Source organism: Rhinolophus sinicus, chromosome X (assembly GCF_036562045.2).
Source record: "Rhinolophus sinicus isolate RSC01 chromosome X, ASM3656204v1, whole genome shotgun sequence".
Taxonomy (NCBI): domain Eukaryota; kingdom Metazoa; phylum Chordata; class Mammalia; order Chiroptera; family Rhinolophidae; genus Rhinolophus; species Rhinolophus sinicus.
In genome coordinates, this window is record NC_133768.1 from 423,477 (window position 1) to 495,565 (window position 72,089).

General features: G+C 40.9%; 2 protein-coding genes across 2 annotated transcripts; both read right to left on the minus strand.

Annotated features, from left to right (window-relative positions):
• Positions 1–21,643: 21,643 nt before the first annotated feature.
• On the minus strand, positions 21,644–24,730 carry LOC141569639 (testis-specific Y-encoded protein 2-like). Its single transcript, XM_074323728.1, has 6 exons — positions 23,897–24,730; positions 23,207–23,284; positions 22,982–23,093; positions 22,745–22,890; positions 22,552–22,636; positions 21,644–21,740 (listed from the first exon to the last, which is right to left on the minus strand). The coding sequence occupies exons 1-6, from the start codon at positions 24,512–24,514 to the stop codon at positions 21,730–21,732; spliced, it is 1,050 nt and encodes a 349-aa protein (XP_074179829.1). The 5' UTR covers positions 24,515–24,730; the 3' UTR covers positions 21,644–21,729.
• A 4,432-nt stretch (positions 24,731–29,162) lies between these two features.
• LOC141569715 (testis-specific Y-encoded protein 2-like) lies at positions 29,163–34,504 on the minus strand. Its single transcript, XM_074324048.1, has 7 exons — positions 33,671–34,504; positions 32,981–33,058; positions 32,759–32,870; positions 32,552–32,670; positions 32,229–32,418; positions 29,442–29,524; positions 29,163–29,300 (listed from the first exon to the last, which is right to left on the minus strand). Exons 1-7 carry the CDS (start codon positions 34,286–34,288, stop codon positions 29,163–29,165), a joined length of 1,338 nt encoding a protein of 445 aa, XP_074180149.1. The 5' UTR covers positions 34,289–34,504.
• Positions 34,505–72,089: the final 37,585 nt, after the last annotated feature.

Sequence of the window (72,089 nt, forward strand, 5' to 3'; positions counted from 1 at the left end):
AAGAGATTTGTCAGGATCCTCTGGAATCCATTAAGGTAACACAGTGCGCTTTGAATGAACAGAAGAAAAAATAATATTTTTGCTTCCCCCATTACCAGCTGTGGGCAACTCTAACAACCTGCATACCATAAGGTAAATAATAATAATCATAATAATGATGATGATATCCACTGAAATGTGCCCAACACATCCTGCATGGAATTAGAAAAAGCATGAGATGCTAAGGAAAACAAGGATGTTCTTCAAACCAAGCACAAGTACACTGGTCCACTAGAGTGTGCTAGGGATGCCTAGAGGAAATCATGACTAGCAGGTACATCCAGAACAACTAGGAGTCACCGTAGAATCATGGGTGTCTCAAGTCTAGGAGGAAATTTTGCAAAATATTATTATGTGCTGAGGACATCCAAGATACACTCAGAACCAGCAGTGGATTCTGCAGCAACCAAAATGCTAAGATGTTGTGGGGTGTTTTACCAGAAACACCAATGGACACATAGAATAACTATCATTCATCCAGGATCAGTTAGCAGAAACCAACACGACGACTTGGGAGTGTGCCAAACATCCCAGGGTCAGTTAGGACCACCTGGGTGTGCTCTAGAGTAACAGGCACACTGGAATTTACATAATGTTTCAAGACCACAGGATGTTATCAGCATCAATGTGGGCACGCAGTAAAACAAAACATTTCCACTACCACCATACAAACCAAGATGGTGATCCAGAAACTGTGTAGGCTGAACAACACCAACAACTCCAGTGTACACTCAAGATAAAGAGGGAGCTATCATTACCACTACAGGTCTCTCAGGGCAATGAATTGGCTGGTGACACCATGAAAGTTGTACTCGAGAAAAACAGGGTTCATCAAGAACCACCAGAATGGTATTCAAGGCCACTATGGTTTCATCAGGGTTCACAGGGCACCCATATAGCCAAGTGGTGCTCAGTAACACTGAGAGACTGTCAGGATGACTAGTGGTCCCAAGAACGTGCATGCTGAAAGAAGTACCACATGGAACTCAGGAGCAGGCGAGGGTGTCAAAAACAAAAACAAAATTAAAGAAACAAAAGGAACTCAGTTTTACCCGGGACATGGAGGAAAAGCAAAATCTGCTGTGGACCAACAAGACACATCAGGATAACCAGAACAGGTTCAATACCCCAGGGGAAGAGTCAGGACTGCCAAGGGGCTGTCAGGTCAACCAGGATTTGGTGATGATTACTAAGGCTTACCATGAACACTGTCAGGTGTTGACATCCATGAGAGAGCTGACAAAAAACACCAGGGGAGCCCAGGGAACACAATCTACACTCAGCATCACCAAAGTCACGTAGGACAATGGGGATTTTGCGGGTTCTCTATCGTGTTAACAGGCACCACAGGATATGCTCAGCAACAGAAGCTAAACCTAAGAAACAGTTGTAGAACCCAGAAAAAGCAGGGCCAGAGATAGATGATCTCAGTGCCATCAGGATGAGCCAAACCACCAACAATGACTGAAAACAACCAATAAGAGATTAGGCAAGCAAACAGCTACACTGTACATGCATAATCACTCGGAAGACATCAGGATAACCAGCAGATATTTGTAGATACGGAAGACCTGTGAGACTACCAATGCACTAACAAAAACATCAAAGGTGCGAAAGAGTCACCTGCTGTCTGTCGTTAAGAACCATTAGAAAAACTCAGAAATCCCCAAACTCCAAGGGTACACCAGCACTTGGTGGGGCATAGAAGACCCAAAAGGACACCGAAGGTCATCAGGGAAAACCCTGGGCCATGAGGATAGACTCATAATCATCAGGGTGCATCCAGGACCAGCAGGAGTTCCTCAAGATCACCAAGGCACTAATACACCGAAATCACCAGGGGGTGTACAGTGCCATAAAGGATCATTTAGGACAAACATTATGAGCTGTGGAAACGAGGGTGCAGTAAATTTTTATTTAATGACCATTTTACACTCGCGAGAACATGGGGTTACTCAAATTGACCATAGGACCCCCATGACAATCAGGGAGGCTACAGCTCACCAGAGTGAACTCAGGAGCACAAAAACCTCTCAGGGTCATCAGAGTGCTATGAGTAATACCAAGGTTGACAGAGGTCCAGATCCAACTTTTGGGATCAGCAGTGAGGCAGTCAAAAACACCTGGAGCCAAATGAAATCAACAGTGGAAAATAAAAGACAACTAAGTGTTCATTACATTTTCCTAGGTGTTCAGTAAAATCAGGTGGTATTGATTGTCCTGAGCATGTCTTTGTTTTCCTGAGTGGTTCCTGAAATGTTTGGCTGTTCCTCATAATCTTGAATAATGTCCTAATATCCAATATGCCTAAGACTGGTCTTAATTCTCCAGTAGATATGATCAGCATTTAGAAAACTTGATGAGACCATGGTGACCCTTGACACTACTAATGCTATTAGTAATGCTATTAGAGCCTCCTTGTGGTGTTAATCATTTTCTGGATGTACTGAACATACCATAGTTATTATTAATTAGTTAATTGAATAAATAAAAACTGATAGACATAGACAATAGTATAATGTTTACCAGAGGATACAGAGGTAGGGAATTGGTAGGTGAGGGTAAATGGGATCAAATGCAATGGTGATGGAAGAAGAACTGATTCTGGTGGTGAACACACAATGTGATATATAGATGATGTATTACATGATTGTCCAAAAAATACTTAATTTGATATTCCCTCGGTGGTTGTCTGTATTTCTACTTGCATCTTAGTACTCTTTGCTATCCTGAGTGTCTTTTACTGATTCTGAAAGTGTTGATTTTGCGCTGAGTTACTTGTGTTGGTCCTGAGTGTCCCCTTTGGTGCTGAAACATATTTGAATGTCCTCCAAATACAGTGTCGTCATATTTCTAGAAACTAGCAACATTCCTAAGAACCCTATGGTTGCCTTGAGTTTCCCCATGTAGTCATGACAGTCTCTAATGGTCCTGGGTGCACCATGATAATTGTGAACACATCCTGTTCCTCCTGATAACTCAGTGGTTGCTCTGGATGTTTCCTACTTGTCCTGATGACCTTCTGGTAATCCTAAGATTCCTTTTGTGTCCTTAGTGCTAACTCGTAGTCCTGGTAGTCCCCTTGTCTCTCTAAAAGGCCTCTGCTGGTGTGGTCACTTACACAAGGATTTTCTGGTTGTCCCATGAAAGTCCTGATTATCCCCTGGCCATCCCAATAGGCTTCTTGTGGTTTTTATAACACCTTCATTTTTCATGCCTCCCCTTACGCTTCAGGTATCCTAAGTGTTCCTGGGAAAACTCTACTTGTCTTGAGTGCCCCTATTTTTTTCTGAAGGCAAAATGCCCCTGAAGACCCCTTAGCAATCATCAACTTTATAATTGCTTTGAGCGCTGGAATGCTGTGAATCTGCAGAAATTAAGTTATGACCACCTGGCACTATGTGGAACACCAATGTATCATTTAGGCCCATGAGGATTCCATCAGTAATACCAGGATCTCAGTACAGACTTAAGTAAGAAACAGCAGATCTCCACACATGGCATTTTTTGAAGTCCAGATAGCATTCGCAATAACAGGTATCAAGTTTACCAGGGCTCTACAAGAATCAGACACATGTGGTCAGGGCCAATAATGGTGTTCCAGGATTTACCACATTCAGCCTAGTCCAACAGAGAACACAAAAGAGGTGTTCAGAAAAGGCAGGTGCATTCAAATACATCAGAGGGCACCCATAAAGATTATAAAGTGGTTAAGTTTATAACAAGCAACAGTGGACAGTATAAAATACTAAGCACAGCCAGGGAATTATCACAGAAAACTGAATGGTCTTAGGAAAAAAGGGGGCGCTTGGAAAAAAACAAACAAGGTACTCAGGGTCACTAAGTCACTATGGGGATTACCAGAGATCATTAATGTAATCTTTGGTTGGTCAGGAACTCGATGTGCTTTTCAATAAACCTTTAATTACTCAGGATATCCAGACTCTGGCCAGCAACAGCAGTGCAGTATCATAATCAACAGTGGATGCTATCAATAGTAGATGTCGCTCAGGTTTACCATGAAACATTCTGGCCATGCTTTGGGAACCCACCAAACACAAGGGGTGCTAGGAGCAGCATTGTGTGCTCAAAACCTCCATGGCACATTCACAAAAACCAGGAAATGGATATGAAAACTAGTGTCCTCACAGACACCAAGATGTAGTCAGGACAACCAGAGCACCATCAGTTATATCAGAAGGCAAGATAAAAAATAAATAAATAAGTTAACCATAGACATATATGCAAACGTGGGAGTGAGAAAATCACAAAAGATAATGCAAGATATTCAGTGAGACCTCGGGAGCCCCCTGAAGTGCTCAGGAAATCAGGAAAATAAGTTGTTCACTGGAAGGTACCAAGCAACTTATTGAGCTACAATCAGAAAGGTCATGGCACTCTCAGGCTTCCCTGAATGCTCAGGATCACCTGCATACCATCAGGACCACGATGATATGCTGAGGCCATAGGTGTCTCAGGAGCTTCATTCACTTATGGAGACCACAGGGGGTCCTCAAGACAGCCAAGAAGAACCAAATCACTAAGTGTCACTCAATATCACCGATGCATTATAAGCTGTATCTAAATACTAGGAGATCCACAAAAGACACTCAAGTATATCTGAGTCCAAAGAAGTTCCAGTGCACTGTCAAAATTACCCAGGCAGTGAGGATTACCTGAGCCCAGTGAAGACCACCAGCATACACTCAGGAACATTAGGGCTCAATCAGGACGATGTAAGATCACACAGAAACACCACGATATGCTCAGAGAAAAAACAGTGGTGAATTAGAGTCATGAAAGTGCTCAGAGGATCAATTGTAGGCCCAAGATTATATGGCAGTGCCCATGAATACCTAGCTTTATTCAGGAATGAAAATTGTCTGCCAGCACCACCAGGAGTTTCTCATGACCTCCAGAAGTTTTAATGTCCATGGCGGGTAATACCCATTCTGCGCAGGTGTGGTCAGGGCACCCAGTGAACAATCACTGGAACCAGGGAATAATCAGGTACACCTGATCAGAAAGCTCAAAATCACCTGAACGCTATGAGAAACTCGAAAATTCTATTACATCCATACCAGGATGATATGGCCATCAGAATTTCTCATGAAAACAACTGACTGCATAGCTGTACACGGCGCTCTGTGTACCAGCATTAGGCATCTAACTTTACCAGGGGTTGAAGAGGAATATCACTATATAATAAGGAATACTGGAGGTGATCACTCTGGACCATCACCAAATTTCTAACATGGCCAGAAAGCACTTAGTCGGAGCAGGAGGTTCTAAGAACTCCCACTGAACAACAAAAATCCACTGAGGACACTCAGGATAAATCCAGGACAACCAAGAGATTTTACATTTATTTCCTAGAGACCAGGACCAAACAGAGGTAATACACAATACCCAAAGTACATGGAGAACCACGGGGAGATGCTCAAAACAATGAGGGTGCTATCAAGACAAACAGGTGTCGTTCAGATTCCCATGTGATGCCAAGAACCACACGGGCACATTAATTAGCAGCAGAGAAAGTCCTGGTACATCACCAAATGCACATCAGAATCCAAAATAATTGTGGTCAGCTGGTATAGCTTCAAAGACGCTGGGGACACACAAAACCTTCAGATTCCACTCAAGACTATCAAGTCTCTGAACATCGGAGAACATGCATCTTTACAGTTAAATCTTTTCACTTTTTTTTTTTTTTGCTAAATATCAAGGAGAAGGATTCCTGGGTCATATGATAATTCTACTCTTAATTTTTTTAAGGGACAGCCACACTACCATCCGTAGGGTTGCACACTTTACTTAGCATGGCCAAGCCAAGGAAACAACAAAAGTGTCTTTGAAAGATGATTGGATAAAGAAGATGTGGTATATACACAAAAAAAGTTTCATTAATGCCATAAATCGCAACATATGGATTTTTTGTTATGCTAAGCAAAATAATTCAGACAGAAAAAGTTGAAAACCATGTGATTTCACTCACACGTGATATAAAGTAGAGAACAACAAAGGAACGAGACAAACAGATGAAGAAATAAAAGCTCCTAGACACAGACAATAGTTTAGTGGTTACCAGAGAATGAGTGGGGTACATGAGGATAAAAGGGATGAGATATATTTTGATGGATAAAGAACTGATTTTGTGTGGTGAATTCACAACATGATATGACTAACAGATGATGTATTAAGAATATTATACTTGAAACCTATGTAACTTTACTAACAATTGTCACCCAAATAAATTTTATTAACAAACAAACACTAATAAGCTTCAAAAACAACAGGACCTCATGATGAAAGACACAGGACCTCACAATGAAAAGAAAGAAAAATTGGGATCACAGGACAAAAATAAAAATTGGGATCACAAGATCACAGGGTGACTCTCAAAACAAATAACAGCTGTTCAGCACAGCCATGGGGCCACAGTACAGCACCAGGATATTCAAGAAAAAAATATGTTCACTGAGGACAGCCAGGAGTATCTCAGGGCCTGTAGAGCATTATTAGAAACAACAGCGTATGGTCACGACAACAAGGAGCACCTAGATATACAAGAATTAATTCAAGCCCCCTAGAACACTGTTAAGAATGTGTAGGCATGGTCACAAGCAACTGGGTTCAGTCAATATCTCCAAGGTACTGTTAAAATTAATAGCTGTTACACAGGGCACATGAGCATTCTTAGGAACATCAAGACTCCAATGACAAGTTTTTACATGGAACATGTAGGGATAATAGGATAATGTAGGATCATTCAAGAATACCTGGGACAATGCATAATATCAAGAAGTACTCAAATACACCAGAGTGCAATCAGGACAACAAGTACATGTAAACACACAGGATACTAGGCCATGCTCTGACAAATTTGATGTAACCCAAAATCACCATGGTGGCTCTGAAGACCATCAGGAAATCTAAACACCACAACTGATATCTTAGAAAAAACTAAATCTAACAGGATATCCATGTGATTACCAGAATCAAAATGGGGTACATTCCAGAGCTTCAAGAGTAATTCAGGATCCAAAGGAAACATCCAAGATGAACAGAGTATGCACAGAACAACTTAGTGGTGCTTGCGAGTGTGGTTGTTCAGAAGTAGCAGGGGCACACAAAACCACCATGGAACAATGAAAATTATTAGACCTTTATTGGGAACAGAAGTGGCCACTCAGAAAGGCTGAGTGTCTCCATGACTACTAGGGAGAACTTACAGAAACCTACAGGAAGAAGAAAACTAGGCGACACTGAGGAATCTACGAAATACTGAGTTAAACGGGGTTAATAGGACTATCGGAAACTGCTCAAAAATAACAGCCATTTTGAATTGACCATGTGTATTTTTGATAAGGTGGTTACAACTGTGACAACAGCAATTTTTGAGGACCACCAGGGCACTCTCAGAGCTTTAAGGGGACTCGCAGACCTAAAACTGCACAGAATTTGTAGGATTCCCACATTTTGGACAACACAACTAGGAGACACTGATGATGAGTAAGGGAAATTTGAACTTACAACAGCACTAGGAAATTCAGGACCATGAAAGTACATTCAGGAAAAATTCCTGCACTCTTAAACAAAAGGAAAGATGTAGGACAATCAAGAAATTCTCAAACCACCAGAAATACCTCAGAACAGCAATTGGGTATTGAGAAACACTAAGGTATTATATGGATTACATGAAGGCGCTCAAGAAAAAAAGCGGGGACATAAAACCACCAGGGCACCAATGAGTATAACCACAGTGCACTCGAAATGAACACTGGACGCACAGGAACACCAGGAGATGCTCAGAAACATTGAAAGCACCCGAAATAAGCATGGTGCAGCTAACCGGCAATCACAGGAAAGCCAAGAACCATCCTGGAGGCTTATAACATACCAGGACTCTTGAATCACTTTGATGAACATTGCAAAAAGCCCTATGTCCTCTGCCAACCCTTTCCTCTTCTGGCTCCAGGGAGTTACATGGCCCATTTATGCACACTGGTTCCATCAGGGACCCATGGCTAACTCTGCATCCATCTCTCTTTCACTCCCTACCTCGATGAATGCCTCAGTTGTTACCTCCAATCCCGTTTGTATTCAGCCACACTTCATCTCTCTGCCAGACCCTCAGAAAAGGCCAAAGATAATGGTAGTGAGGGATATGAGAAGGAAAGGAACAGAAAAGTATATTTAAAGTACAAAAGAAGGGCGAGAAATCTCTGTTCCTGAGAAATGCACACATTTTTATGCCAACCAAGAAATAGGAATCATTTATCTTGTGGCTTGCAAAGACAGTTCACAGCTGGTGTATTATTTAACTTTCACAATATCCCTATATGACATAAATGGCAGGATTATTATAATTAATCAATTTCTCTGAGACCCAAAGAAATAAAATGGATTGATTACATTCTTAGAAGGAAAAAGGAGTAGGGCTAGCACAGTGATTCAAACATCTTATTCTTCTAACAAAGTTGTTTCTTTACTACCATATATTTCCTCACAATGTAATGACAGAATTTTAAGTTGAGAATGCATATTGGGGGTAGGTAATATATAATGATGTCTGTCGGTTCCTATGTATTCAACTCCCTATTGCATTGTGATTATTATCTTCCCCTTTCCTTGACTAAAATGAAACCCAACACATTGTCATCAATAGCTGTTTCACAGTACTCTTCTGTCCCTTCTTTTTCTAAGAATCTATTTCTTACAGAATCATGTTCCCATGCTAAATTTTCCTTTTTTTCTTTTTTTCCACAGTACTCTTCTGTCCCTTCTTTTTCTAAGAATCTATTTCATACAGAATCATGTCCCCATGCTAAATTTTCCTGTAATTGCTTAGCCTCATATTGCCATATCTACAGCAAATGAGCTTTTAAAATGTAAGTGAGGTCATCTCACTTATTTACTCAAATGCTTTAATTGTTCACTCAGAGAACTCAAAGGCTGTACTTCACTGAAGATTCTTGTTTCTACCTTCACCTATTATAAATGTATCTCCACTGTCTTAGTGCATATTTTACCGGCCATTGCTTTAACTCACTATTTTGAGGAACTGTGAAATTTGTTTCCTTAAATATAAGCTCTTTCCTGAGCTTCAAATATGAGTTTTTTATTAATGTATACATTTGATATCTCACTAAAATTTTAAATTTAGTAAGCTCAGTCTATTCCAGGTCCAGCTACATTTTTTAATGTCTCCTACATTTTTAAATAATTTTTATCATTTTAGTGCCTACTACATTAAAAATCCTAACTACCTTACACTTACATAAGGACTGCCATGCGAGAGAACTAAAATAGTACCCAATATTGTAACTAAAGGGATTTTAAACTTAACCCTAAAAAATGGCGATAGAAGAGATGTCATCAAAATGGTGGTGTGAGGTAAGCCTCTGTAAAGCTCCCCTGGAATTTACAACATACCGAACAACAATAACTCCACAAAGGACTCCCTGCACAGCAGACAGGCGAGATGAAGAGGCCCACTAACAAAGTCACCTACAGGTGGGCAAATCACGTGAGCGGACGAGGAGGGAAGGGAGAAGTGCGGAGATGGAGCCGTGCAGGCGCAGGCTGCAGACATAAAAGTGCTCCGAGCTCACTGCATCCCAGAACTACCACAGCTGCGGGAGAGGGAAGAACTCGGACTGCTAGGGCTCGGCTTATGGCCCACAGGGCTGAAGGGGCACCATATAACACAGCTGAACCCAATGTTCACTGCAGAGACCTCGGAGAAAAGACTGAGGGAAGAAGGCTGAAAACGGCGGTTTAAGCCCTCACTGCTGAGCAGAGATCAGAAGCCTTAGGCACTGAGACTACCTGCCCCCTCCCGACCCTCCCAAACTTGCCCCGTCCCCACCTGCCCGGTGAGAGAAACAGAACAGTAGCAGTGACAGATCAAAAGAATAGAATATTTGCTGTTCTGAGAACTGTGGACCGCAGACCCAAATTCGTACCCCAACTAATTCCGGCAAAGGAGAGGGAGATGTGGAAGCAGGACCGGCTATGGTGGTAGTTAATCACTGCCATTGCTCTGGACCACCTCTCACCCTGCCTCTGACCCCACCTATCTGGGCGGATCCCTGCAGTAGTAAACAAAACTGCTGAAACAATAGGGCTCTGAATCTGGAGCTGGAAGAGCTTAGGACATCAAAAGCTCTCCGCATATCCACCAGAACACTGCGCCCTGTGACCTAGACGAACTATTAACAGAGGAGAAGCCCGTCTGCCCTGGAATCTACCCATTGTGTGAGAAGCTGGAATAGTGCAGACAAAACAGAGCACCACTGTGTGGGAGAAGAAAAATAGGCTGCAGTCAAAGAAAAGAATAAAATATTTTACCAACAAGTACTGGAAAACAATAGAGAGAACTCTTCCTATCAAAACTGTTGCAGAAGCCACTCCTGTAGATGTCTAGAAAGAGAAATAGTAAATCAGTAATTGCCATGAATAACCAAGGCAACAAGATAGCTCAGAAAGAAAGTGAAAAGTCTCCAGAAAGGGCACTTAAAGTTACAGAAATATGTGACTTAAATGACAGAGAATTCAAGATTGCAGTTCTGAAAAAACTCAACGAGATGCAAGAAAACACAGATAGGCAGTTAAATGAACTCAGAAACACAATCAAAGAACAGCATGAGCATTTTACAAAAGAGATTGAAATTTTAAAAAAGAACCAAATAGAATTTCTGGAGATTAAGAACTCAATAGAAGAAATTAAGAATGAAATAACCAGCTTAGGTAGTAGAGTTGACCAGATGGAGGAAAGAATCAGTGACATCGAAGATAGAAACCTGGAAATTACACACATGGAAGAAGAAAGAGACTTGAGACTTAAAAGAAATGAAAGAACTCTACAAGAACTTTCTGACTCCATCAGAAAGAGCAATATAATAATAATGGTCATACCACAAGGAGAAGAAAGAGAGAAGGGAACAGAGAATATATTCAAAGAAATTGTCGATGAGAACTTCCCAAACTTATGTTCAGGACTGGACTCCCGAATCCAAGAAGCAGATAGAACACCTAATTACCTCAATCCCAACAGGCTTTCTCCAAGGCACATTGTATTGAAGCTGTCTAAAATCAACGACAAAGAAAGAATCCTCAAGGCAGCCAGAGAAAAGAAGACGGTAAATTACAAAGGAAAGCCCATTAGATTATCACCCAGATTTTTTCAGCAGAAACTCTGCAAGCCAGGAGGGAGTGGAACCAAATATTGAAACTATTGAAAGAGAGAAATTATGAGCCAAGAATAATTTATCCAGCAAAGATATCCTTTAGATATGAAGGAGGAATAAAGACCTTTCCACACATACAGAAGTTGAGGGAATTTTCTAATACACAACCTGCACTAGAAGAAATACTAAAGGAGGCTATTCGACCACCATCAACAGGGACAATTTGTGGCAACCAAAACATAAAAAGGGGAGAGTAAAGGCCTGCACCGGAATATGGGAATGGAGAAAGTAAGCGTGCTGAAGAAAATGGAATACTCTAAATATCAAACTTTCTTTTACATAAACTTAAGTGTAACCACTCAAAAAAAATCCAGAACTGAAATATATACTGTAATAAAAGAAGAAACAGAGGGAAACATCATAGAATACCACCACACAGAAATAATATACAACAACAAAAGGCAAAGAAACAATGGAGACACAGCCTTCCCAGAAAACTAAAAATAGAATGACACGAAATCCTCACATATCAATAATCACACTAAATGTAAATGGACTGAACTCACCAATAAAAAGGCACAGAGTAGCAGATTGGATCCAAAAACTAAAGCCAACCATATGCCGTCTCCAAGAGACACATCTCAGCTACAAGGACAAGCGTAGACTCAAAGTGAAAGGGTGGAAATTGACACTCCAAGCAAATGGTATCCAGCGAAAAACAGGTGTAGCCATAATGATATCAGATGAAACAGACTTCAAGGTGAAAAAATAACAAGAGACAAAGATGGACATTTCATAATGGTGAAGGGGACTGCACAACAAGAAGACATAACAGTCATCAATATTTATGCCCCCAATCAGGGAGAACCAAAATATACCAAGCAACTACTAACAGAACTAAAGGGAGAAATTGACCAAAACACAATTATACTAGGGGACTTAAATACATCATTGACAGCTATGGATAGATCATCCAAACAGAAAATAAATAACGAAATAGCAGCCCTAAATGACACATTAGATGAAATGGACATAATTGACATTTATAGAGCACTTCATCCTAAAACATCAGACTATACATTCTTTTCTAGTGTACATGGAACATTCTCAAGGATAGACCATATATTGGGACATAAAATCAGCCTCAGCAAATTTAAGAAGATTGAAATCATACCAAGCATATTCTCTGATCACAAGGCTTTGAAATTGGATATCAACTGCAAAAAGAAATCAGGAAAAAACACAAATACATGGAGATTAAACAACATACTTTTAAAGAACGACTGGGTCAAAGAAGAAATTAGAGGAGAGATCAAAAGATACATAGAAACAAATGACAATGAAAATACATCCTACCAAAATTTTTGGGATGCAGCGAAAGCAGTTTTAAGAGGGAAATTTATCTCATTACAGGCCTATCTCAAGAAACAAGAAAAATCCCAAATAAATAACCTCATGTTACACCTTAAAGAACTAGAAAAAGAAGAACAAGTGAAACCCAAGGTCAATAGAAGAAAGGAAATAACAAAAATCAGAGCAGAACTAAATGAAATACACAACAAAGAGACAATAGAAAAAATTAATGTGACAAAGAGCTGGTTCTTTGAAAAGATTAACAAAATTGACAAACCCCTGGCTAGACTCACTAAGATAAAAAGAGAGAAGACACTAATTAACAAAATCAGAAATGAAAAAGGGGAAGTTATCACGGACATCACAGACATACAAAGGATCATCCAAGAACACTATGAAGGACTATATGCGACCAAATTCAATAACCTAGAAGAAATGGACACGTTCTTAGAAACATATAGCCTTCCAAGGCTAAACCATGAAGAAGTGGAAAATCTAAACAGACCAGTAACGAAATTGAGTCAGTCATCCAAAACATTCCCAAAAGCAAAAGTCTGGGACCAGATGGCTTCACTAGTGAATTCTACCAAACCTTCAAACAGGACCTAATACCAATCCTGCTCAAACACTTCCAAAAAAATGAAGAAGAGACAGTACTCCCTAACTCATTTTATGAGGCCAACATTACCCTGATACCAAAACCTGGTAAGGACAGCACAAAAAAAGAAAACTACAGACCAATCTTTCTGATGAATACCGATGCAAAAATCATAAATAAAATTCTAGATAATCGAATACAACAATGCATTAAAAAGATTATTCATCACGACCAAGTGGGGTTCATCCCCGGGGCACAAGGATGGTTCAACATACGCAAATCCATCAATGTGATACATCACATAAACAAAATAAAGGACAAAAATCATATGATTATATCAATTGATGCAGAAAAAGCATTTGACAAGATACAACATCCATTTATGATTAAAACACTTAATAAAATAGGTATAGAAGGAAAATACCTTAACATAATAAAGGCCATATATGACAAACCCTCTGCTAATCTCATAATTAATGGTGAAAAACTGAAGCCCTTTGCTCTACGTTCAGGAACACGACAGGGCTGTCCCCTATCACCTCTGCTTTTCAACATAGTGTTGGAAGTCCTTGCCAGAGCAATCAGGCAAGCAAAAGAAATAAAAGGCATCCAAATTGGGAATGAGAAGTTAAATTATCACTCTTTGCAAATGACATGATGCTATATATAGAAAAGCCTAAAGACTCCATCAAAAATCTGTTAGAAACAATCAACGAATACAGTAAAGTTGTTGGCTACAAAATCAACGTACAAAAGTCCATTGGTCTCCTATATATTAACAATGAAATCTCAGAGAAAGAAATACAAAAACAATTTTTTGCAATTGCAGCAAAAATAATAAAATACCTAGCAATAAACTTAATGAAGGATGTGAAAGACCTATATGCTGAAAACTATAAGACATTTTTGAAAGAAATTGAAGAAGTCACAAAGAAATGGAAAGACATTCCATGATTATGGATTGGAAGAATCAACATAGTTAAAATGGCCATATTACCAAAGCAACATACAGTTTTAATGCAATCCCCATCAAAATCCCAATGGTATTTTTTAAAGAAATAGAACAAAAAGCCATCAGATTTGTTTGAAACCCAAAAAAAAACTTCGAATAGCCAAAGCAATCTTAAGAAAAAAGAACAATAATGGAGGTAACACACTCCCTGACTTTAGATTGTACTACAGGGCTACAATATTCAAAACAGCATGTTATTGGCAGAAAAACAGACACATAGACCAATGGAATAGAATTGAGAACCCAGAAATAAACCCACATAAATATGGACAGATAATTTTTGACAAAGAAGCTAAAAACATACAATGGAGGAAAGACAGCCTCTTCAATAAATGGTGCTGGGAGAATTGGATAGCCACGTGCAAAAGAATGAAACTGGACTGCTATTTGTCACCATGTACCAAAATTAATTCAAAATGGATCAAAGACTTAAGCATAAGACCTGACACAATAAACTGCATAGAAGAAAACATAGGTACTAAACTTATGGACCTTGGGTTCAAAGAGCATTTTATGAATTTGACTCCAAAGGCAATGGAAGTAAAAGCTAAAATAAACGAATGGGACTATATGAAACTTAAAAGCTTCTGCACAGCAAAAGAAACCATCGACAAAATAAAGAGGCCACCAACTGAATGGGAGAAGATTTTTGCAAACAGTGCCTCCGATAAGGGTCTAATATCCAAAATATACAAGGAACTCATGCAACTCAACAACAAAAAAACAAACAACCCAATTGAAAAATGGGCAGAGGACCTGAAAAGACATTTCTCCAAAGAGGACATACAAATGGCAAATAGACATATGAAACAATGCTCAACATCACTAATCACCAGAGAAATGCAAATAAAAACCTCAATGAGATATCACGTCACCCCAGTCAGAATGGCTATCATCAACAAGACAAATAGTAACAAGTGTTGGAGAGGCTGTGGAGAAAAAGGAACCCTCATACACTGTTGGTGGGAATGCAGACTGGTGCAGCCATTATGGAAGGCAGTGTGGAGTTTCCTCAAAAAATTATGAACAGAATTACCATATGACCCAGCAATCCCTCTCCTGCGTATCTACCCAAAAAATCTGAAAACATTTATACATAAAGACACGTGTGCTCCAGTGTTCATTGCAGCTTTGTTTACAGTGGCCAAGACATGGAAACAACCAAAATGTCCTTCGATAGATGAATGGATAAAGAAGATGTGGTATATATACACAATGGATTACTATTCAGCGGTAAGAAAAGATGATATAGGAACATTTGTGACAACATGGATGGATCTTGAGAGTGTAATGCTGAGTGAAATAAGTCAGACAGAAAAAGCAAAGAACCATGTGGTTTTACTGATATGTGGTATATAAACCAAAAACAAGAAAAGAACAAGACAAATGAGAAACAGAAACTCATAGACACAGACAATAGTTCAGTGGTTACCAGAGAGTAAGGGTGGTGAGGGGGTGGGAGATGAGTGTAAGGGGGATTATATATATGGTGATGGAAGGAGAACTTACTCTGGGTGGTGAACACACAGTGGAATTTATAGATGATGTAATACAGAATTGTACACCTGAAATCTATGTAAGTTTACTAACAATTGTCACCCAAATAAATTAAATAAAATAAATAAAACAAATAAAAATGGCGACAGCACAGTTTGATATATTGATGATGTATTACAGAATTGTACACCTGAATCCTATGTAACTTTACTAAAAATTGTCACACAAATACACTTTTTCCCTCCTTTTTTCTGCCTCCCCCCCTACTTCAGTTCGAGCTGTTACTTCTCAGTCTAGTTGTGTAGGACACAGCTCCCTAGCCCATACTGGTATTGTGAGCTTTGTGCCTCCCCCACACTCGCTGGGGCAGTTGGTCGCTGGTTGTCAGTTGGCCACTCACAGCAGCTCACCGAAGATTTCGCTAGCTGCTGGCCACTCATGCTGTCTGTTGGCCACTCACATTGGCCAATGGCCACTCATGATGGCACACAGTAGCCAACAGTAGCCAACAGCAGCACACAGCAGCATCACATAGCAGCCCAAAGCAGGTTATCCCAACCTCCGGCTTCTTAGGGCAGTCCAGCTCTAGGGAGAGCTCTTGTTCACAGTCTTAGCTGTAGAAGGTGCAGCTCACTGGACCATGTGGGAATCGAACCCGCGACCATGGCATTAGAAGCATGGTATGCCAACCACGTGAGCCACCAGGCCACCCCCGAATATACTTTAAATAAAAAAAGTGGAAAATAAAAAGAAACGATGCACTTCTAAAGACAAGAGGAGCATTCTTTGCAGAGCAATAGCGTGGATACAAAATTACAGAATTTGTGTTTACAAGGGAATATTAAACTTAATATTGACATGTTTATCAGAAGTAAGAGGGATGAAAATATTATAAGATGGGCAAAAGATAAGGGGATGGGGTGGGACTGGGAATTGGGTGATCAAAGGGTACAAATATTCAGTCTAGGATAAATCATTTTGGTGACCTTATATACAGCATGACTACATTAAAAATACTCTACTGTATACTTGAAAGTTGCTAAGTGAGTAGATCTTAAATGTGAGCAACACACACACAAATGCTAAGTATGTGACGTGATGGATGTATTCACTAACATGATTAGGGTAGTTATTTTGCATTATATATGTTTATCAAATTATCATGTTGTACACCTTAACCTGAAACAATGTGTATGTCACTTATAACTCAGTAAAGCTGGGGGTAAAGATGGGGCAAAGATGACAGTTCTGCTGAATTTACTTTTACTGTGTGTTTTTTTCCTTAGCTTTGGCAATCAGATTTCTCTGTACTATGCAATGACTTTGCATACTATGATCGTCACTTGTGGGAATCAAATTTGCAGTGGATCCATTGTTAGCATCTCTTGGGTCCTCACTCCTGAATACTGTGTCAGGAATACTAAGTTTGCATGTTGCTTGTTGTAATACACTAAAATCCAGTATCTCCAAATTACATTGCTGAAGTCTCTTTGGACAAATTCATTTAATACTAAGCCTCAACCACCTCTCTTATCTCGCAGCTCTTTAATTCAGGCTAAACAAGACTGTTCCCTTAGTGTGTCTCGATGTTGGTAGGTCTGTCAGATAACTCCTCTGTAAAATTGTTTGTGCTCTCCAACTTTATTCATGGACTTTTGATCTACGTGTACTTGATGTAGGAACTTTGTGCATTGTGACTAGAGAAACACATTGCAAAGATTAATGCGGTGCCCTTTAATGGTTCATATTTCCTATTGAATCTATTGTAATCATTCTGTAACTGCACACATAGGAATCCTGACTACATGGCTATTATATTGGGACTGATGCATCCTGGGGATCCTCACAAAGTTTTTAAGTTATCTACTATTCTACTACATGAGAGATTCTCATTTGGGAGTGGAGCAGCAAGAAATGAACAAGCGTTGCTGCTGTTTCAAGAACCGCAGACTCCTATTCAGCTCTTAGCACTGTTTGGTCATCTGAGGAACTTAAAAAGCTCAGAAGATTGGCTCTCTTGGCCACAAATATTTAATCAAGGTCAGCAGTTACTTTGCTTGTGAGGGCAGTGGTATTAAAACTAGTGAGATAAAGTGCTAACATTTTATATTACAGCTCAAGGAAAAACTCTCATCATAGTTTTCTCCATTATTAATTATTTGATCTTATATAAATCAAAGATGTATACTGAGACTAGTTTTTCTTTTGTGAGATAATGCTTTTCATAGGATTTTGCAGATGAAAAATATTACAAAAGAGATCTTTCTGTGTACAGTGAAGTTCCACAAGTAAGGTAGAAATAATTTGTGTCCCAACTTTCCAATAAATGAAGGGGGTTTGTTTTGTTTTATTTATACGTATTTAGAAAAAAATGAAGCTGGACGTGAATTGAAATATATAATTTAAAAATGAAAATGCACTTGTTTGTTATGAAAAACAATATTTAAAAAGTGAGGAAAAGTCATAGATAGATCTTTGAAGTTAGATGCTAATGGTACGGCTAAGAAAATAAATGAAATTATTGACATGCAAAGTTAGACATTTGGGTGACGGCCAGTCAAAAGTAATCACAGGGCTCTTTTGCACTCTTGCACAGCGTACAATAACAGCCTTCCTGAAATTCCCACCACGCTCAGCCATTTGAAGTCATTTATCTCGCCTAGTGCAATTTTTATAAATCTTTCCCATATTCATATTGTGGTCCTTGATATCGTGCACCCCTCCTGCACTGACAAAAGTCCTCTTGACATACTACGGCTGAACGACAACCATTCATCTCCACATAATAGGGACAGATCTAGAGAACCTGACCTAGAATCTTTAATCAATGTGTATATTCCAATAAAGGCTCTCATTTACATGTTGCCAATGTTCCATCTCTGCTCGGTATTCTCTGGTAAATCCTAAAAATTCACGGCGACTATGCCGTTAACTGAATAGCTCTACAAAGGAAATGATAGCCACACCTTGGTCATGCTTTGGTGGCAATTTCCACAGAAAACAACATAATAAAGGATTGGGAATGTGTGAATATTTTCCGCAGAGGGAAGAAAGAATGGAAATCTAATGATAGCTCTTTCAGAGACAGAGGGGGGGGGGAGGGGGGGAAGTGGGGAGAAGTGGGGAGGGGAGGAGGAGGGAAAGGAAGCAAGGAAGGAAGGAAGAAAGGAAGCAAGGAAGGAAGGAAGGAAGAAAGGATAAAAGAAAGAAAGAGAGAAAGAGAGAGAGAGAAACAGAGAGGTGTGGAGTGGACCAAAATAAAGAGCAAAATTGCGAAAATCCCAGTCCTCCCTACAACACACGTGTACATCTTTCGGTGTAGAGAGCATATTGCAGCATTTGTGAATGAGTGTTCCTGGCCATATATCAATGCGGTCAAATGGAAGTTCCAGGGCACTGGTCCCACCTGGGCCAACAGCGCCCAGAGGAACGAGGTAGAATGGATGCTGGACCCTTTAACTTGCCCAATGGGCCATTTAAGTGTGGCAACCACATACCACAGTTTCCCACAGCCTGTGGACATAAACATGTCTTTGTCATGCTCTGTGTGTTTTCTCACTTGGCCCAAGACTTCCTTTCTGGAAAGACTAGTGGGTCTTCTTTGGCAAGGATTTGTCAGAAGGATTACGCTACCGGAGAAACCCTCTCCAACTCCTTAGGGTTGTGCTTACACAACATATCACCCAGGTGCTTCACCGAGCCTCTTCTTGCTGGGACGCTTTTATACCACTTTCATCGCAAGACGCCATCAGAAACCTCAGACTTGTCTGAAGATACTAACGGCTCTATTGAGTGTCTTCCACTAAAAGAGACAGCTTTCAGTCCTTTCTCCTGCCACAATAGAAAACAGAGGGCTTGGTTCATTCGGGAAGAACACGATTGCCCTTGTGCACAGTTAAGTGTGGTGAAGCCATGAACAAAGTAGAGGAACAATACTGCATAGTGGAGAACGTTGTGGGAAGGGGTACTTACAAAGATTCCCCAGGAGGAAACTGAGAGTCCCGACTTGCGGGGCATTTCACCACGTGAGATGTGAAGTGCTCCCACGGGCACAGCTGTTTCCAAACAGGGGGGAAAAGTCAAGTTTATCCTCCCTGTTAGCTTTCCAATCGACACGGGTTCCCAATGATCAGGTTGTGGAACCAGAGTGAGGTCCATGCGGGCCCTATGGTCCCAAAGACCAGGAAATAAAACAGAGCCTGATCATGATAAGCAATTCGTGGGAGAAAGGCGTTGAGCCTATGGTGGGGAGATGGGAAAATTCATGAGGGGAAAACCTCACCGAAAGAGAGAAGCTGGCCGGAATGGAAAGCTTCCACACAGCAATCCTTGGAGTCAATGACAGGAAGGATTGTGAATTACAGCCAACACTTTCATCCACTGAAATGATTCATCAGTGTGCGGCACCAACACGAAGAGGTGCAGTGTCTCCTACAAAATCAGTAACTAGCCCAGAAACTCAGAAGGTTAAGAAACTGCCATGTCTGCGAACTCTAGCTGTTCTCTCATCGACTTTCATTCTCGGAAACCTCTCCCAATTTCTCCATTCCTTCCATAAAATGACGCCCTTCTCCTGTCCCTGAGTCTCGCACTTGGCTTTCTTGTAGCATGTGCATCCCAAATGTGATGCCTTCGTCTTCTCAGACTAGGCCAACCAGTGTTTCCTGACATAATGGCGAACATTATATGTTTGTCTCGGAGACACTGCGTCTACGAATACAGCAGAACGTTGTGGGTAGCTGGTGAAGGTTGAAGTGCCCCTCCTCCTTTACGGGCAGTGTCAGTCCTTTGTGTGGTCTCTACACAGGTGTTGCAAGGAGGCATCCACCCACTGAGCAGGGATTCCCTGAGAGCCTGCCACCTCCAGGGTGTGGCTCAAAAAAGGTGCTCTCTCTCTGCTCCATGTGTTCCCACCAGCCTCATGCACAGGATGTTGAGAAGGACCCAGGAAGAAGACCGATGTTTCCATTGTCCTGTGCCTGGTAATTTGTGTGCACGGTCGTCCACTGAGGAGGGACACTCTCATTGCTCTGCACAGGAGAAACGTATTGTCCTGTGGCTGACTTTTCCCTTTGGGCTCTCCTCCTGATAGAGGGCCTGGGGGAAAGGCTTCAGCCCACATACAGTCAGGAATACTAAGAGCGATGTCATCAGAGGACACAAGACACGTGGGTGTGTGAGATGGCTATGGCCCATTAAGCAACCCTAACAGCCTGCTCCCTCAGGCCTGCCTGTGTCTTTGGGTTCAAATGGCAACCTGTGAAGGTTCACGTGGCGCATGTGGCCACAGTGATACGAGGAAGTTGGGTTTACACACTTTCCTGACAATTGATCCTGTCAATTGTAGGCCTTGCCCAAGGCAAAGCCACACTTTTGTTGCATCCCCCCATGCCTCTGGCAACCTATCCCACATTGTCCCATTGCACCTTATCCAACTATTTCCCTAATGTGGCTTGCAACTCTGGCCCGGACAGCCTGATCATCGGGGCAAACGTGGTGGCGTCCCATTCCTGAAGGAGGGCACTCTGACCAACCGGGAAATGGACATTGAGACTCCCCGCTCATTGCGCGCTGTCAGTGAGTGCAAAGACACGAACAGGGAGCGTACTCGCAGGACCATCGTCTCACACTATTGCCACTGCGCGTGTAACTGCTTCCCTGCTCAACCAGACCCACTCCTTGAACGTCCTGATTCCACATTGGGAAAATGTGAAGACGCGATCACTGGCCTTTCCCTTCGTTCTACTCTCATGCCCACTACCGGAACACAGGAAGAATTGTGGAGGCTGAAACAATCCCAATACATAACTTGCCCCTCTTTACACCTTGCAGGCCCAGATGCCTCCCTCAACCAAGGACTGGCCATGCCTAGCCAGTGGGCTACAGAGTCTAAAGGGAGTTGAGTTTTCCTGGACTCGGCACATTCCCATGCAAAAACAAACCACGGACACCCACAGTGGATGCTGTTTATTTATCCTTCAGTGTTTTCCAGGTTATGGATATCTCGGGTTCCACAGGTCTCACCCCCGGAAGACTCCTCACTCATTTCCTGTGCATGAAAACGGTATTGTTTAAAATCCGTCTCCATCTGAAACCGCTTCTTACGTTTCCCACCAATGTAGATAGGCTGGACTATCTGTCATCATTTTCCCAATTTCCGGGATTTCCCATGGACACAGGCATCACCTTGCATGCACGCACACACTCACACCAACACACACCCTCGCACACATGGACATGTATCGTCCCTGGGCAGTAACACAGATACTTTAGGTACTCAGGCTCTGACCAGAAACCATGGTCAGGCCCCATTCTGCGATCTATTAAATTTCTTCTAGCCATGGTGCAAAACGTGCCCCCATTATCTCCGTTTCATGATGGAGCAGAGCTCTCACTATCACGGTGGGAGGCAACAGGGACCCCTAAGGAAGTTCACCGCGGCTATGAGGATGCAACTGAAAAGGGCGGACCTCACTGGGCCAGCTCATTCGTGAAGAGCATACCCGGGCTCTTGTGAAATAGGTGGTAGGAAGGACACGTTGCCAGCCACATTTTCAGGGGGTGGTAGGAAGGCCTGAGAGTGGGGCCGATGGCCAGGTCATGAGAGTACCGAGGAGTGGAGTTAACGAGTGACGGCGGATTCTGAGCGACTCTGCACATTCTCACTGCCTCATCTACCATAAGCTTCTCTAGTCAGAACGGGATTGGCCCTGCACTTCTGCAGACGCCCTGTGGCTTCCTGCTGCCCTCCTGACCTGCTGGCACTGGTTGCGTTCCTTGAGCTTCAGTTTCTGCACCTGATAAAAACGCCCCAGCTCCCTGACAGCACATGTTGCACTGCCCCGCCCCCGGGTCCACACCTGTCCTCCTGCGTGATTCCTCCTGCGGTGCCTTGCTCTTCACATAGTACTTCAGGGCATCGGGCCACAGGTCCTTACTGATGATCTGGCAGGGGAAACAGGGCCCATCAGGACAGGTTGGGACTCAGATCCCAAATCCAAAAGGCGCAAACACCCACAAAACTTCCTTTGGACACGACCTGGGATACCCCACCTCAGCAATCTTGCCGGAGCCGGAACAGTGGTGGTCAGACACCCAGTTGAAAAAGTTAGGGCTGTGGCGTTGGTGCCTGAGGCCATAGGCTTCGCATGCGTAGTGCGGGTACCAGCGAATTGGGGTGGCATGAGACGCCTTATATCCTGCAGGAAGAGAAGTACATGAGAAAGGGCTGAATCAGGTTCCCACTTTCATACACCACCCGCGGACCCCGTCTACGCAGCCTCCTCTTACCCGTGATGTGGATGACATACTCCTTCACAATCACCTGATTGTGGAAGTAGGGGTTGCTCCGAAAGAACAGCCTGATCTTGCAGAAATCACGGCGATGTCTGAATTCCTCGACCTGCCAGGAAAAAGTGGATGAGAAGGTGAGAGCCCCTTTCCAGCACACTGGCCTTGCCTGTTTCCAAGAGTAGATCGTTTCCCCCCATAGCCACCCTCGCTCCCCAACCTCACCTGCAAATCCATCAGGTAGCTAAGCATGTTTTCATCTTGGTCTCCGATCATTGCCGACATTCCTGGGTGGTTCACAAACTGCTACAGGTCAAGGAGTCTGAAGGCTGCACGCTGGAGCTCAAAGAGCTGGCACACCAGAGCAAGTCTGGGGAACAGCCTAACATTGGCTGAGCAATCCAACGCCTAGGCCCACTCGTTCAACCCAACAGCAACAAGGCCCAGGGCGACCCCTGGGTGCTGGATATCTGTGCACAAACACAGGGAGGCGCAATTTCCTGAGGACCCTTCACGTCCACCTGACTCCTGTGTGCCTAGGGCTTGACAGAAGCAGCTTAAGTTGGGACACGATGCATTCCTGGTTCTGACAGACGAGATGGACATTCAGAGCCCCAGGCCTGTATCGCTATCCCCGTGTTAACCTCTTAGGCATGCACCAGTTTTGTGTAAACTGTCCTCGTGGCATTTGTAGTTCTGCTTTGGACCTCTGCAGCTAGAGCCCAAGGAGCGTGCCAAGCCTTTGCACGATATCCAGGCTCCCCCCAGGTTTCAGGGTGAGAGTTGCAAGACTGCGCTCACAAGCCGGGGCTTGGCACCCGTATGTGTAATTCCTGGGCGAACTGGACCCTGCCTTACCAGACTCCTACACTACCCAGCTACCACCTGGTCCCTCCCTCACAGCATCAAGGATACGACTGTGGCCCAGAAGCCATGGATGTCTTGGATGATGCTGCCTCTGAGCTCCAGGTAGGCCTTCCACCTCTTACTGATCCTGAGTTGCAGGCGACCCTGGGCCTGCCTTGCTTGCTTATTCATTGGCTCCATTTCCAACTGAAGGGCCTCCAGAGCCTCCAGTGGGGAACGCCCACAGGACCGATTACGGCCAGCCAGGGCCTGCTCTGGCTCTGCCGGCTTCTCCTCCTTGGCGGAGGCCTGCCCCTGCTCCTCCCAAACAGCAGGCTGCACAGGCTCCTCCCCCCTGTCCATATCGCTCACCGCCTTCTTCTCCTGAAGCTCCACGTCTTCCTCTACAACTGCCCCGGTCAGCACCTGCACTGTCTCCACGATGCCCTCTCCCAGCCGTACTTCCTCCTGCTCTGCTTCCAGGGATTCTCCTTCCTGCATCGCCTCCACCCGGAATACCGACGCTTCCGACGCCCTCCCACAGGCTGCGGCCTGACGGGGCCCCAAGGGCCCCGCTGTACCTGGAGGCCCACGTGTCCCTGCCTCCTGAAGGCCCCCTCCCAGATCTAAAGCATTCCAGGATGCTTGGATTGCCCGACCTTCCTCCGACCCTGCCTCACTCTCCATGTGGCCCTTGCCCCGAATGCAGGTGTCAAGGACCTGGACTTCAAAGTTCCCTGTGTATCCAGATCCCACGGGGCCCCCACGAACGCCCAGCGGACTGGAACCGGGCTTCTACGCACACTTCTTCCTGCTTCTGGAGCCTAGTTCGCATGCTCAAGTTTTCTGGCGCCATCCTGCCAGGGACACTGATGGAGGACCAGAGAGCCACGACCACTGTGATCGCTGGCCATCTCCACCAATCAGACTCAGGGCCCGCGCTGCTCCCCCTGGTGGGCCCAACCACTTGCTCAAGAGCTGTCTGCAGATCTGACAGACCCGCCCCTTCCAAGACCCGCCTCCTGAAAGTCCGACTTTGAAGCTCCTGGCATTCAGCGTTTTTCTACACTTCGGCGCCCCCTCCTGGGTCTCTGAGCGTGAGCTCAGTTTTCCTCTAGCACATCATTGTCCTGATCAATTTCACATTGATTCCACCACAGGCAAGTCTCATGACCTAGATCAGGGGAGTAGCGGCTGGGCAGTTCTTGATACGTGTGAGAAGGCAATTTTGAGCGGCAAGCTGCAAACCCTGGCGAGTTTTCTCGCTGTAGGTGGCTGTAGCCTTAATTTTGGCAGACTGGAAATCCTGGGCTCGAGACGCAAAAAGCCCACAAACTGGCTTATTTTGGGTGTCTACCCCTCAGTTTATTTCCTTCCATCCTTCCTGTTTTCATTCCTTCTTTCCTCCCTCCCTCCCTCCCTCCCTCCCTCCCTTCCTCCCTTGGCTCCTTCCTTCCTGCCTTCCTTCACTCCCTCCCTCCGTGTCCTCTGTTCCTCCATCCTTCATTTCCTCCTTTCATTCCTTCCTTCCTTCAATATCGCTCCTATTGTTTTGTCCCTCCTTCGTTGTCCCCTCTCTGCTTCATGATGTCTTTGTCTTCCTCACAGTCTTTCTGTCTCACACTCCCTCTGTTCCCCTACCTAGGTATTTTTTGTGAGCTCTAGCCACTGAGAGCCTTCAGAAATAAGACAGCATGTCCTCGGAGACTGGCACCCACGCACGTACCTTAACAGAATGTGAGGCTCTGTGCTGTTGTGGCCTGGCAAGCTCCTTCACACGTGGGGCGTGGCAAAACACCTGTCTTCTTTCACTGACAGTTGCCATCAACACTGACAAAAGTCCCTTCTGCAGGGCCGCATCACCACACAAGACTGAGTCTTGAAGACTCAGGAGAGGGGAAAAAGGACACAGTCTCTCTGTCTGGGGAACACAGCGTCCATTTCTTGCTTTAGCAGACAGGATGAGCTGCACGGCGCCCGCTCAGCAGCACGGACAGATGAACAGAAACCCCCCCCTCACCCCGCTGAGTTAAGAGGGAATGGATCGATGCGCAAAGCACGATCTCTAGGGCAAGTGGTTCCTGCTCTTGGGCAGAGTGCTACATGACAATGCTTCCCAGCCTTCTAACCCTGTTGAGCACATCAGAGGGGAAGGCAAAGGCTGGTTCGGATTGACCATAAGGTTGTTCTACCGATTTGTGACCAAAGAAAGGCATGATGTTTCGGAGTAGCAAAGTATGTTTGTGGCACCTGGTTCTCCTGGAATACACGACAGCGTCCCCAACCTTACAAAAGACATTTTTCTTATATACTGGACTCCTCTGGGGTGAAGGTTTCTCATTCGCTTTAAAACATCATGAATGGTGCTGATTTGGGGGTTCTGCCACACTTGCATATGTCAATTGGAACCATTCCATTATGCATATGGGATTTGTCTCCTGAGAGAGCTGGTTCTTGTTCCCTGTTGTACCCCAGGAGTGATCAAGAGAGAAGGCTGCAGTGTGTCGCCACTCACAAGGTGCTGCATCAGTGATATTGCTGTTCACATCTATGGCGACTGGCAGTTTTCAGAGGGCTGAACTTCACATGCTTTCCTGTGAGAGGTTTCACGCGTTATGAATCCAAATATGCATGGATAGGTATGTGCACATGCTGTACATATCCTCATGTATACATACATACATGCACATGCTATTATTGTGTACACACTTGCATCGCGTCACACACACAAGCACATACCTGTACATTTCCAGGTATTCTGTCTTAAGTCAGGATTGACAACAACCTGGGGTGGATAGCCTGGACACAGACAGAGCACAACTCTTGTGCAACCAGAGCTGAGAATGTGGTCATCTCGACATCAGGAATATGCCCAAGCCTCTCACTAACTCAACTGGAACTCTCCATCTGAGACTGTCTCAGAAACGCATTATGCTGGAATTTATTTCCCCTAAGTGGGGCAAGCAACTCCAGGATTTGACACAAGCAATCAGACTTCTCAATCAGGTAACTTAAAGGATCTTTCAACATCCTTCTATTGTCCCACTCACGATGTCACTAGAGTTCCGTTTGGGGACACTGCTCATCTGTACCTGTTGAATCAGCTATCATCGTCTATTTCAGGAAACTCTTCAACTGACATTCCAGAATTCACACTGAACTTCCTCTTCAGATTCAAATGGAATTCTCAAAACTACTGTGCAGAATTAGTCCGAATACAATAATGAAAGATGCCCTTATAGGCATCAATCCTTTAAGAAGGGTAATATAAGGATGAGGAGCTATTGTCCCCCGTGTGAGGCCCTGTGATTCCACCTGCCCCCACCCCATTTGCCTGTAAGAATGGCCCAGGCCAGGGGGTAAAGTTTTATTGCGCACTTCTGAGCACTAAACAGTCATCCCTCAGCACCCTGCAGTGCTTAGCCCTGCACCGTCCTGACCTCCATTCCTACTGAAAGCAACGTATTCACCCTCTTTGATTTATGCAGCGTGTTTGATACTATTCCAGTTGAAAGGGCCAGCCAATACCTGTTTAGCGTTGACTCAGTATCAAATGTAACAAACCATGGCAGCAATGCCTCAGGGCTCCTCCTGAATTATCTTGGCTTCTCTGCGCATCTTCATATCTCACTGGGGGACGTCTCCTTTCCTGCAAGTCCTAATGTTTTACAATACCTGCATCACTTCCTTCTGCATACTCCTTCTCCAGGTTCCTCACAGCAGTACCTCAGTACCTCTTTCAGGACTTGCGCTCTAAGGGGCCAGTGTCCAAAGATAATGAGCTTGCTCGCTATTGTGTTTGATACATCTGACTGGGAACAAAAACAGTATTGGGATTCACGATCCCTTCTAGGCTTGAAGTCCTGGACTTCACCAAAACGAAAACTCAGAGCCAGTGACCAGGTTTCCTAGTGTCAGTTGCCTACTATACGGGCTAGATTGGGGTCATCTCTAGCATGGCCCAGCACTGATATGCTTAGCCTTTGTGTCCCAGAAGAATATCTTCAAGACTCTCTCATGATCAAATTCCTACCCTGTGTAATGTGCAAAGCGAGGGAATGACCTGGGAATCCCTACCAGTAGTAGGGAGCTCCACATGCACCCCTGCCTATCAAGCCATTAGCTAAACGCTGAGGTACTAGGATACTACCCCTTATGTCAGAGCCATTCTGCCACTGACATTTGGGTGACGGCCAGTCAAAAGTAATCACAGGGCTCTTTTGCACTCTTGCACAGCGTACAATAACAGCCTTCCTGAAATTCCCACCACGCTCAGCCATTTGAAGTCATTTATCTCGCCTAGTGCAATTTTTATAAATCTTTCCCATATTCATATTGTGGTCCTTGATATCGTGCACCCCTCCTGCACTGACAAAAGTCCTCTTGACATACTACGGCTGAACGATAACCATTCATCTCCACATAATAGGGACAGATCTAGAGAACCTGACCTAGAATCTTTAATCAATGTGTATATTCCAATAAAGGCTCTCATTTACATGTTGCCAATGTTCCATCTCTGCTCGGTATTCTCTGGTAAATCCTAAAAATTCACGGCGACTATGCCGTTAACTGAATAGCTCTACAAAGGAAATGATAGCCACACCTTGGTCATGCTTTGGTGGCAATTTCCACAGAAAACAACATAATAAAGGATTGGGAATGTGTGAATATTTTCCGCAGAGGGAAGAAAGAATGGAAATCTAATGATAGCTCTTTCAGAGACAGAGAGGGGGGGGAGGGGGGGGAGCGGGGGGAGAAGTGGGGGAGGGGGGAGGGAGGGAAAGGAAGCAAGGAAGGAAGGAAGAAAGGAAGCAAGGAAGGAAGGAAGGAAGAAAGGATAAAAGAAAGAAAGAGAGAAAGAGAGAGAGAGAAACAGAGAGGTGTGGAGTGGACCAAAATAAAGAGCAAAATTGCGAAAATCCCAGTCCTCCCTACAACACACGTGTACATCTTTCGGTGTAGAGAGCATATTGCAGCATTTGTGAATGAGTGTTCCTGGCCATATATCAATGCGGTCAAATGGAAGTTCCAGGGCACTGGTCCCACCTGGGCCAACAGCGCCCAGAGGAACGAGGTAGAATGGATGCTGGACCCTTTAACTTGCCCAATGGGCCATTTAAGTGTGGCAACCACATACCACAGTTTCCCACAGCCTGTGGACATAAACATGTCTTTGTCATGCTCTGTGTGTTTTCTCACTTGGCCCAAGACTTCCTTTCTGGAAAGACTAGTGGGTCTTCTTTGGCAAGGATTTGTCAGAAGGATTACGCTACCGGAGAAACCCTCTCCAACTCCTTAGGGTTGTGCTTACACAACATATCACCCAGGTGCTTCACCGAGCCTCTTCTTGCTGGGACGCTTTTATACCACTTTCATCGCGCACGCCATCAGAAACCTCAGACTTGTCTGAAGATACTAACGGCTCTATTGAGTGTCTTCCACTAAAAGAGACAGCTTTCAGTCCTTTCTCCTGCCACAATAGAAAACAGAGGGCTTGGTTCATTCGGGAAGAACACGATTGCCCTTGTGCACAGTTAAGTGTGGTGAAGCCATGAACAAAGTAGAGGAACAATACTGCATAGTGGAGAACGTTGTGGGAAGGGGTACTTACAAAGATTCCCCAGGAGGAAACTGAGAGTCCCGACTTGCGGGGCATTTCACCACGTGAGATGTGAAGTGCTCCCACGGGCACAGCTGTTTCCAAACAGGGGGGAAAAGTCAAGTTTATCCTCCCTGTTAGCTTTCCAATCGACACGGGTTCCCAATGATCAGGTTGTGGAACCAGAGTGAGGTCCATGCGGGCCCTATGGTCCCAAAGACCAGGAAATAAAACAGAGCCTGATCACGATAAGCAATTCGTGGGAGAAAGGCGTTGAGCCTATGGTGGGGAGATGGGAAAATTCATGAGGGGAAAACCTCACCGAAAGAGAGAAGCTGGCCGGAATGGAAAGCTTCCACACAGCAATCCTTGGAGTCAATGACAGGAAGGATTGTGAATTACAGCCAACACTTTCATCCACTGAAATGATTCATCAGTGTGCGGCACCAACACGAAGAGGTGCAGTGTCTCCTACAAAATCAGTAACTAGCCCAGAAACTCAGAAGGTTAAGAAACTGCCATGTCTGCGAACTCTAGCTGTTCTCTCATCGACTTTCATTCTCGGAAACCTCTCCCAATTTCTCCATTCCTTCCATAAAATGACGCCCTTCTCCTGTCCCTGAGTCTCGCACTTGGCTTTCTTGTAGCATGTGCATCCCAAATGTGATGCCTTCGTCTTCTCAGACTAGGCCAACCAGTGTTTCCTGACATAATGGCGAACATTATATGTTTGTCTCGGAGACACTGCGTCTACGAATACAGCAGAACGTTGTGGGTAGCTGGTGAAGGTTGAAGTGCCCCTCCTCCTTTACGGGCAGTGTCAGTCCTTTGTGTGGTCTCTACACAGGTGTTGCAAGGAGGCATCCACCCACTGAGCAGGGATTCCCCTGAGAGCCTGCCACCTCCAGGGTGTGGCTCAAAAAAGGTGCTCTCTCTCTGCTCCATGTGTTCCCACCAGCCTCATGCACAGGATGTTGAGAAGGACCCAGGAAGAAGACCGATGTTTCCATTGTCCTGTGCCTGGTAATTTGTGTGCACGGTCGTCCACTGAGGAGGGACACTCTCATTGCTCTGCACAGGAGAAACGTATTGTCCTGTGGCTGACTTTTCCCTTTGGGCTCTCCTCCTGATAGAGGGCCTGGGGGAAAGGCTTCAGCCCACATACAGTCAGGAATACTAAGAGCGATGTCATCAGAGGACACAAGACACGTGGGTGTGTGAGATGGCTATGGCCCATTAAGCAACCCTAACAGCCTGCTCCCCTCAGGCCTGCCTGTGTCTTTGGGTTCAAATGGCAACCTGTGAAGGTTCACGTGACGCATGTGGCCACAGTGATACGAGGAAGTTGGGTTTACACACTTTCCCTGACAATTGATCCTGTCAATTGTAGGCCTTGCCCCAAGGCAAAGCCACACTTTTGTTGCATCCCCCCATGCCTCTGGCAACCTATCCCACATTGTCCCATTGCACCTTATCCAACTATTTCCCTAATGTGGCTTGCAACTCTGGCCCGGACAGCCTGATCATCGGGGCAAACGTGGTGGCGTCCCATTCCTGAAGGAGGGCACTCTGACCAACCGGGAAATGGACATTGAGACTCCCCGCTCATTGCGCGCTGTCAGTGAGTGCAAAGACACGAACAGGGAGCGTACTCGCAGGACCATCGTCTCACACTATTGCCACTGCGCGTGTAACTGCTTCCCTGCTCAACCAGACCCACTCCTTGAACGTCCTGATTCCACATTGGGAAAATGTGAAGACGCGATCACTGGCCTTTCCCTTCGTTCTACTCTCATGCCCACTACCGGAACACAGGAAGAATTGTGGAGGCTGAAACAATCCCAATACATAACTTGCCCCTCTTTACACCTTGCAGGCCCAGATGCCTCCCTCAACCAAGGACTGGCCATGCCTAGCCAGTGGGCTACAGAGTCTAAAGGGAGTTGAGTTTTCCTGGACTCGGCACATTCCCATGCAAAAACAAACCACGGACACCCACAGTGGATGCTGTTTATTTATCCTTCAGTGTTTTCCAGGTTATGGATATCTCGGGTTCCACAGGTCTCACCCCCGGAAGACTCCTCACTCATTTCCTGTGCATGAAAACGGTATTGTTTAAAATCCGTCTCCATCTGAAACCGCTTCTTACGTTTCCCACCAATGTAGATAGGCTGGACTATCTGTCATCATTTTCCCAATTTCCGGGATTTCCCATGGACACAGGCATCACCTTGCATGCACGCACACACTCACACCAACACACACCCTCGCACACATGGACATGTATCGTCCCTGGGCAGTAACACAGATACTTTAGGTACTCAGGCTCTGACCAGAAACCATGGTCAGGCCCCATTCTGCGATCTATTAAATTTCTTCTAGCCATGGTGCAAAACGTGCCCCCATTATCTCCGTTTCATGATGGAGCAGAGCTCTCACTATCACGGTGGGAGGCAACAGGGACCCCTAAGGAAGTTCACCGCGGCTATGAGGATGCAACTGAAAAGGGCGGACCTCACTGGGCCAGCTCATTCGTGAAGAGCATACCCGGGCTCTTGTGAAATAGGTGGTAGGAAGGACACGTTGCCAGCCACATTTTCAGGGGGTGGTAGGAAGGCCTGAGAGTGGGGCCGATGGCCAGGTCATGAGAGTACCGAGGAGTGGAGTTAACGAGTGACGGCGGATTCTGAGCGACTCTGCACATTCTCACTGCCTCATCTACCATAAGCTTCTCTAGTCAGAACGGGATTGGCCCTGCACTTCTGCAGACGCCCTGTGGCTTCCTGCTGCCCTCCTGACCTGCTGGCACTGGTTGCGTTCCTTGAGCTTCAGTTTCTGCACCTGATAAAAACGCCCCAGCTCCCTGACAGCACATGTTGCACTGCCCCGCCCCCGGGTCCACACCTGTCCTCCTGCGTGATTCCTCCTGCGGTGCCTTGCTCTTCACATAGTACTTCAGGGCATCGGGCCACAGGTCCTTACTGATGATCTGGCAGGGGAAACAGGGCCCATCAGGACAGGTTGGGACTCAGATCCCAAATCCAAAAGGCGCAAACACCCACAAAACTTCCTTTGGACACGACCTGGGATACCCCACCTCAGCAATCTTGCGGAGCCGGAACAGTGGTGGTCAGACACCCAGTTGAAAAGTTAGGGCTGTGGCGTTGGTGCCTGAGGCCATAGGCTTCGCATGCGTAGTGCGGGTACCAGCGAATTGGGGTGGCATGAGGCGCCTTATATCCTGCAGGAAGAGAAGTACATGAGAAAGGGCTGAATCAGGTTCCCACTTTCATACACCACCCTGGACCCGTCTCGCAGCCTCCTCTTACCCGTGATGTGGATGACATACTCCTTCACAATCACCTGATTGTGGAAGTAGGGGTTGCTCCGAAAGAACAGCCTGATCTTGCAGAAATCACGGCGATGTCTGAATTCCTCGACCTGCCAGGAAAAAGTGGATGAGAAGGTGAGAGCCCTTTCCAGCACACTGGCCTTGCCTGTTTCCAAGAGTAGATCGTTTCCCCATAGCCACCCTCGCTCCCCAACCTCACCTGCAAATCCATCAGGTAGCTAAGCATGTTTTCATCTTGGTCTCCGATCATTGCCGACATTCCTGGGTGGTTCACAAACTGCTACAGGTCAAGGAGTCTGAAGGCTGCACGCTGGAGCTCAAAGAGCTGGCACACCAGAGCAAGTCTGGGGAACAGCCTAACATTGGCTGAGCAATCCAACGCCTAGGCCCACTCGTTCAACCCAACAGCAACAAGGCCCAGGGCGACCCCTGGGTGCTGGATATCTGTGCACAAACACAGGGAGGCGCAATTTCCTGAGGACCCTTCACGTCCACCTGACTCCTGTGTGCCTAGGGCTTGACAGAAGCAGCTTAAGTTGGGACACGATGCATTCCTGGTTCTGACAGACGAGATGGACATTCAGAGCCCCAGGCCTGTATCGCTATCCCCGTGTTAACCTCTTAGGCATGCACCAGTTTTGTGTAAACTGTCCTCGTGGCATTTGTAGTTCTGCTTTGGACCTCTGCAGCTAGAGCCCAAGGAGCGTGCCAAGCCTTTGCACGATATCCAGGCTCCCCCCAGGTTTCAGGGTGAGAGTTGCAAGACTGCGCTCACAAGCCGGGGCTTGGCACCCGTATGTGTAATTCCTGGGCGAACTGGACCCTGCCTTACCAGACTCCTACACTACCCAGCTACCACCTGGTCCCTCCCTCACAGCATCAAGGATACGACTGTGGCCCAGAAGCCATGGATGTCTTGGATGATGCTGCCTCTGAGCTCCAGGTAGGCCTTCCACCTCTTACTGATCCTGAGTTGCAGGCGACCCTGGGCCTGCCTTGCTTGCTTATTCATTGGCTCCATTTCCAACTGAAGGGCCTCCAGAGCCTCCAGTGGGGAACGCCCACAGGACCGATTACGGCCAGCCAGGGCCTGCTCTGGCTCTGCCGGCTTCTCCTCCTTGGCGGAGGCCTGCCCCTGCTCCTCCCAAACAGCAGGCTGCACAGGCTCCTCCCCCCTGTCCATATCGCTCACCGCCTTCTTCTCCTGAAGCTCCACGTCTTCCTCTACAACTGCCCCGGTCAGCACCTGCACTGTCTCCACAATGCCCTCTCCCAGCCGTACTTCCTCCTGCTCTGCTTCCAGGGATTCTCCTTCCTGCATCGCCTCCACCCGGAATACCGACGCTTCCGACGCCCTCCCACAGGCTGCGGCCTGACGGGGCCCCAAGGGCCCCGCTGTACCTGGAGGCCCACGTGTCCCTGCCTCCTGAAGGCCCCCTCCCAGATCTAAAGCATTCCAGGATGCTTGGATTGCCCGACCTTCCTCCGACCCTGCCTCACTCTCCATGTGGCCCTTGCCCCGAATGCAGGTGTCAAGGACCTGGACTTCAAAGTTCCCTGTGTATCCAGATCCCACGGGGCCCCCACGAACGCCCAGCGGACTGGAACCGGGCTTCTACGCACACTTCTTCCTGCTTCTGGAGCCTAGTTCGCATGCTCAAGTTTTCTGGCGCCATCCTGCCAGGGACACTGATGGAGGACCAGAGAGCCACGACCACTGTGATCGCTGGCCATCTCCACCAATCAGACTCAGGGCCCGCGCTGCGCCCCCTGGTGGACCCGACCACTTGCTCAAGAGCTGTCTGCAGATCTGACAGACCCGCCCCTTCCAAGACCCGCCTCCTGAAAGTCCGACTTTGAAGCTCCTGGCATTCAGCGTTTTTCTACACTTCGGCGCCCCCTCCTGGGTCTCTGAGCGTGAGCTCAGTTTTCCTCTAGCACATCGCTGTCCTGATCAATTTCACATTGATTCCAGCACAGGCAAGTCTCATGACCTAGATCAGGGGAGTAGCGGCTGGGCAGTTCTTGTTACGTGTGAGAAGGCAATTTTGAGCGGCAAGCTGCAAACCCTGGCGAGCTTTCTCGCTGTAGGTGGCTGTAGCCTTAATTTTGGCAGACTGGAAATCCTGGGCTCGAGACGCAAAAAGCCCACAAACTGGCTTATTTTGGGTGTCTACCCCTCAGTTTATTTCCTTCCATCCTTCCTGTTTTCCTCCCTCCTTCCCTCCCTCCCTCCCTCCCTCCCTCCCTCCCTTCCTTCTTTCCTCCCTTGGCTCCTTCCTTCCTGCCTTCCTTCACTCCCTCCCTCCGTGTCCTCTGTTCCTCCATCCTTCATTTCCTCCTTTCATTCCTTCCTTCCTTCAATATCGCTCCTATTGTTTTGTCCCTCCTTCGTTGTCCCCTCTCTGCTTCATGATGCCTTTGTCTTCCTCACAGTCTTTCTGTCTCACACTCTCTCTGTTCCCCTACCTAGGTATTTTTTGTGAGCTCTAGCCACTGAGAGCCTTCAGAAATAAGACAGCATGTCCTCGGAGACTGGCACCCACGCACGTACCTTAACAGAATGTGAGGCTCTGTGCTGTTGTGGCCTGGCAAGCTCCTTCACACGTGGGGCGTGGCAAAACACCTGTCTTCTTTCACTGACAGTTGCCATCAACACTGACAAAAGTCCCTTCTGCAGGGCCGCATCACCACACAAGACTGAGTCTTGAAGACTCAGGAGAGGGGAAAAAGGACACAGTCTCTTTGTCTGGGGAACACAGCGTCCGTTTCTTGCTTTAGCAGACAGGATGAGCTGCACGGCGCCCCCCTCAGCAGCACGGACAGATGAACAAACACCCCCCACCCCCACCCCGCTGAGGTAAGAGGGAATGGATCGATGCGCAAAGCACGATCTCTAGGGCAAGTGGTTCCTGCTCTTGGGCAGAGTGCTACATGACAATGCTTCCCAGCCTTCTAACCCTGTTGAGCACATCAGAGGGGAAGGCGAAGGCTGGTTCGGATTGACCATAAGGTTGTTCTACCGATTTGTGACCAAAGAAAGGCATGATGTTTCGGAGTAGCAAAGTATGTTTGTGGCACCTGGTTCTCCTGGATACACGACAGCGTCTCCAACATTACAAAAGACATTTATCTTATATACTGGACTCCTCTGGGGTGAAGGTTTCTCATTCGCTTTAAAACATCATGAATGGTGCTGATTTGGGGGTTCTGCCACACTTGCAATATGTCAATTGGAACCATTCCATTATGCATATGGGATTTGTCTCCTGAGAGAGCTGGTTCTTGTTCCCTGTTGTACCCCAGGAGTGATCAAGAGAGAAGGCTGCAGTGTGTCGCCACTCACAAGGTGCTGCATCAGTGATATTGCTGTTCACATCTATGGCGACTGGCAGTTTTCAGAGGGCTGAACTTCACATGCTGTCCTGTGAGAGGTTTCACGCGTTATGAATCCAAATATGCATGGATAGGTATGTGCACATGCTGTACATATCCTCATGTATACATACATACATGCACACGCTATTATTGTGTACACTCTTGCATCGCGTCACACACACAAGCGCATACCTGTACATTTCCAGGTATTCTGTCTTAAGTCAGGATTGACAACAACCTGGGGTGGATAGCCTGGACACAGACAGAGCACAACTCTTGTGCAACCAGAGCCGAGTATGTGGTCATCTCGACATCAGGAATATGCCCAAGCCTCTCACTAACTCAACCGGAACTCTCCATCTGAGACTGTCTCAGAAACGCATCATGCTGGAATTTATTTCCCCTAAGTGGGACAAGCAACTCCAGGATGACACAAGCAATCAAACTTCTCAATCAGGTAACTTAAAGGATCTTTCAACATCCTTCTATTGTCCCACTCACAATGTCACTAGGGTTGCTTTTGGGGACGCTGGTCATCTGTTCCTGTGTAATGAGCTATCACTCTATATTTCAGGAAAATGTTCACTTACAATCTGGAATTCACACTGCACTTCCTCTTCAGATTCAAGTGGAATTCTCAAAAACCCCGTGCAGATTAGTCTGAATACAATCATAATGCTAGGTGCCCTTATGTGTATCAATCACTTAACAGGGTAATACCAGATTAGGAGCTATTGTCCCCTGTGTGAGGCCCTGATTCCCCTCACTCCCACCCCTTTTGCCTGGAAGAATGTCCTGTGCCAGTGGATATAGTTTTATTGCAAAGTTCTGAGCACTAACCTGTGTTATATTTCAGCATCCTGCAGTGTCCTGACACCCATTCCTACAGAAAACCAATTATTCACTCTCTATAATTTACGCAGTGTGTTCAATACTATTCCAGTCAATTTCTGTTTAGCTTTGACTCAGTATCAAAGGTAACAAACCTTGGCACTAATGCCTCATTGCTCCTCCTTGTTTATTTTTCTTCTTCGCACATCTTCATTTCTCACAGGGGGTTGTATCCTTTCCTGCAAGTTGTAATGTTTTCAATACTTGCATCACTCCCTCTGTGTAGTCCTTCTCTAGGTTCTTCACAGCAGTACCTCAGTACCTCTTTCAGGACTTGCACTGAAGGGGCCAGTGTCCAAAGATAATCAGATTGTTCCCTATTGTGTTTGACATACCCAACTGGGAACAAAAACAGTATTGGGTTCACGTGCCCTTCTTGGCTTAAAGTCCTGCATTTCACCAAAACGAAAACTCAGAGTCAATGACAAGGTTTCTTAGTGTCAGTTGCTTACTGTAGTAGCTAGAATGGGGTTATTTCTCGCATGGCCCCGCACTGATATGCTTAGCTTTGTGACCCAGAAGAATATCTTCAAGACCCCCTGCATGGATATTCTCATGATCAAATTCTTACCCTGTGCAATATGCAAATCAAGTTAATGCCCTGGGAATCCGTACCAGAATTATGGTGGTCCACCTGGACCCCTGTCTATCTGGCCATCAGCTAAACCCTGAGGAACTAGAATAGCACCCCTTACATCAGAGCCATTCTGCCACTCACAGTTGGGTTACTGCCAGTGAAAAATAATCACAGGGCTCTTTTACATTCTTGCACAGTATACAATATCCTTCATTTCCCCCCCTGCTGATATCACTAGATTTCCATTTGGTGACACTGGTTGTCTGTTCCTCTTTGATCAGTTATCATCCTCCGTTTCAGGAAACTATTCCATTGACCTTCCAGAAATCAGAGTGCATTTCCCAGTGGTTGAGAATCAAGCTGCAGACCATGACTAGCTTCTTGCTGTGGAAATCTGTACCCTTAATTTTTGCAGTGTTGACCTCTTTTACTCAAGATGGTAAAAGCCCAATATTAAAAGTCTCATTCTGTATGTTCTGTCCCGATTTTCCCTTCTCTCTTTCTCTCCCTTCTCTTTCTCTATCTCTTTTACTTTTCTCCCTGTGTTCTTATCTCTTTATATGTCTGTCTTTCAGTCTTACTGTCTCACACTCTTACATGTTCTCCCATGTAGGTTTTTATCTGTGCTCTGTCAAGATAGAGGCTTTGGAAACAAACCAGTTCCTCCTTCATGATGATCACCCACTCAGGTGCCTAATAGAATTTAAGGCTCTGTGTGATTACATGTCTGTAAACTTCTTCTTTCATGGATCACAGAGAGACGCATTTCTTCTTTTCCTCACAGATCTAGGAAGACTAAAATGACTCCCTACTGCTGAGCGATGTTTCTGCACAATACTGAGTTTTGAAGACTCATGTGAGGGAAAAAGAGATATGCATTTTCTGACTTGGTGAACACCAGGAACACTGCTTGGTTCAGCGGAGAGGATGAGCTTCACTGCTTCCCATTCATCAGTTCAGACAGTTGCACACCTTCCCTGCAGTGGCGAGACAGTGGAATTCTGCCCACAGCATGAATTCTAGGGCAAGAGGTTTCTGCTCTTGGACAGTGTGCAGAAGAGATGATTCACAGCTCACCTCATCCTTCCAGCCTTGTTGACAATGACAGAGGACATAGTGGAGGATGGTCCTGTTTATAAATCTGAACTGCCAAAGTTGTGACAAAAGAAAGAAGTGTTGTTTTACAGCAGCAAAATAAGTTTTTGGCAGCTTTTTCTACAGGTCTACCAGTCAACCACCCAATAATAGCAGAGGTTGTTTTTCTTATACACGTGTCTCCTTGGGGATGTGTGCCTCATTTGCTTGACACAAACATAAACATTGTTTATTTGGTGTTTCTTCTAGTTTTGCATATGTTGATTGGGACAATTCTGTCTATTTTGATGACTCATGTTGGTGGACAAATCTGTTGGGTCTGTAGTTCACAGTTCTTTCTATAATTGATGCCAAATGTTACTATGTGGGAGATTTCCCTTTAGGCCGACTGCTTCCTTTTTGTGAGGTTTCTCTTTATTAATTTTCCCATTTCTTCCTTGGATCAATGCTATTCTCCCAAGCATCAAAGATCAAGGTCAAGTTTTCCTTATGTCATAGCCTTTGGCCAGCAGTGCCAGCCAGGCCCTTTCTTGAGTTCCACATCCCCTATTGGAGAGAAACTGCAGATTGGAAATGTAACAAGAAAGAATATGAAGATTTTCTCCTTGCTCAGCAACAGCTATGTCAATGGAAGACTACCACACTCAGGCAGTGAAATGCTACTTCACTTGCAACTCCCGGTTTCTTCAAATGGACTCTGTAAATACCACTAACAATTCCCCCGCTCTAAAAAATATTGTTGCTCTCCTTTGTTTTGTGGACTTGCCTATTCTTTGCCACAGCCTGAATGTACAGAAGGGCAATGCCTTGCTGTCCCAAATGCACCACCCTTTTTTTCTGGTAAAATGACTAACTTATATGTTTTAGTTCAACAGAGTCAATATGTGCTGTTAGCATCTTCAACGGACTGAGGATAAGGATGGCATGCTTGATGAAAGCATGGAAAAGTGAAAACGCAGCACAGATTTGTTGTAGACCCTGGCTGGTAAAATGTATTCCCAGATCCCTAGGAAGTTTCAGAGGGATTCTCCAGCTGGGGGTAATATTTTCTGACAAATTCTGACAACAGAAGAACCAGTGGTCTGCCTATAACAAAAAGCTTAGGCTGAGTGAAAAACTACACAGACTGTGACTAAAATGTACTTATATGCATGAGATGTGGGAAGCTGTATGGTATCCACTTTCCAGAGCTTAAGTGGACCAGTTTTCCCAGGACCAGGTTTAACACATGGGCTGCAGGGAGGATTGGGATGTTGGGAATTTCAGCGGGAGTTTTGTTTTGTTATTTTTGCCCACTCCACAGTTATCTTTTTTTCTATGAACCAGCAGTTACTAGATTTCCAATTTGCACCCCATGGGGTCAATTTTGGAGCATTACCTTTACATTTATTTATATTGACTACTGAGGGAGAATTACATTAGAGCATGACAAAATTCTGGACATCGTTTTTTGTGGACACATTCAAAGTTAAAGAAGTTGCTGAAAGAACTTCAAAAGAGTTACAAAAGTATACCCAGCACAGTATTGAACTTTCTCAACTAAATAAGACCCAGCATTCAACCATGAAGAATACATTTTTTTAATTTATTTTTTAAAATTTATTAGGGTGAGAATTGTTAGTAAAATTACATAGATTTCAGGTGTACAATTCTGTATTACATCATCTATAAATCCCATTGTGTGTTCACCACCCAGAATCAGTTCTCCTTCCATCACCATATATTTGATCCCCCTTACCCTCATCTCCCACCCCCCACCCCCCGCCCCCCTTACCCTCTGGCAACCACTAAACTATTGTCTGTGTCTATGAGTTTTTGTATATAAACCAAAAACAACAAAAGAACAAGACAAGCAAATGAAAAATACATATTGATCAGACGCTTCTAAGTCAGTTTCTCTAATTTCTGTAACTATTACATGGAGGCGAATGCTCATCATTCAGCTCTAAGCCATCAAGAGGTGTTTTGTCAGTGAAGGAGGAGGGAAGAATATGAAGGTCAAGGTTATTAAAATGAGAAAGTGTTATAAGATGAGCAGTTAGCAAGAGGATCTCATGGGAGGTGACAACTGACTGAAAATTTTTTATCATGATGAGAATTTTAGGAGGGTTCCTTCTGTGTGGTATTCATGGATATAAAAGATGAACCCATGATAATTTCCTCAGACCTTAACCAAATAGGCTGTTGCAGGAATATCTTTGAAGAATGCATTGGTGTCTTTGTGCCACAGGTTCTAGCTTTTGGCTCTAATACTGTGAAGGCACTGTAGACCTGCATGGTTTGTGGTGGATATTACAGAGGCAGGTTTTTTGTTTGTTTGTTTGTTTTTTCCTTTTCAGGTAAAACAGGAAAGGAAAGTTGATCACTACAAGGTTAAGGGCAGATGGTCTCTTGAAGTTTTTCTTCAGGGTCCCAAATGCTCAGTCTTCTCAGTCTTCCCAAGTACTAGAGTCCATGTTTTTTTGTTTTTCCAATGAAGTATATAGGACTGGGCCATATGAAAGACATCTAGATGCTATTTTCTACCGTAGATGTCTGTCACTAGAAAACCTTATAACTGATACTGAGTTTCAGATTTCAGGAAGTTTAGAATGCCAAGAAGCCTAAGTACAAATACAGCTGTTGTTCCTACATTGGGAGCCTCAATCATGAGTTTTAGCAATCTAATTTTTGTTTCTGGAGAATTTTTCCCCTTCAATGACAAGTCCTTTAACAGGTAGTTGCTCTCTTGCTGTGAAGAGCTTTGAGAAGTGGAGAACAGAAGGATATCATCCAGGTAGTGTAACACAGGAGAACTTGCAGGAATATTTTCGCCTGCAAAATTAGATCTCAAAATTTGTGAAAAGTAGGATAAACTACCTGAGAAACCCTGAGAAATTGCTGCCCAGGTGTATTTCCTTTCTTCCCTAATGAAAGCAAAAACATAATTGGCTGGCCTTACCAATTAGACTTAAAACTTTGCTTTCAGTGGAAATGGATGTCAGGAGTGTGTGAGGGTAGCAATTCAGGGGTGCCATAGAATAAAAATGTTTCTTGCCCTAATGTTTTGGATAATCTTAAACCCCAGCCACTGGGCTTTTTCCATGTAAAAAGGGGAGGAGGTATCACAGGGTCTCATACAAGGTATAATGAGCCGCTCATCCTTGTAACATTCTGTTTCGAGCTTGATCCCTAGAAAGAATTCTTTTTTTATACGATATTGACTGATTCTGTGCACAAGTTTTGGGAGTTCCACTTGATGTCGAGAGGAAGTACACTGTGGATTGTACTAATGTCAGTTGAAGAGTTTCTTCAAATAGAGGATAATAGCTGATCCAACAGGAACAAATGATCAGTGTGCCTAGATGGAACTCTAGTGCCATCAGCAGTGGAGCAAATTAAGGATGTTGAAAGGTCCTTTAATTTATTTGCTTGACTAATTTGATTTCTAGTGTCCTGTAGTTACTTGTCCTACTTAGAGAAAATAAATTCCATCATGACATGTTTCTAAGACAGCCTCAGATAAAGGGCTGGGGTTGAGGGTATCAGCGGGGTAGGCATGGCTATGAGGTACGGAAGACTGCCTTCCTGGCCACTGGACTCATACCAAATGAGCCCTGTTTGGGTGTAGTTTTTGGCCCCAAATTCTAAACAATCTCTGACGTAAGCAGAATACGTGGAAATGTATAGGTATATGCTTGCTGATGCACACTGATGAATGTGTGAATACATGAAAAGCATGTGCATGTATATATACATATGGCTATCTATAGTGTACACAATCACCTATCCATGTATATGTATACATTGAAACATGAAATCTCTTATGAAAAGCATGTAAGGTCAGGGTCACTGAAAACTGCCAGCTGACATAGATCTGACCAGCAATGTGCAGTACCATATGAGCGCCAATACACTGCAGCCTAATCTCCGGATCCCTCACGGGCTAGAACAGTGGGAAACAACCACCTGTGTTGGGAGACAGATGCCATACCCACAAGAGGCAGAATGGTTCCAATTGGCATATGCAAGAGTGGAAGAAACCCCATACCAAAAACGTTTATGGTCTTGTCAAGTGAATGCAAAACCTTTCCCCAAGGAGGCTTGTCTATAAAAAACACACCTTTAGGTAATGCTGCAGAGGCTGACATGTATTCCAGAAGAGCTAGTCACCACATACTTACTTTGCTGAGGTGAAATAATGCTCCTTTCTTCAGTCACAACTTTGGCAGGTCAGCCTTATGGACAGGCTTTGCACTCTGTAGTCAACAGGGCTGGGAGGAAGAGGTAGGCTGGGAAGCATTCTCCTATGCATGCTAAAATTCCATTCCTTCTCACCATAACAGGAAAGGTGTGCATCTGTCGGAGCTGCTGACCATGGAGAGGTAATCTCTACCTCTCTGCTATACAAAGCAATCATCCCTGTATTCACCTATACAGAGAGAGTGTCCCACTCACCCTCTCCTGACTCTCTAAGATTCAGTCTACAGGGCCCAGTAGTAGGGATGTTTGTCAGCATTCCAACAATTTATTGGAGAAAAGAAGGCACATGTCCCTATAGGATCTATGTGAAAAGGAGTTTACACAGGTGTAACCACAGAGAGAGTTCAAATTCTGTTAGGGACCTGCATGGATGCCCATCTCAGAGGAGGAGGGTTCTTACTTCTGAAGCCTCTGCCTTGCTAGAGCTCACAGAAAAACTGAGGTGGAGGAACATGGGGAGAGAGTGTAGTAAGAGTGTGAGGTAGACAATGAAAGCAATAAGTACTGAGGGAGAGGCAGAGAGAGAGAGAGGAGGGACAGAAGAAGAGGGCAAAGAGAGAGAAAAGGAAGGCAACAGATGGACCAAAACACAGAATGAGGCTTTTAATATAGACTTTTTTTGTCTTTTTTTGTTTTAAAAAAATTTATTATTTATTGGGGGGGATTGTTAGTAAAGTCATATAGATTTCAGGTGTGCAATTCTGTAATACATAATCTATATATCACATTACATGTTTACCACCCAGAGTCAGTTCTCTTTCCATCACCATATATTTGATACCTTTTACCCTCATCTGCCACCACCCTCCCCACTTACACTTTGGTAACCACCAAACTATTGTCCGGATCTATGAGGTTTTGCTTCTTCCTTCGTCTTGTTCTTTTGTTGTTTTCAGTTTTATACACCACTTCTCAGTGAAATCATATGATTCTCTGTTTTTTCTGTCTGACTTATTTCACTTAGCATTGTAAAGTCAAGATCCATCCATGTTGTCACAAGTGATACTATTTCATTCTTTCTTATGGCAGAATAGTATTTCATTGTGTATATATACCACAACTTCTTTACCCATTCATCGATCAAAGGACGCTTTGGGTGTTTCCATGTCATGGCCACCGTAAATTATGCTGCAATGAACGTTGGAGTATATATGTTAACAGATAAATATTTTCAGATTTTATGGGTAAATACCCAGGAGAGGCATTGCTGGATCATATGGTAATCCTATTTTTAATTTTTTTACAAACCCCCTCACTGCCTTCCATAGAGGCTTTACCAATCTACATTCCCACCAACAGTGTATGAGGGTTCCTTTTACTCCACAGCCTCTCCGACACTTGTTACTTTGTCTTGACAATAGCCATTCGAACTGGGGTGAGGTGATATCTCATTGTGGTTTTGATTTGAACCATTCGAACTGGGGTGAGGTGATATCTCATTGTGGTTTTCATTTGCATTTCTCTGATGATTAGTGATGTTGAGCATTTTTTCATATGTCTATTTGCCATTTGTATGTCCTCTTTGGAGAAATGTCTCTTCAAGTCCTCTGCCCATTTTTCTATTGGGTTGTTTGTTTTTTTGTTGTTGAGTTGCATGAGTTCCTTGTATATTCTGGATACTAGCCCCTTATCGGAGGCACTGTTTGCTAACATCTTCTCCCATTCAGTTGGTGGCCTCTTTATTTTGTCAATGGTTTCTTTTGCTGTGCAGAAGCTTTTAAGTTTCACATAGTCCCATTCATTTATTATAGTTTTTACTTCCCTTGCCGTTGGAGTCCAATTCATGAAATGCTCTTTGAACCCAAGGTTTAGTACCTATATTTTCTTCTATGCAGTTTATTGTTTCAGGTCTTGTGGTTAGGTCTTTGATCCATTTGTAATTAACTATGGTACATGGTGACAGATAGCAGTCTAGTTTCATTCTTTTGCATGTGGTTTTCCAATTTTCCAAAACCATTTATTGAAGAGGCTGTCTTTTCTCCATTGTATGTTTTTTGTTTCTTTGTCAAAAATCATCTGTCCATATTTACGTGGGTTTATTTCTGGGTTCTTTATTCTATTCCATTGATCTGTGTGTCTGTTTTTCTCCCAATATTATACAGCTTTGATTATTGTTGCCATGTAGTACAAGCTTAAGTCAGGGAGTGGGATACCGCCAGCATTGTTCTTTTTTCTTAGGATTGTTTTGACTACTTGGGGCCTTTTGTGGTTCTACACAAATTTAATGATTTTTTTGTTCTATTCTTTTAAAAAATGCCATTGGGATTTTGATGGGGATTGCATTAAATCTATATATTGCTTTGGGTAATACAACCATTTAACTATGTTGATTCTTCCAATCCATGAGCATGGAATGTCTTTCCATTTCTTAGTGTCTTCTTCAATTTCTTTTAAAAATGTCTTATAGTTTTCAGTATACAGGTGTTTCACATCCCTGGTTAAGTTTATTCCTAGGTATTTTATTCTTTCTGTAAAAGGAATTCCTTGTAAAAGGAATTGTTTGTTTTTCTTTTTCTTTTTCTGAGATTTCATTGTTAGTATATAGGAATGCACTGGATTTCTGTATGTTGATCTTTGTAGTTGGCTACTTTACTGTATTCTTTATATTGTTTCTAATAGCTTTTTGGTGGAGACTATAAGGTTTTCCATATATAGCACCATGTTATCTACAAAAGTGACAATTTAACTTCTTCATTCCCAATTCAGATGCCATTTCTTTATTTCTTTTTCCCAGTTGCTGTGACTTGGACTTCTAATACTATGTTGGAAAGTAGTGGTGATAGGGGAACAGTCCTGTTTTGTTCCTGAATTAAGAGCAAAGGGCTTCAGTGTTTCACCATTAATTGTGATATTAGCTGAGTGTTTCTCATATGTGGTCTGTATTATGTTAAGATGTTTTCCTTTTATATCCAGTGTAGTAAGTGTTTTCATTATAAATGGATGTTATATTTTCTCAAATGCTTTTTCTGCAACTATTGATATAATCATATGGTTTTGTCCTGCATTTCGTTTCTGTGGTGTATCATGTTGATTGATTTGCATATATTGAAGAATCATTGTGTCCCTAGGAGGAACACCACTTGAATGTGATGTATAATCTTTTTTTAAAAAAATTAAGTTTATTAAGGTGACAATTCTTAGTAAAGTTACATAGATTTCAGCTGTACAATTCTGTACTACATCAACTATATATCACATTGGTGTCCAACACCCAGAGGGAGTTCTCTTTCCCTCACCATATATTTGATCCCTTTTGTCATCACCTACCACCTCCAACCCCTTACCCTCTGTTAACCACTAAACTATTGTCCTTGTCTGTGAGTTGTTGTTTCTTCATTTGTTTGTCTTGTTCCTTTGTTGTTTGCAGTTTTATATACCAAATATCAGTGAAATCACATGGCTCTTTACTTTTTCTTCCTGACTTATTTGGCTTAGCATAATAATCTCAAGATCCATCCATGTTATTGTAAATGTCACTATTTCATTTTTCTTATGTCAGAATAGTATTCCATTGTACATATATTCCACATGTTCTTTATCCAATCATCTAATAAAGGACACTTTGTTTATTTCCACATCTTGGCCACTGTAAACAAATCTGCAATGAACACTGGAACAATATATTTTTATGGATAAATGTTTTCAGATTTTTGGGTAAGTACACAGGAGAGGGATTGCTGATTTATGTGGTAATTCTATTAATTTTTTGAAGACTCCCCAAACTGTCTTCAATAGTGGTTGTACCAATCTACATTCCCACCAACAGTGTACGAGGGTGACTTTTTCCCCATAGCTCTCTACCATTTATTGTTTGTCTTGTTGATGATAGCCATTCTAACTGGTGTGAGGTAATAGTTCATTTTTATTTGCATTTCTCTGATGATTAGTGATATATGTTTTGGCCATCTTTGTGTACTCTTTGGAGAAATTTCTATTCAGGTCCTCTACCCATTTTTCAATTGAATGGTTTGGACTTTTGTTGTTCAGTTGTATGGGTTCCATATGTATTTTGGATATTAACCACTTCTCAGAGGTGTTATTTGCAAAAATCTCCCATTCAGTTGGTTGCCTCTTTATTTTGTCAGTGTTTTCTTTTGCTGTGCAGATGCTTTTTAGTTTGATGTAGTTCCCTTCATTTATTTTAGTTTTTCCTTCTCTCGCTTTTGAAGATAAAGTCATAAAATCCTCTTTCAACCTAAGAGTCCATAAGTTTAGAACGTGTGTTTTCCTTTATTCAGTTTATTGTTTCAGGTCTTGTGTTTAGGTCATTGATCCATTTTGAGTTAATTTTGGTACACAGTGACAGATAGCAGTCTAATTTCATTCCTTTCCACATGGCTTTCCAATTCTCCCAGCACCACTTATTGAAGAGGCTGTCTTTTCTCCTTTGTATGTTTTTGGCTTTTTTGTCAAAAATTATCTGTGCATATTTATGTGGGTTTATTTCTGGGTTCTTCATTCTATTCCATTGGTCAGTGTGTCTGTTTTTCAGCCAATACCATCCTGTTTTGATTATTGTTGCCCTGTAATACATGCTAAAGTCAGGGAAAGAGAAACCACCAGTGTTGCTCTTTTTTCTTAGGATTTCTAAGGATTTTTTCTTGGCTATTCAGGGTATTTTGTGGTTCCATACAAATATGACAATTTTTTGTTCTATTTATTTAAAAAATGCCATTGGGATTTTGATGGGGATTGCATTAAATCTGCATATTGCTTTGGGTAATTTGGCCATTTTAACTATGCTGATTCTTCCAGTCCATGAACACAGAATGTCTCTCCATTTCTTTGTATCTTCTTCAGTATATAGATGATGTATTATAGAATTTGACACCTGAAATCTGTAACTTTGCTAACAATGGTCACCCCAATAAACTTTAATTAAAAAAAAACTGACCCATTCAAACAACAAATAAAGTATTTTCATAGTCTAAAAAATTATTTTACAAATGTCTTATATAATTATTTTTCAGTGTATAGGTATTTCACATCCTGGGTTAAGTTTATTCCTAGGTATTTTATTCTTTCTGTTGCAACTGTGAAAGGAATTGCTTTTTGTTTGTTTTTGTTTGTTTGTTTGTTTTTAATCAAAGTTTATTGGGGTGGCAATTGTTAGTAAAGTTACAAAGATTTCAGGTGTACAATTCTGTATTACATAATCTATATCTCACATTATGTATTCACCACCCCGAGTCAGTTCTTTTCCTATTACCACACATTTGAATGCATTTACTCTCTTTTAGAACCTCCCTCCCCACTTACTTCTAGTAATCACTAAACTATTGTCATTGTCTATGAGTTTTTGTTTTTTCATTTGTTTGTCTTGTTCTTTTGTTGTTTTCAGTTTTATATACCACATATCAATGAAATCATATGTTTCCCTGTTTTTTCTGTCTGACTTACTTCGCTTAGCATTATGATCTCAAAGTCATCCATGTTGTTGCAAATGGTACTATTTCATCATTTGTTACCGCTGAAAAGTATTCCATTTTGTATATACCACAACTTCTTTACCCATTCATCTATCCAAGGGGATTTTGATTGTTTCCATGTGTTTGCCTCCATAAGTAGAGCTGCAATGAACATTGGTGCACACTTTTCTTTATGGATAAATGTTTTCAGACTTTTTGGGTAGATACCCAGGGGAGGGATTGCTGGGTCATATGGTAAGTCTATTCTGAATTTTTTGAGGAACCACCACTGCCTTCCATAGTGGTGGCACCAATCCGCATTCCCACAAGCAGTATAGAGGGTTCTTTTTTCTCCACAGCCTCACTAACACTTTTTACTATTTGTCTTGTTGATTATAGCCATTCAAACTGGAGTGAGGTGATAACTCATTGTGGTTTTTATTTGCATTTATCTGATGATTAGTGATGTTGAGCATTTTTTTCATATGTCTATTTGCCATTTGTATGTCCTCTTTGGAGATATGTCTCTTCAGGTCCTCTGCCCATTCTTTAATTGGGTTGTTTGTTTTTCTGTTGTTGTGTTGTATGAGTTCCTTGTACATTTTGGATATTAGCCCCTTGTCTGAGGCACTGCTTGCAAAAATCTTCTCCCATTCAGTTGGTTGCCTCTTTATTTTATCCATGGTTTCCTTTGGTGTGCAAAAGCTTTTAAGTTTGACATAGTCCCATTCATTTATTTTACCGTTTACTTCCCTTGCCTTTGGAGTCAAATTCATAAAATGTTCTTTGAGCCCAACGTCCATAAGCTCAGTACCTATGTTTTCTTCTATGCAGTTTATTGTTTCAGCTCTTATACTTAGTTCTTGAATGCACTTTGAATTGATTTTGGTACTTGGTGACAGATAGCAATCTAATTTCATTCTTTTGCATGTGGCTTTCCAATTCTCCCAGCACCATTTATTGAAGAGGCTGTCTTTTCTCCACTGTATGTTTTTGGCTTCTTTGTCAGATATTATCTGATCATATTTATGTGGGATTATTTCTGGGTTCTCAATTCTATTCCATTGGTCTGTGCATCTGTTTTTCTGAAAACACCATACTGTTTTGATAATTGTTGCCGTATAGTACGAGCAAAAGTCAGGTAGTATGATATCTCCAGCATTATTCTTTTTTCTTAGGTTTTCTTTGGCTATTTGGGGACTTTTGTGGTTCTATACAAATCTGATGATTTTTCGTTCTATTTCTTTAAAAACTGCCATTGGGGTTTTGATGCAGATTGCATTAAACCTGTATATTGCTTTGGGTAATATGGCCATTTTAATTATGTTGATTCATGCTCATGGAATGTCTTTCCATTTCTTAGTGTTTTCTTCAATTTCTTTTAAAAATATCTTATAGTTTTCAGCATATAGGTGTTTCACATCCTCGTTAAGTTTATACCTAAGTATTTTACCTTTTTGTTGCAATTGCAAAAAGAATTTTTTTTTAATTTGTATTTCTGACATTTCATTGTTAGTATATAGGAATGCAATGGACTTTTGTATGTTAATTTTGCAACCGGTAACTTTACTGTATTCATTTATTGTTTCTAACCCCTTTTTGGTGGCGTCTGCAGGATTTTCTATCTATCTATATATAGCATTATATAATCTGCAGAGGGAAAATTTGACTTCTTCATTCCCAAATTGAATGCATTTTTTTTTTTCTTGCTCTTGTCTGATTGCTCTGGCAAGGACATCTAAAACTATGTTGAAAAGCAGAGGTCATAGGGGACAGCATTGTCATGTTCCTGAACGTAAAGAAATGGGCTTCAGGTTTTCACAGTTAATTATGATATTAGCTGGGGGGGTTGTCATATATGGCCTTTATTATGTTATTTTCCTTCTATATCTATTTTATTAAGTGTTTAATCATAAATGGATCTTGTCAAACCCTTTTTCTTTATCAATTGATATAATCATATGATTCTTGTCCTCTGTTTTGTTTATGTGATGTATCACATTGATGGATTTGCATATGTTGAACCATCTTTGTGTCCCTGGGATGAATCCCACTAGATTGTGATGAATGATCTTTTTAATGCATTGTTGCATTCAATTTGCTAAATTTTATTTAGGATTTTTGCATCTGTATTCATCAGAGATATTGGTCCGTAGTTTTCTATTTCTGTGTTATTCTTAACAGGTTTTGGTATCAGGGTAATGTTGGCCTCATAAAATGAGTTAGGGAGTATTGTCTCTTCCTCAATTTTTTTGGAAGAGTTTGAGTGAACAGGTATTAGATCCTCTTTGAAGGTTTGGTAAAATTCACTAGTGAATCCATTTGGTCCCAGATTTTTGCTTTTGGGAAGTTTTTGGATGACTAATTCAATTTCCTTACTGGTGTTTGGTCTATATAGATTTTCCAATTCTTCTTGATTCAGCCTAGGAAGGCTATCTGTCTATGAACTTGTCCATTTCTTCTAGGCTATTGAATTTGGTGGCAATATAGTCCTTCATAGTAATCTTGGATGATCCTTTGTCTTTCTGTGGCAACTGTGATAACTTCCTCTTTCATTTCTGATTTTGTTTATCAGTGTCTTTTCTCTTTTTAACTTAGTGAGTCTAGCCAAGGGTTTGCCAATTTTATTAATCTTTTCAAAGAATCAGCTCTTTGTCACATAAATTATTTTCTAGTGTCTTTTTATTCTCTGTCTCATTTAGTTCTGCTCCAGTTTTATTATTTCCTTTCTTCTTCTGATCTTGGCTTTCATTTGTTCTTCTTCTTCTAGTTCTTTATGATGTAACGTGAATTTATTTATCCAGGATATTTCTTGTTTGTTGAGATAGAGTTGTAATGATATAAATTTCCTTCTTGTTAGTGATTTTGCTGCATTCCAAAAATTTTGGTCAGTTGTATTTTCATTATGAGTTGTTTCTATGTATCTTGGGTGCCTCCTCTTATTTCTCCTTTTACCCAGTTCTTATTTAAAAGTATGTTGTTTAATCTCCACATGTTTGTGATTTTTCCTTCTTCTTTTTGCAGTTGATATCCCATTTCAAACCCTGGTGTTTAGATAATATGCTCTGGATGATTTCGATCTTCTTAAAATGGCTGAGGCTAGTTTTATGTCCCAAAATATGGTCTATCCTTGGGAATGTTCAATGTACACTAGGAAAGAAATTACAGTCCTATGTTCTAGGATGAAGTTCTCTATAAATGTCAGTTATGTCCATTTCATCTAATGTGTCATTTAGGGCTGCTTTTTCTTTTTTTATTTTCAGTTTGGATGATCTACCCATAGCTGTCAGTGATGTATTTATGTCCCCTACTACAATTGTGTTTTGGTCAATTTCTCCCTTTAGTTCTGTTAGTAATTGCTTGGTATAGTTCAGTGTTCCTGAATGGCGGCATAAATATGATGACTGTTATATCTTTTTGTTGTGTAGTCTCCTTTATCATTATGAAATATCCATATTTGTCTGATGTCTATTTCATCTATACCAGTATGGTACACTTGCTTTTCTCTGAAGACCATTTGGTTGGAGTGTCCATTTCTACTCTTTCACTTTTAGTCTATATTTGTCCTTGTAGCTGAGATGGGTCCTTTGGAGGAAGCATATGGTTGGGTTTAGTTTTTTTGTGTGTGTGTTTTTTCCCAGTCTGCTACTCTGTGCCTTTTTATTACTGAGTTCAGTCCATTTACATTTGTGGTGATTATTGATATATGAAGTTTTCCTATCAATCTGTCATGGGTTTCTAGTAGGATGGTGTCTCCATTGTTTCTTTGACTCTCTCTTGCTATCTGTTATTTCATTGTGGTGGTATTCCATGATGTTCCTTTCTGTTTCTTCTCTTTTATGTTATATATTTTATTTCTGATTTTTAAGTGTGTTTACCATTAAGTTTATATAAAGGAAAATTTCATATTTAGAATATTCCATTTTCTTCACTACGCTTCCCTTCTCCATTCCCTTGTACTGGTCCAATCCTTTACTCTCTCCCCTTTTATGTTTTTGTTGTCACAAATGGTCCCTATTTAGGCTGTTAGTTGATATCTGCATTTCAACATCAAGTTGTCTTTTTCCTTTTTTTTTTTAATGTTTCTTTTTCTCCTTTTCTCTGTATTTATTTTTAAGTGTCTAGTGTCCCATTTAGTGTAGGGCTTTCCATTTCATGCTTCTGTCTGTCTGTTCATAATACTACTCATGGTTTTTTATTCTTTCGGTTTTTTGTTCTTGTTGTTGTTTTGTTTTGTTTTCAGGTTGAAAATCCTCCTTCAGTTTCTTGTAGGCCAGGTCATGTATTAGAAAATTCCCTTACATTATGTATGTCTGAAAAGGTGTTTGTTCTTCCTTCATATTTAAAGGACTTCTTTGCTGGATTTATTACTATTGGCTCATAATTTCTCTCTTTCAATAGTTTGAATATTTGATTGCACTTCCTCCCTCCTGGCTTGTAGAGTCTGGTGTATAATCTGATAACCTAATGGGCTTTCCTTTGTTGGTTACTATCTCTTTTCACTGGCTTTCTTGAGGATCCTTTCTTTGTCATTAATTTTTGACATGTTCAATACAATGTGCCTTAGAGAAGGCCTGTTGGGATTGAGGTAATTAGTTGTTCTATTTGCTTTTTGGATTTGAGGATTCAGTTCTTTCCACAAGTTTGAGAATTCATTGTCAACTATTTATTTGAATATACTCTCTGTTCCCTTCTCCCTTTTTTCTTCATCTGGTATGCCCATTATTCTTATGTTGCTTTTTCTGTTGGAGTCAGAAAGTTCTTCTAAAGTTCTTTCTTTTCTTTTAACTCTCAAGTCTCTCTCTTCTTTCATCTGTTTCATTTCCAGATATCTATCTTTGATGTCAGTTATTCTTTCCTCCATCTGGTCAGCTCTATTACCTACGTTGGCTATTTCATTCTTCATTTCTTTTATTAAGTCCTTAATTTCCAGAAATTTGATTTGGTTCTTTTTTAGAAATTCAATCTCTTTGGTAAAATTTTCATTTTGTTCTTTGATTGTGTTACTGAGTCCATTGAACTGCCAGTCTGTGTTTTCTTGAATCTCATTGAGTTTTTTCAGAACTGCAATCTTGAATTCTCTATTATTTAAGTCACATATGTCTTTTAGTTCATTTTCTGGAGACTTTCATTCTTTTTGAGCTGCCTTGTAAACACGGTTATTTGTACCAGTTATTTCTCTTTCTAGGCATCTACAAGAGTGATTTCCACAACAAGTTGATTGGAAGGGGTCTTTTATTTTGCTTTCCAGTATGTGTGGTGTAATTTTTTATTTTCTCTCCAACTGCAGCCTTTTATTCTCTATCACTGTATAGTGTTATATTTTTTCTTATGCTGTTCCAGCTTCTCACATAATGGGATGGGTTTCCTGGAAGGTGATCTTCTCCTCTGTGAGCAGGTCACCTGGGTGTCAGGCCACCAGCTCTGTGGGGAGATGTGGAGAGCTTCTGGAATTCCAGCAACCAGTTTCAGAGCCTGTGGTTTTCAGGGGCTCTTTTTACCCCTGCAGGGATCTGCCCCGATAGGTGTTGGAAGAGGTGAGTTGTGTTTGAGAGATGACTCTGAGCACTGAGAACTATATACAGCACAGTTATCTTGTCCTACACTTCCTTTCCTTTCACTGGAATTAGTTGCACTGTGAGTCTGTGTCTGTGGGACCATTTTTCTCAGAGCTGTAAATATTCTTTCCTTTTGATCTGGCACTGCTACAGGTCAGCTTCTAACTAGGAGTGTGGGGGTACATCGAGCTCTGGGAGGGTGGGGAGTGATCGGTTAGGCCCCGTGACTATGTCTTCCATCCTTTGCTTGGCAGAGAGGGTTTAAACCACTATTCTCACTCTTCTTCCATCAGTCTTTACTCCAAGGTCTCTGCCATGAGTGTTAGTTTCAGCTGTATTATATACTAATGTCTCAGACGGGACTGTGGGCCATAAGGGGAGTGATATCAGTCCTAATTCTTCCCTCTCTCTCACTGTGGTAGCTCTGGAATGCAGGGAGCTCCAATCTCCAGTTTGTATATTGTGGTCCTTGGCCTGCATCTCTGCACTTCCCCTTTTCCTCCTCTCCAACTCCTCCAATTTGCCCAAATTTAGATGATTCCAGTTGTGTGTCTCTTAGCCTTGCCTATGTTCTACACAGGGAGTTTTTCTGGAATTATAGTTGTTCAATTTGTTATCAATTCCAGGAGAGATTTCAAGAGGCACTCCTCACACTGCCATTTCTGTGATATGTTCTGGTTGCCTTTTATTTTAATATTGCATGTTTCTGTACAGTCATCCCAAAAAAATCTCACTTAGTATTGTTTTACTCCTTTTTATTCTTCTACATTGCTTTTTAAGAAGCCCATGCCTCTGTGAAATATTTTTATGCCCAGCTAGAACAGGTTCATTAAGTAGTATAAATAATGAGTTACAATTCCATTTTAAATCTGCTCAAAAGTCATCTCAGTGAATGTTTATTACATGTCTTTTTAAGAGTTTGTTTTCCTTAGCATCAAAGTACCTGGGCAGATCATTGGATTTGAATCTTTGGTTTTCTAGAAACAGATTCCTGAAACTGGGCAATTTTAAAAGTCTTTTAAAAATTAATTAGCTATGTATTTTTAATATAGGCAAAAAGTTTTCTATCTTGTTTCATCTTTTGCAAGAGGGAGATATTGATGATGATGATGACGATGATACTGTTATTGGAGTGCGAAAAATTAACTGAATACACAGTATATGCAGATATTGTATTAAATATCTGGCTGATCCTGATGTTTATTCAGAAAATGACAATCACTGTTTTGTGTATTACTGTTTTTTAATCACTGGCGCATTTTCTCTTTTGTTTCTACAGCACATGTGGTAACAAATTATCTTCTTGTCTGCTTTCTCAGTGGTGTCTTCTCACTGTTTGTGTATTAATTCTTTACCTGTATTAATTACCAATTGATTATAAGATAACAGTCAATCATTTATGTTAATGATTGCATTATTAGTTAACTCTTTAACAAACTCATTTCACCAAAGAGATATAAATTAAAACAAGGCACATTTACCTGTTCAAAATGAAAAACAGAAGTAATCTATAATGTTGTCAGAGCCATGGCAAAACTAACATACTTCTGTTAACAATGCAGTAAATATGTGCATATAACGTTCATGGACTGGTTTTGGTCAACAAAAAATTAACACTAGTGCTAATATATTGGCAATTGTCATTTTATTCAGTTTAGAAACAATTTTCCCATACATAATATATATATATATATATATATATATATATATATATATATATATATATATAATATATATATATATATATATTACAAATCTCTATTCCTATAGCTCTATGCATCTATATCTATCTCTATATCTATCTTTATCTTTTGTGCATGATTTCATTGCTGGGTTATTTACCTGAAGGAAAATTATTCAAAAGATAAAATTAAGATTTTTAGCATCAGCACTATAATAATTCTAAGCATATAGAAACTCTGAGTATGACATAATTGGAGAGATTAAAAAATTACAAGCATCAGTTTGTTACAATAAGATAAAAGCACTGACATGGGAATTATAAGATTATTTTTATCAGAGTTGTAAATTTCAAGAAACATACAAATTGTGCCTATGTAAAACACATGGAAAAATTCTAGAGAAACTCAGAAAAACAAGTTTTATTCACAATCAATAGTTATTTAAATGCACCTTTTGGATTTTGGAAGTTAATTCGTGGAAGCAATGGATTTATAATGGAAAAGAATAATCTGTCAGCTAAGACAGCATTTTTTTTTTCAGGAATAGAAATGTATTTATCTTACCAGGTAGAAATTTATTAATTAAGGATCCTGTTAATTCTACAAAAATTGAGGTTAGGATTTTGGAAGTTTTTGTCAAAATTTTACATTTTAGGGAAATAATAAGGAAAATTGAGAATTAAGTTTTTCAAGTATATATTTGAAAGATACTGAAGCTTTACATTCCTAAATGTTTTCATTATTTTAGTTATTTTTCTCTTATTTTTCTTTCCTTATTTCTATTATTCATTTCTCCTTTGCAAATTTTAAAAACCACCAAACAACTGGACACAGTGTGAGAGTGAACTTATTACCAGTATTTGGGACAGGGCAATTTATGGATTGCAATTTGACAGTAAAATTTTAGTTTTCCTTTATCTTAAAGCAATAGGAACACATACATCATAAAAAAGAAGTAGAGAAAACGTTTTGGTCTTATCATTTTCTTACATTTTTCCCTATGAATGCCGTGGTGATTGAAAATATAGGCAACATGCTAAACCACTATGATTAAAAGCTTACACTTTTCAGTCATCAGATGTCAAAGTGTTGCTTTGCTAGGCAGGAAACATCAAATTTTAACATTGATTGAAAATTATGTTACTTTAATCAGTATTTTCTAGTCTGTCAGCATAATCTCAAGTTTACATTTGCTTTAGCAAAGGCTTTGATTCCTTCCTTTCTTTTATGACTTAGTGATTTAAAATTTTTTGGAAACAGAAAATTATGTTAAATATTTTAAGAGTGATTCATAGCCAAGAAAAAAGAAATTGCGGGGAGAATTGAAAATATTTTTAAGGTAGCTTATGTACCTTTCATGACCCTTACATTTTCTCTGTTTGATGTGCAGAATCCAGAAACCCTGCTTATTTTAGGTTAAAAGACACATTTTTATAAAATGAAGCCCTCCATCCTACAGCTCAAAAGAATTATAGTGGCCTTCTAATCTACTTTTACATATAACTTTCTTTCAGGTATCTGTATAAAAGTGGGGTATTTGTCTGTGAGACCAGGACTCATTTTGCTCTATATGTTACCTGTATTAAATAATTTCAACAAGTTAGATTAGGTTTTCAATACATTGTGTCATAAAATTTGATCATTTGGTTTATAACTTATGTATATACGTATATACATATATATATATATATTTTTTATTTTTATTTTTTTATTAGTTTCAGGTGCACAAGACAAAGCAAAACTTAGACGTTTATCATTTATATCCCTCACACTGTGTGAACCTCCCTCCCCCCATCCACTATCCCTCTGTACGTTCCCCAAATTAATTTTCAAACACCCATGACGATCTTGTGGTTACCGAATATTTTTCAAAACCTCTCACCTTCCCCTTATCCCAACCCCCTGCCCCTCTAGCAACCCTCTGTTTTTCCTCCATGTTTCCAAAACTGTCTCTGATTAGTTCATTCACTTATTCTTTTCTTTAGATTCCGCATATAAGTGAGATCATACGGTATTTGTCTTTCTCTTTCTGACTTATTTCATTTAACATAATGTTCGCTAGGTCCATCCATGTTGTTGCAAATGGTAAGATTTCTTTCTTCTTTATGGCTGTGTAATACTCCATTGTATAAATGTACCACAGTTTCTTAATCCAGTCATCTACTGATGGGCATTTCGGTTGTTTCCAGGTCTTGGCTATTGTGTATAGTGCTGCAATAAACATAGGAGTGCATAAAGATTTTTGAATTGGAGTTTTGGATTTCTCTGGATAGATACTTAGGAGTGGGATTGCTGGATCATAAGGTAGTTCCATTTTCAGATTTTTGAGATACCTCCAAACTGTTTTCCATAGTGGCTGCACCAATCTGCATTCCCACCAACAGTGCACCAGCGTTCACTTTTCTCCACATCCATGCCAGCACTTGTTGTTTGTTGACTTATTGATGATAGCCATCTTGACTGGGGTGAGGTGGTATCTCATTGTGGTTTTTATTTGCATTTCTCTGATGGTTAGTGAGGTTGAACATTTACTCATATGTCTGTTTGCCATCTGTGTGTCCTTTTTAGAAAAATGTCTCTTCATGTCCTCTGCCCATTTTTTTTTTTTTTTTTTTTTTTTTTTTTTTTTATTTATTTTTTTTTTTTTTTATTTTTTTTTTAAATTAGTTTCAGGTGCACAAGACAAAGCAAAACTTAGACATTTATCATTTATATCCCTCACACTGTGTGAACCCCCCTCCCCCCATCCACTATCCCTCTGTACGTTCCCAAAACCTCTCACCTTCCCCTTATCCCCACCCCCGCCCTCTAGCAACCCTCTGTTTTTCCTCCATGTTTCCAAAACTGTTTCTGATTAGTTCATTCACTTATTCTTTTCTTTAGATTCCGCATATAAGTGAGATCATGTGGTATTTGTCTTTCTCTTTCTGACTTATTTCACTTAACATAATGTTCTCTAGGTCCATCCATGTTGTTGCAAATGGTAAGATTTCTTTCTTCTTTATGGCTGCGTAATACTCCATTGTATAAATGTACCACAGTTTCTTAATCCAGTCATCTACTGATGGGCATTTCGGTTGTTTCCAGGTCTTGGCTATTGTATATAGTGCTGCAATAAACATAGGAGTGCATAAAGATTTTTGAATTGGAGTTTTGGATTTCTCCGGATAGATACCTAGGAGTGGGATTGCTGGATCATAAGGTAGTTCCATTTTCAGATTTTGAGATATCTCCAAACTGTTTTCCATAGTGGCTGCACCAATCTGCATTCCCACCAACAGTGCACCAGCGTTCCCTTTTCTCCGCATCCACGCCAGCACTTGTTGTTTGTTGATTTATTGATGATAGCCATCCTGACTGGGGTGAGGTGGTATCTCATTGTGGTTTTTATTTGCATTTCTCTAATGGTTAGTGAGGTTGAACATTTCTTCATATGTCTGTTTGCCATCTGTGTGTCCTTTTTAGAAAAATGTCTCTTCATGTCCTCTGCCCATTTTTTAATTGGGTTGTTTGTTTTTTGGAGTTGAGTTGAGTGAGTTTTTATAAATTTGTGATATTAACCCCTTATCAGATATATCATTGGCAAATATCTTTTCCCAATCAGTAGGATCCCTTTTTGTTTTATTGATGGTTTCCTTTGCTGTGAAAAAGCTTTTTAGTTTGATGTAATCCCACATGTTTATTTTTCCTCTTACTTCCCTGCGAGATATATCAGTAAAAATCTTACTTGGGTAATGTCTGTGAAGTTTCTTCCTATATTTTCTTCTAGGAATTTTATGGTTTCAGATCTTACATTTAAATCTTTAAGCCATTTTGAATTTATTTTTGTATGTGGTGTAAGGAGGTGATCCAGCTTCATCTTTTTGCATGTGTCTGTCCAAGTTTCCCAGCACCATTTATTGAATAGACTGTCTTTACCCCACCGTACATTCTTGCTTCCATTGTCATAGATTAAATGGCCATATAGGCATGGATTTATTTCTGGACTCTCTATTCTGTTCCATTGATCTATGGGTCTGTTTTTATGCCAGTACCATGCTGTTTTGATTACTGTAGCCTTGTAGTATAATTTGAAGTCAGGTATTGTTATACCTCCCACTTTGTTCTTATTTCTCAAGATTGTTGAAGATATCCGGGGTCTTTTGTTATCCCATATAAATTTTAGGATTATATGTTCTATTTCTGTGAAAAATGTCGTTGGTAGTTTGATAGGAATTGCGTTGAATATATATATTGCCTTAGGCAGTATGGACATTTTAACTATATTAATTCTTCCTATCCATGAACATGGTATGTGTTTCCATCTATTTGTATCTTCTTTCATTTCTTTCTTCAGTGTCTTATAATTTTCTGAGTACAGATCTTTTACTTCTTTGGTTAAATTTATTCCCAGGTATTTTATAGTCTTTGGAGCAATTGTAAACGGAATTGCTTTTTTAATTTCTCCTTCTGATGTTTTATTATTGGTATATACAAATGCAACTGATTTCTGAATATTAATTTTGTATCCTGCTACTTTACTAAATTCATCTATCAGCTCTAATAGTTTCTTGGTGGAGTCTTTAGGGTTCTCTAAATATAGTATCATATCATCTGCATATAATGACAGTTTTACTTCCTCCTTACCGATTTGGATGCCTTTTATTTCTTTTTCTTGTCTGATTGCTGTGGCTAGAACTTCCAGCACTATGTTGAATAGAAGTGGAGAAAGTGGGCAGCCTTGCCTTGTTCCTGATTTTAAGGGAATGGTTTTAGTTTTTCCCCATTGAGTATGATGTTAGCTGTGGGTCTATCATATATGGCCTTTATTATGTTGAGATATGATCCTCTATTCCCACTTTCTTAAGGGTTTTTATCATGAATGGCTGCTGAATTTTATCAAATGCTTTTTCTGCAATTGATATGATCATATGATTTTTATTTTTCATTTTGTTAATGTGGTGTATCACATTAATTGATTTATGGATGTTGAACCACCCTTGCATACCAGGGATGAATCCCACTTGATCATGGTGTATAATCTTTTTAATATATTGCTGAATTCTGTTTGCTAGTATTTTGTTGAGGATTTTTGCATCTATGTTCATTAGCGATATCGGCCTGTAGTTTTCTTTTTTGTGGTGTCTTTGTCTGATTTTGGGATCAGGGTGATAGTGGCTTCGTAAAAGTGTTTGGGAGTCTTCCTCCTCTGGATTTTTGGAAGAGTTTGAGGAGAATAGGTGACAATTCTTTTTGAACGTTCTGTAAAATTCACCTGTAAAGCCATCTGGTCCAGGGCTTTTGTTTGTTGGGAGATTGTTGATTACTGATTCAATTTCCTTGGTGGTAATCAGTCTATTCAGGTTTTCTGTCTCTTCTTGAGTTAGCCTTGGAAGGTTGTATGCATCTAGGAAATTGTCCATTTCTTCCAGGTTGTCAAATTTGTTGGCATACAGTTGCTCATAGTAATTTCTTAAAATTTTTTGTATCTCTGCATTGTCTGCTGTCACTTCTCCTCTTTCATTACTGATTTTATTAATTTGGGTCCTCTTTTTTTTTTTAATGAGTCTGGCTAAAGGTTTGTCAATTTTGTTTATCTTCTCTAAGAACCAACTCTTGGATTCATTGATCTTTTGTATTGTTTTTCTGGTTTCTATTTCATTTATTTCTGCTCTGATCTTTCTTATCTCCTTCCTTGTACTACCTTTGGGCTTATTTTGCTGTTCTTTTTCCAGATCCCTTAAGTGTGAAGATAAACTGTTGATTAGTGATGTTTCTTGTTTCTTTAGGTAGGCCTGCAGTGCTATGAACTTCCCTCTTAGGACTGCTTTCGTGGCATCCCATAGATTTTGGGTCGTTGTATTTTCATTTTCGTTTGTCTCGAGATATCTTTTGATTTCTTCCTTGATCTCCTGCTTGACCCATTCATTATTTAGTAACATATTATTCAGCCTCCATGAATTTGTGTGTCTTCCAGTTTTTTTCCTGTAGTTCATTTCTAATTTCATAGCACTGTGGTCAGAGAAGACAATTGGTATGATTTCAGTTTTCTTAAATTTATCCAGACTTGCTTTGTGGCCTAACATATGGTCTATCTTGGAAAATGTTCCATGTGCGCTTGAGAAGAACGTGTATTCTGCAGCATTGGGGTGGAATGCTCTGAAAATATCGATTAAATCCAAGTGGTCCAATGTGTTATTTAAGGCTGTTGTTTCCGTATTGATTTTCTGTCTGGAAGACCTGTCCCTTGTTGTCAGAGGTGTGTTGAAGTCCCCTACTATGATAGTGTTACTGTTGATCTCTGTCTTTATGTCAGTCAATATCTGTTTTATATATTTAGGTGCTCCTATGTTGGGTGCATAGATGTTTACTAGGGTTATGTCCTCTTGTCGAATTGATCCCTTTATTATTATATAGTGCCCATCTTTGTCTTTTAATATTTTCTTCATTTTAAAGTCTATTTTGTCAGAGATAAGTATTGCAACTCCAGCTTTTTTCTCATTTCCATTTGCATGGAATATCTTACTCCAACCCTTCACTTTCAGCCTGTGTGTGTCTTTTGATCTGAGGTGAGTCTCTTGTATACAGCATATACAAGGGTCTTGCTTTCTTATCCACTCAGCCACCCTATGTCTCTTGATTGGAGCATTTAAACCATTTACATTTAAAGTGATTATTGATAAGTACATAGTTATTGCCATTTTTAAATTTGTGGTTAGATTGTTTTCATCTTTCTTCTATTTACAGAAGTCCTTTTAGTATTTCTTGCAATGCTGGCTTGGTGGTAATGAATTCCTTTAGCTTATTCTTTTCTGGGAAGCTTTTTATCTCTCCGTCAATTTTAAATGATAGCTTTGCTGGATAAAGCAACCTAGGTTTGTAGGCCTTTGTTTTCCATCACTTTGAGTATCTCTTGCCACTCCCTCCTGGCCTTCAATGTTTCTGCAGAAAAGTCATTTGATAGTCTTATGGGAGTTCCCTTGTATGTAACCCTCTGTCTTTCTCTTGTTGCTTTTAGGATTCTCTCTGTCTTTAATCTTTGCCATTTTAACTATAATGTGTCTTCGAGTGGACCTGTTTGGGTTTATCCTGGTTGGAACTCTCTGCACTTCCTGGGCTTGTATATTGGTTTCCTTCATCAGGTTAGGGAAATTTTCAGACATTATTACTTCAAATATTTTCTCAATCCCTTGTTTCTTCTCTTCACCTTCTGGTATTCCTATGATGCGCATGTTGTTGCGCTTGATGTTATCCCAGAGGTCTCTTAAACCATCTTCATTGTTTTTTATTCTTTTTTCTTTCTGTTGTTCTGTTTGGGTGATCTCTGCTAACTTGTTTTCTAAGTCGCTGATTTGATCCTCTGCTTCATCTAACCTGCTGTTAATTCCTTCAAGTGAGTTCTTTATTTCGGTAACTGTGTTCTTTAGCTCTAACTGGTTGTTCGTTATGATTTCTGCATCCTTCTTGATGTCCTCTCTAAGCTACTTAAACATTCTTATCATCAGTATTCTGAACTCTGTCTCTGATAGTTGGTTACCTCTGCTTCATTTAGTTCCATTTCTGGAGGTTTCTTCTGTTCTTTTATTTGGGATATGTTTCTTTGTTTCCTCATTCTGGCTGACTCTCTGTGTTTGCTTCGATGTATTAGGTAGATGCCCTGGAGTTCTTAGTTCTTGCTGGATTAATATGTAATAAATGTCCTTTATATTTCACTTGCACTACTTCGTTCTTCTCCCCTGTGTGTGCTCCAAAAGTGACTCTTGTGTTGTGTATATTGTCCTGTTAAAGAAGATCCCTAATTGCTTTTCGCTTGTGAATAGATGGGGTTAACTCCTAGGCTGACTAGTTTTGAGACTTGGCACTGCCCACGCAGGGTGTTCTGCTGCATGAGGGTTGACCGCTTAGATGTGGTTTGGCCTCTATGTGCCTGTAAAGAATCCCCTCTGGGTGTGTCACTTGTAGGTCAAACCCGGTAGTACTCTGGCTTGGTCTGGAGTTGGCCGCTGGGTATGTTGAATCTTGTGCCTCTTAAGCTGGGCACTGGTAGGGCAATTACAGAACAAAGCAAATCACCAAGCACAACAACAACAACAAGGAAAAAATCAAATACATTCACATGTAAAAAACAATCGACAACCCCCACTCGACACAGGCAAAGATGTCAAAGATATAAAGACAAATCAAAACAGATCAAAAAACAGTGCCAGTTGTGGCTTAAGCCCACCAAGTAATCTCTAGTGTGTGTGTGTGTGTGTGTGTGTGTGTGTGTGTGTGTGTGTATATATATATATATATATATATATATTTTTTTTTTTTTTTTTTTTTTTTTTTTTTTTTAAATCACCTACAGCAACAATGCTGGAAGAAGATCAACTTGGGAAGCTATTCATAGGAGGTCTCAATATCCAGATCAATGAAATGCTCTTGAAGCAGCATTTGGGAAATTTGGTCCCATTATGGAAGGTAACACTAGACAAACATGTACATCTACTCAAAGTAAAGGTACACTAATATATACTACTGACAGCTCAAATGTTTCCATTCTTCATATTTATATAAGCATTTTTTAATGGTTCTGTTTTATATTAGGAAAGCACTTGTAGAGACCACCTAATGGTCTCTTACTACTGAGAAGGAAAACGATGCAACAGTAAATATATTGTGGAGGTAGCGTATGACATGAGATAAGATAGGCTAACTGTAGAGTTTTTAGAACACTAATATTGATATAAGATGTAAGGTTTATTATTTTAAGTAACTTGCAGAAGTTTGTTACTATGCTGTGTCTAGGACATCAAATTAAGTTAAAGAGTCTTTGTAAGAGATTCTAAAAAGGATGTATAATTTTGAAACTATGAAAAGTTCAATTTTATGTAATATATTGAATTGAAAGGTTTACACATATTACAGTCATTTTCCTGAAGGATTGCAGAACAAACAATTCCAGAGGTTTTGCTTTTATTACATTTGAGATGCCTGAAGATGCCAAGGCTGCTACCAAGGCTAATGAGAAGATAAATATCTTTTAATAATATTCTAGCTCTGTACTTAAATTAATATTATTTCTAGATTTTTTATATTTCTAATTTTTAAGGTAGCATAATGTCATAAAAGCCAAAATTATTCACCCATCACTCTTCTTTTTGTCACAAAAATACTGAACAATGCTGCTGCAAGGAGACTGAAATGAATATTAGCTTTAGCAATATACTATGTTAAAACTATTTTTACTTTTGCATTTTACTGTAAATATACATAGACTTTCAGCTTTCAAAGACCATAAAATTTAGAAGAACTCACCACTAAGGTAGTTACAGAAGAAATAAGGCTTGTGTTTATAAAAAGCAAATATAGTTCATGTAAATACTTCCATAGTATAAAAGCCACCAAAGTAGGGAAAGATTGCTTCCCATTATTTAGGTAGGAAACCTTGAAAAACTGTATATTTGACCAGGACATCTACATTCAAATAGGTGTTCAGTGCTTCAAGAAAAAAATAATATGGGAAAATTGAGGAATGTGGCCATCATAATATGTAACTGACCTTCCTGTCCCTTGCTCTTCCCACCTTAATATGTTTTCATCCTGTAACTAGAAATATTTTTGTAAAATACATATATCATTGATTTACTTCATATTAGTGGTTGAAGGTTTATTTTGACCCATTATTTAATGTACTACTAAAAAATAGTCTTTATTCCTCCTGGATCTTAAGATATAATGACAATGTATCTCATAGCCTTTAAACTTTTCACTGATTCTACTAAATAATATTTCCTAACATTGCACTCACAGTCACTCCATTCTGTACTCTTTTCAGCTTTATTTTTTTCAAAGATTATCCAAAGACACAGACTCACAGCACAACTAGTTCTGGAAAAGAGGAAGGAGCGGTGGAAGTGAGACCTGGCTATGGTGGTCCCTGGACTCTGGGTGGATCCCTGCAGCAGTACACAGAGATGCTGAAACACATAGGCTCTGAATCTGGTGCAGGAAGAGCTTTGGAACTTCATATGCTTTCCACATCCTTTCATGGAGTCAGCGTCTTATGACCCCGGTGAACTGTTCATAGAGGAGAAGGCCACCTGCAAGGGAACCCCCCCCCAGGAATGGTGCAGAACAAATATAACACTACAGTGTGAAAGAAAATAAAAAGCTGCAGTCAGAGAGAAAATAAAACATTCTACTAACACCTACTGTAACTCAAAAGAATGACCTCTTTCTATCAACAAGTTGCAGAACCCACTCATTGTAGGTGTCCAGGAAGAAAAATAATAAACCATTAATGACCAAAAATAACTAATATAACAAGAAAACTCAAGAAAAAAATGAAAAGTCTCCTAAAATGAACTTAAAGACATGGAAATAGGTGACTCAAATGAAAGAAAATTCACACAATCAAAGAACAAAGTGAACATTTTACCAAAGAGATTGAAATTTTTAAAAAGAACCAAATAGATTTTTTTGGAGATTAATAATTCAATAAAAGAAATGAAGAACGAAATAGCCAGCTTACCTAGTAGAGTTGACCAGATGGAGGAAAGAATCAGTGATATTGAAGATAGAAATCTGGAAATGACAAAGATGGAAAAAGAAAGAAACTTCAGACTTAAAAGAAATGAAAGAAATGTATGAGAACTTTCTGATTCTATCAGAAAGACCAATATAAGAATAATAGGCATACCAGAGGAGAAGAAAGAGAGACGGGAACAGAGAGTATATTCAAACAAATAGTCAACAAGAACTTCCCAAACTTGTGGAAAGAACTGGATCCTCAAATTGAAGAATGAAATAGGACACCTAATTACCTCAACATCAACAGGCCTTCTCCAAGGCACATTGAAATGAAGCTGTCAAAAATCAACAGCAAAGAAAGAATCCTCAAGCAGCCAGGGAAAAGAAGACGGTAAACAACAATGAAAAGACATTAGAATATCATCAGATTTTTCAGCAGAAACCTACAAACCAGGAGGGTGTGGAACCAAATATTCAAAATATTGAAAGAGATAAATCATGAGGCAAGAATAATATATCCAGCAAAGATATCCTTTAGATATGAAGGAAGAATAAAGAACTTTCCAGACATACAAAAGCTGAGGGAATTTTCTAATAAACAACATGCACTGCAAGACATACTAAAGGAAGCTATTCGACCACCATCAACAGGGACAATTTGTGGCAACCAAAACTTAAAAAGAGGGAGAGTAAAGGCCTGAACCAGAAAATGGGAATGGAGAAAGAAAGAATACTGAAGAAAATGGAATACTCTAAATATCAAACTTTCTTTTACATAAACTTAAGGGTAACCACTCAAAAAAAAATCGGAAACTGAAATACATACTGTAATAAAAGAAGAAACAGAGGGAAACATCACAGAATACCACCACACAGAAATAATAGACAAAAAGGCAAAGAAACAATGGAGACACAGCCTTACCAGAAAACTAAAGATAGAATGACAAGAAATCCTCACATATCAATAATCACCCTAAATGTAAATGGACTGAACTCACCAATAAAAAGATACAGAGTAGCAGATTGGATCCAAAAACTAAACCCAACCATATGCTGTCTCCAAGAGACTCATCTCAGCTACAAGGACAAGCATAGACTCAAAGTGAAAGGGTGGAAAATGACATTCCAAGCAAATGGTACCCAGCGAAAATCAGGTGTAGCCATAATGATATCAGATGAAACAGACTTCAGGGTGAAAAAGATAACAAGAGACAAAGATGGACATGTCATAATGGTAAAGGGGACTATACAACAAGACGACATAACAGTCATCAATGTTTATGCCCCCCAATCAGGGAGCACCGAAATATACCAGGCAGCTAACAGAACTAAAGGGAGAAATTGACCAAAACACAATTATACTAGGGGACTTAAATACATCATTGACAGCTATGGATAGATCATCCAAACAGAAAATAAATAGCGAAATAGCAGCCCTAAATGACACATTAGATGAAATGGACATAATTGACATATATAGAGCTCTTCATCCTAAAACATCAGACTACAATTTTTTTTCTAGTGTACATTGAAAATTCTGAAGGATAGACCATATATTGGCACATAAAATCACCCTCAGAAAATATAAGAAGATTGTAATCATACCAAGCATATTCTCTCATCACAAGGCTTTGAAACTGGATATCAACTGCAAAAAGAAAGCAGGAAAAAACACAAATACATGGAGATTAAACAACATACTTTTAAAGAACGACTGGGTCAACAAAGAAATTAGAGGAGAGATAGAAAGATACATAGAAACAAAACACAATGAAAATATATCCTACCAAAATTTTTCGGATGCAGCAAAAGCAGTTTTAAGAGGGAAATTTATATCATTACAGGCCTATCTCAAGAGATGAGAAAAATCCCAAGTAAATAACCTCATGTTACACCTTAAAGAACTAGAAAAACAATAACAAGTCACACCCAAGGTCAGCAGAAGAAAGGAAATAACAAAAATTAGAGCAGAAATAAATGAAATAGAGAACAGAAAGACAATAGAAAAAATGAATGTGACAAAGACCTGGTTCTTTGAAAAGATTAACAAAATTGACAAACCCTTGGCTAGACTCACTAAGATAAAAAGAGAGAAGACACTAATTAACAAAATCAGAAATGAAAAATGGGAAGTTATCACGGACACCACAAAAACACAAAGGATCATCAAAGAATACTATGAAGGACTATATGCCACAAAATTCAATAACCTAGTAGAAATGGACAAGTTCTTAGAAACATATAGTGTTCCAAGGCTGACCCATGAAGAACTGGAAAATCTAAACAGACCGATCACCAATAATGAAATTGAATCAGTCATATGAAACCTTCCCAAAAGCAAAGTCCGGGACCAGATGGCTTCACTAGTGAATTCTACCAAACCATCAAAGAGCATCTAATACCAATCATGCTGAAATTCTTCCAAAAAATTGAAGAAGAGACAGTACTCCCTAACTCATTTTACGAGGCCAACATTACCCTAATACCAAAACATGGTAAGGAAAACACAAAAAAAGAAAACTACTGACCAATATCTCTGATGAATACAGATGCAAAAATCCTAAACAAAATTCTAGCAAACCAAATACAACAATGCATTAAAAGATTATTCATCATGACCAAGTGGGGTTCATCCTTGGGCCCAAGAATGATTCAACATCTGCAAGTCCATCAATGTGATACATCACATAAACAAAATAAAGGACAAAAATCATATGATTATATCAATTGATGAAGAAAAAGCATTTGACAAGACACAACATACATTTATGATTACAACACTAAATAAAATAGGTATAGAAGGAAAATACCTTAACATAATAAAGGCCATGTATGAGAAGCCCTCAGCTAATCTCATAATTAACGGTGAAAAACTGAAGCCCTTTGCTCTACGTTCAGAAACATGACAGGGCTGTCCTCTATCACCTCTGCTTTTCAAGATAGTGTTGGAAGTCCTTCCCAGAGCAATGCGGCAAGAGACAGAAATAAAAGGCATCCAAATTGGGAATGAAGAAGTTAAATCATCACCCGTTGTAGATGACATGATGCTATATATAGAAAACCCTATGGACTCCACCAAAAAGCTATTAGAAACAATCAACGAATACAGTAAAGTTGCTGGCTACAAAATCAACATACAAAAGTCCATTGCTTTCCTATATACTAACAATGAAATCTCAGAAAAAGAAATACAAGAAACAATTCATTTTGCAATTGCAGCAAAAAGAATAAGATACCTAGGAATAAACTTAAGCAAGGATGTGAAGGACCTATGTACTGAAAACTATAAGAGACTTTTGAAAGAAATTGAAGAAGACACAAAGAAATGGAATGACATTCCGTGCTCATAGATTGGAAGAATCAACATAGTTAAAATGGCCATATTACCTAAAGCAATATAGACATTTAATGCAATCCCCAACAAAATCCCAATGGCATTTTTTAAAGAAATAGAACAAAAAATCATCAGATTTGTTTGGAACCACAAAAGACCCCGAATAGCCAAAGCAATCTTAAAAAATAAGAACAATACTGGAGGTATCACACTCCCTGACTTTAGCTTGTACTACAGGGCTACAATAATCAAAACATCATGGTATTGGCAGAAAAACAGACACATAGACCAATGGAATAGAATTGAGAACCCAGAAATAAAACCACATAAATATGGACAGATAATTGTTGCCAAAGAAGCTGAAAACTTACAATGGAGGAAAGACAGCCTCTTCAATAAATGGTGCTGGGAGAATTGGATAGCCACGTGCATAAGAATGAAACTGGACTGCTATCTGTCACCATGTTCCATAATTAATTAAAAATGGATCAAAGAATTAAGCATAAGACCTGACACAAAAAACTGCATAGAAGAAAACATAGGTACTAAACTTATGGAACTTGGGTTCAAATAGCATTTTATGAATTTGACTCCAAAGGTAATGGAGGTAAAAGCTAAAATAAATGAATGGGACTATGTGAAACTTAAAAGCTTCTGCACAGCAAAAGAAACCATTTACAAAATAAAGAGGCAAGCAACTGAATGGGAGAAGATTTTTGCAAACAGTGCCTCCGATAAGGGGCTAATATCCAAAATATAAAAGGAACTCATGAAACTCAACAACAAAAAGCAAACAACCCAATTGAAAAATGGGCAGAGGACCTGCAGAGACATTTCTCCAAAGAGGACATACAGATGGCAAATAGACATATGAAAAAATGCTCAACATCAGTAAACATCAGAGAAATGCAAATGAAAACCACAATGAGATATCACCTCACCCCAGTCAGAATGGCTATCATCAACAAGACAAATAGTAACAAGTGTTGGAGAGGCTGTGGAGAAAAAGGAACCCTCATCCACTGTTTGTGGGAATGCAGACTGGTGCAGCCGTTATGGAAGGCAGTGTGAAGATTCCTCAAAAAATTACGAATAAAATTAGTATATGACCAAGCAATCCCTCCTGGGTATCTACCCAAAAAATCTGAAAACATTTATACATAAAGACACGTGTGCTCCAATATTCATTGCAGCTTTTTTTACGGTAGCCAAGACATGGAAACAAGCAAAATGTCCTGCAATAGATGAATGGATGAAGAAGTTGTGGTATATATACACAACGGAAAACTATTCTTCAGTAAGAAAAGATGATATAGAAACATTTGTGACAACATGGATGGATCTTGAGAGTGTGATGCTAAGCAAAGTAAGTCAGACAGAAAAAGCAGAGAACCATATGATTTCACTGTTATGTGGTATATAAACCAAAAACAGCAAAAGAACAAGACAAACAAATGAGAAAGAAAAACTCATAGACACAGACAATAGTTTAGTGGTTACCAGAGGGTAAGGGGGGTGGGTGGTGGGAGATGAGGGTAAGAGGGATCAAATATATGGTGATGGAAGGAGAATTGACTCTGGGTGGTGAACACACAATGGGATTTATAGATGATGTAATAAAGAATTGTACACCTGAAATCTATGTAATTTTACTAACAATTGTCACCCGAATATATATATTAAAAAAAAAAGAGAGACCAAACCCAACCATATGGTGCCTCAAAAAGTTACATCTCAAATACAAGGATAGACAAACTCAAATGAATGATAGAAATTGACACTCCTAGAAAATGGTATCCAGAATAAATGAGGTGGAGACTTACTGACATCAGATGATAGAGCTTCAGGATAAAAATGAAAAAAAGGGTCAAAGATGGACATTTTATAATGATAAATGGGACTATATAACAAGAAGAGACTACAGTCAACAATATTTATGACTCCCATCAGGGAGCACTGAAATACACAAAGTAATTACTAACAGAACTAAAGGGAGAAATTGACCAAAACCCAATTATAGTAGGGGACCTATAGATCATTGACAGTTATGGATATATCATCCAAAATGGAAACAAATAAAGACATATCAGCCCTAAATGACACATTAGATGAAATGGACATCATTGACATTTATAGAGCACTTCATCCTAAAACAACAGCCTATAAATTCTTTTCTAGTGTACATGAAACATTCTCAAAGAAAGACCACATATTGGTAAATAAAGCTACCCTTAGCAAATTTAAGAAGATTGAAATCATACCAGGCATATTCTATGATTATTATGGTTTGAAATTGGATATCAACTGCAAAAGAATAACAGGAAAAACCACAAATATGTGGAGGTTAAACAACAGATCAAACAGAACAGCCAGATCAAAGAAGAAATAAGAGGAGAGATCAAAAGATACATAGAAACAAATGAGAATAAAAATATATCCTAAGAAAATTTTTGAGATGTAGTGAAAGCAGTTTTAAGAGTGAAATTTATATCATTACAGTCCTATCTCAAGAAACAAGAAAAATCCCAGATAAACTCACGTTACTCATTAAAGAACTAGAAAAGGAAGAACAAATGAAAGCCAAGATCAGCAGAAGAAAGGAAGTAATAAAAATCAGAGCAGAACTAACTGAGATAGAGAACAAAAAGA

Excerpts from the sequence above, each read along its gene's own strand:
- LOC141569639 (XM_074323728.1), bottom strand. The coding sequence starts at position 24,514 with ATGGAGAGTGAGGCAGGGTCGGAGGAAGGTCGGGCAATCCAAGCATCC. Across the intron at positions 23,094-23,206 it reads GCTACCTGATGGATTTGCAG|GTCGAGGAATTCAGACATCG; the intron begins GTGAGGTTGGGG and ends TTTTCCTGGCAG. Across the intron at positions 22,637-22,744 it reads GCTCCGGCAAGATTGCTGAG|ATCATCAGTAAGGACCTGTG; the intron begins GTGGGGTATCCC and ends TTCCCCTGCCAG.
- LOC141569715 (XM_074324048.1), bottom strand. The coding sequence starts at position 34,288 with ATGGAGAGTGAGGCAGGGTCGGAGGAAGGTCGGGCAATCCAAGCATCC. Across the intron at positions 33,059-33,670 it reads ATGGCTTCTGGGCCACAGTC|TTTGTGAACCACCCAGGAAT; the intron begins GTATCCTTGATG and ends GACCTGTAGCAG. Across the intron at positions 29,301-29,441 it reads TTTCCTCCTGGGGAATCTTT|GAGAAAGGACTGAAAGCTGT; the intron begins GTAAGTACCCCT and ends CTATTGTGGCAG.